Source organism: Tyto alba, unplaced genomic scaffold (genome assembly GCF_018691265.1).
Source record: "Tyto alba isolate M040663 unplaced genomic scaffold, T.alba_DEE_v4.0 Super-Scaffold_8, whole genome shotgun sequence".
Lineage (NCBI taxonomy): Eukaryota > Metazoa > Chordata > Aves > Strigiformes > Tytonidae > Tyto > Tyto alba.
Genome location: NW_024881329.1, coordinates 18,654,068 through 18,726,156, shown reverse-complemented (window position 1 = coordinate 18,726,156; position 72,089 = coordinate 18,654,068). Strand labels below are relative to the sequence as shown.

Here is a 72,089-nt window from a genome sequence, read left to right as displayed (position 1 = left end):
GTGGTAACATTTTATAAGTATTTAAATGATAGTACTGTCATAAGATAAATGCAGGGATTTCACTGAATGCTCTATTTGGTAATACACAAAGACATTTTAAAATGGATATCTTTGTGAAATATTAAGGATTCCTACTTTTTTTACCAGTGAGACTTGAAAGCTGCATGAAACCTGGTGAAAAGTTGGTAAGCCACTTTGTTTTGCATTTGCACTAATACTGAGACCTCTAATAGCCTGATCTTAATGAGTGGTAATGGGAAATTGCCCCAGCTGTAGCACTGGTATAGGAGAAAGATAAGATGTTCTCAGTGAAAACTCGTTCAACAGAAAACTTGTGACAGGCAGTAAGAGATTGAAACATAGGTTTTGTGCTTAAACAGTCTTCTGGAGACTGTAATCTTATTCATCATGTTTTTAATAATTGTAATCTTCCCTGAAAGACAATATATGCAATCTGGCATACCTGGAAGAAACAAGAAAATTAGAGAGATAATTTGCATAATCCTGCTTGCTTCAGGAGTTTATAATGAGATTCTAATAGAAGTGTTTTTTCTAATACAGGTAGACCAAAAAGCAGAAGAAATGTGCACAGTCACTGACTGTGGTTAGGAATCAAATTCTGCTCATGTAAATATAGTGTGTTCTGCAGAGTAATGCAGAATGTGTTTTATTATGCAGCAGTCCTATGCCCAGATTCTTATGGTAATTCAGTGTTTAATTCTAATTGAAATAATGGGAACTAAACCCCTTGATATTGTCCAGCTTGCACATTCAACTGTATTTGCATTCTCAAAGTTCCTTTGCCTTAATTCAGGGATTTGATGTAATTTTAAATTCATAATTAGCCTGTAAAACAAAAATTTTTATTTCAAGGCATTACCTTTCTGACTGGTCGAAATTTCAAAGAAATCAGAGACTTTTGAGAAAAATCTATAATCAAAAGCCTGACCTCTACAAAAATGAAGTTTTGAAGAAAAATCAAACCAAAGCCAGTCTCCTGGATCCGCCATTTCCATAATTTTATAGATAAGAGTAAACACAAGAATGTGCAAATAAGGTTGAAGATCTAGGTCATATGTCTGGAAGTCTTTTTGGTTTTACGTTATCAGAGAGAAATGCAAAATTCCAAAGGAATTACTTATATTTTTTCTTTTTCTATTCCAAATACCAAGTCACTTCTTTAAGCAACTGTTCTCTTCATCTCTTCTTTTAATTGACTATGCAGAGTCAGTTGGTACAACAAGCTTCTCTCTCAAATTGGTCACTCTGAGTGTCTCTGTAGGTAGTTAAGGCTCGGCGACCGGAAGATGTCGCGCTGTACGGAAAGGTCGGACCCCTCTCCGGACAGCCAATAGCGTTGAGCTCATGACGTAAGCAGACGGAAGTGACGTTGTAAACCCAAGCTATATAATGCTGTGCCACTCACCAGTAAATGCCATTTGCCATCCACCACATTGGTGTCTGTGAGCTGATGGCCCGAGCGGCCGGGGCTTGGTTGCCGTGCCGTTCCTGAACCAGGTCACCACGCCATCAGAAGGCAACAGTCTCCCTCCCTCCATCATCAAACACTTCACATACTTCATAGAAACATAGAATCACAGAATCCCAGGTTGGGAGGGACCTCAAGGATTATCTGGTCCAACCTTTCTGGCAAAAGCACAGTCTAGACAAGATGGCCCAGCCCCCTGTCCAGCACTTCCCCGGGGAGATTATTCCATGGGCTGGTTGTTCTCATTGTGAAAAATTTTCCTCTTGTGTCCAATCAGAATCTCCCCAGGTGTAACTTGTACCTGTTACCCCTTGTCTTTTCCATGTGACTCCTTGTAAAAAGGGGAGTCTATCTTCTTTGTAGTCATGCTTTAAATACCGGAACAAGGTGATAAGTTCTCCCCTAAGCCTTCTCAAGGCTGAACAAACCCATTTCTTTGAGCATTTCCTCAAGCAGGCTTCCCAGTCCCCTGGTCATCTTTGTGGCCCTTCTGTGGACCCTCAGCAGCCTGTCCACATCTTTTTTGCATAGTGGGGACCAAAACTGAACACGGTACCACAGGTGTGGCCTGACAGGTGCTGAGCAGAGTGAGATAATGACTCCTCTATCTCTGCTGGTGATGCCCTTGATACAGCCCAGCATCCTGTTGGCTTTCTTTGCTGCAGCAGCACCCTGTTCACTCATGTTGAGCTTGTTGTCCACCAGGACCCCCAGGTCCCTTTAGACAGAGCTGCTCCCCAGCTGGGTAGATCCCAGTCTGTGCTGCACTCCTGGATTGTGTTTTCCCAGGTGCACTTGCCATTGCTGAACTTCATAAGCTTCTTGTTAGCCCACTTTTCCAGCCTGTACAGGTCTTCCCTCAGAGTGTCTCTCCCTTTTGAAAAGTCCATTTCCCCACTTGGATTGGTATTGCTGGCAAATTTCATCAGGGTACACTTGATCCCATCATCCACATCACTTATGAAGATATTAAACAGCATTGGGCCCAATACTGATTCTTGGGGGACCCCATGTGTGACAGGTTGCCAGTTTGAAAAAGAGCTATTTCCAACCACCCTCTGGGTGCAGCCTGGCAGCCAGTTCCCCACCCACCCCACAGGCAGCTTGTCTAGACCTACCAGTTTCTCTAGGAGGAGGCTGTAGGGAATCATATCAAAAGTCTCAGAGAAATCCAGGTAAACGATGTCCACCACTCACCCTACATGAACTAAGCAGGTTACTTTGTCATAGAAGGCAATTACGTTTGTCAAGCATGATTTGCCCTTGGTTAATCCATGCTGGATTTTCTCAAACATGTGCTTCAATTGACTTGTGATAGCTCCCAGAAAGATTTGTTCCATAACTTTCCCAACAACTGAAGTAAGACTGATGGACCTATAATTTCCTGGCTCTTCTTGTAGATGGGGGTGACATTAGCCTTCTTCCAGTCTTCTGGGATGTTCCCCAATCTCTGTGACTTCTCAAAGATTATGGAAAGAGGCCTCGCAACAACATCATCCAGCTCTCTTATCTCTGGATAACATCAGGGCCCATTGATCTGTAGGGGTCAAGCTCGTGTAGCAGTTCACATTCCAACTGTTCCTTCACTGATGGTGGGTCTGTGTTCGCAGTGGCCCGGTTTTTTGTTCCTTAAGGCCTGAGGCCCAACAGTGCTGGTAAAGACTGAGGTGAAGAAAGTGTTGAGAACCTCTGCCTTTTCAGCTTTGTTGATGACTAAATCACCTTTCCTATTTAACACAAGGCCAATATTTCCCTTCTGTTTCTGTTTGTTGTTTACATACCTGAAGAATCCTTTATTGTAGTTTTGGACATCTCTGACCAATTTAAATTCAAGCAGAGCTTTTGCTTTTCTAACTGCATCTCTGCAGACCATGGCAATGCTCTTGTTGTTCTCAACAGGTATTTGTCTGGTTTCCCATCTCTGGTATGCTTGTCTTTTGGTTTTGAGCAGACTCAGAAGCTTGCAGTTAAGCCAATGGAGTCTCTTGCTCTGCCTACTTCCCTTACCTTTGAACGGGATGAACTCTTCGTGCTTCCAGGAGAGTGTTCTTGAAAAGTACCAGCACTTGCTAGTTTCTTTATCCTCCATGGAAGCTTCCCACAGAATTACTCCCCACCGAGCTCTGAGCGAGCTGAAGTTTGGTTTTCTAAAATGTTTGTCTTAGTACTGACTTTTAGCGTGCTCATCAGGGACACAAACTCCACAATACGATCTCTGCAGCCAAGGCCACCACTAACCGAGGTATTACAAAGCAGGTTTTCTTGGTTTGTGAGTAGCAAGTCCAGCAGTGCCTCATTCCTGATTGGCACATCTAACATTTGAAGCAGTCCTCTAGGCATTCCAGGAACTTGATGGATGACACGTGAGCTGCTGTATTGTTCTTCCAACAAATGTCTGTGTAGTTGAAGTCACCCATAAAAGCTAGGTTCTGTTGACTGAAACTTCCTTAAGTGACTCAAATATTGTTTTGTTGGCCTTGTTGTCTTGGTTTAGAGGTTGGTTGCAGATGCCTACTGTAAGATCCCCCTTGGGGATGACCTCTCTGATCTTGACCCAAAGGCATTCAGCAGGACTTCCACAGTCGCTGTAGCTGACTTCTATACATTCAAGGTTCTTCTTAACATAAAGCGTGACTCCTCCACCTCTTTTTCCCTTCCTATCTTTACAAAACAGCCTTTATCCACCCATCACAATCCCCCAGTCATGTGAGTTGTCTTATCATGTTTCAGTTATTCCTGTGATGTAACTTTCTGACTGGTTATGGAGCTCCAGTTCCTCCTGTTTGTTTCCCAGGCTTTGTGCGTTGGTATACATACACTTGAGGTGGCTGGTTCTCTGGTTCATGTCTTGAGAGACAGACAAGTGTGGCAACTGAGGCTCTAGATCTAAGGGAGACAGTTGGGTAAGGTGGTTCAAGCAGGATCTGACTGAAAGTATTTAGAAATGGAAAGAACAATGCCCTTTTCTACTGATGTGTTACTCTGTGTGGCAGGACCTCAGCTTAGCACCTACCCCCTCTCCTTCTGACAAAGGGTAAAATGATTTCCTTATAAGACTTTTTCAGTGATTCCACTTCTTGCATAAACTCTTAAATGATTGATGGTCAACTTGTTTGTCGCTTCACATGAAGGAAATTACAATGTATATATACAACGTATTTCCATTAAGAGACAGTCAGCCAGAAATAGAGACAATATCTACAATGAAGTCTGATGACACAAGTGACTGTATTCCAGCTTACCACCTGAAATGCCTTTTCTTCAGGTGTTGCCTACAGCTGGCTCAGGAGCTGTGTTTTGCTATTACTCTGAAGCTCTTTAAATGCTGAGATATGCTCCTGTGCATTTACAGAACTGCCTTGGTCTGAGCAATTTTCATCTTATCACTAAGCTCCTAAAGGTGGATCTTATTCACTTTTCCTGTCTGCTATATCCCTTGAGGGGCCCAATCCCATAGGCATGCTCAGAAAATGCCTGACATACTGGCAGGACTGTGCTTTTCAGAGAATGTTTCTGTTTGTTTTCTTTCTAAAATGGAGCTGGGAGAGGTGATCCTCCACTTTTTCATAATGCAGTGGTTATACAGTTGTTATGGCAGTATAACTGCCGCGGTCCAATCCTTTCCCTAGCAAAAGTGATTGAAAGCCATAATGCCCACACAGTGTCTGTTATCGTGTTAGGTAGCCTGGGCCCTTAAGTCATACTTCCAAACCTGTCCTTGCTCAGACTCCACAAAGGCCTAGAAAATGGTGTGACAGGACTCAATCAGTTGTTCAAATGTTGTTCTTCATCATCCTCTTTGAGTAAATTGCTACCAAGGGACATGCCCTGTGCACATACTGCTGTCTGAGAAGCAGCATGATGGGTCTCTGGTACCAGAAAGAAGCAATTTAAAATCAGGACAGAGCCTCTCCTGTCCCTGCTTCTGAGCTCATTATTGCTACCTAGAATAAAACAACAATGTGCCTTGAATACTAGAGGATGAATCGTTGTGTACAGAAGTCCAGGACAAACTCAGAGTGAGAACCAGAAAGATATCTGGAGAGCCTACAGAAGCTTGTGCAATATGAAGTAGTAACTTTTATAATGGTGTTGTAAGAGTCAGTTGGAAACATCTGTTATAGTATATGATGCCTTCTGTTATACAGTGCTGGTAGTCAGATGCAGGTTAGGTTCTGCATGTACAAGTTAGAGTCTGAATGAAGCCAACGTGCTAATTCGCTGCTTCTCAGCAATGTGTTTGGTGCTGAACTTGCCAACATTGCCCTTCAGCATCTTTGAGAGCTAATAATGGGCTCTTTAATGAACTGTAGAGTTCAAGTGTCTGCCTGGACACATGGGATAAAGTGGGGAAGAAGCCGGTGTGGTGAGTCTACGTTAACATGGTATGTCATGCAATGTATGCATTCCTTTAGGGCTGGCAGTGCTCCTGTATTGTCAACATGTATAGGGGTGTTGCCAAATGCACTTCCATGAGAATAGTGTAATCTCTGTGCTTAATGTATGTAACTACAATAAGAACTAAAGATAAAGTCAGATATGCTTTCTTTAAGATCTGTAAGCGTAGGTAGCTTTTATTTCCTCAACGCTTTAATGTGAACTTTAAAAATTATCTAAATAGCAATAAAAAATAAATTCATTTGTTCAGCTCTTGCAAATTAAAACCTACTTTCTCCACCTGGGCTTTGCATGTCAAAGAAACCAACAAATATTGCTAAAATAAAGGGAAAATAGAAGAGTCATTACTTGTTTATCAGAAGGTACCTCTATGCTTGAATTCTCTGGTTTTCATATCAAGATATACTCAGCTTGCAAAACCCTGCTCAGGAGGGAGAAATAATCAGAGATGATCTTTCCTACAGCATTATTTGGGCCTTTATAAAGTCCAACCCCAGCTTCCCCTGCTCTGAAGTTTATTTCTTGGATAAACCAAGCAGGGTTAAGAGGCTAAAATGATGGAAAGACACATTCTTTCAGAATTCTGTCAGTAATAGTGTAATAACTAGAGTATAATAAATACAGTAATAACTACTATGCAGATAAAATTGGCAACTTGGTAAGAAATCATTAAGCAATTCCTAACAATGAAGAGTTTGTTCCATATTTTTAGAGTCAGGTTGAATCTTAATCATCAGGACGTTTCCAGCTAGTAGCCAGCCTAACAAACTTCTGCTTTCAGTTAGACACAGAAGAATGTTTCTCAGTATACTCCTCACCTCCTGTGTGGATTGGAGGTTTCCACTGTGACAGCTCTGTATCAGAATGTGAATTATAACACTATGCTTCAAGTGTTCTTTTTTGATGAGTTGTGAAGATGTTCCTCATTTGGACCCTTGGTCCCTTAAGGATATGTAGAGCTTATGAGAAAGATGGTACGCCTGTTATGGCTGAGAATACATGAGGAAAAATGAGAGTCAAGTGAAATAATCTTTATTGATTTGACTGGCCCCTAAACTGAATCTAATAACCTGTGCTCTGAAAAAAATCGTTCTCTCCTGAAGGACCTACATTCCTTCTTGGAAGTAACAACATTTGAAAACACATATACATATATGTGAAAATACATATTCTGGGTATGGTTTAGCTTCATAGGGGATCTAGATATCTCCCTGTTGACTGCCCTATCCTTAAATACATTTACCACTCAAGTAATACTTACACTATCTGTATATTTTATCAGCAGGGTGGTTATGTTTAGCATAAGCAAATATGCTTGTATTTGAGGTTTTGTTCTTGTGGTATGTTGAAAAATTAGAATGTTGGAAATATTCTGGTGGAAACATGTATAGTGATCCATACTATCTTTTTGTGCCAATTAATTGGGTTTGTTGATTCAAGGATGTTGACACAAGCGTGTCCACTAGAGCTGTTATTCTGATCAAAGATGGAGATTAGAAAAGATTCTGTCTACAGATATTAGCAAAATAAAAATAAGGGCAATTTTTAAATTGCATATAATACCCAAGAAATCTGACATGAACATATAGAATCTCCAGCATCAGACTCCAGTGTGAATCAATCTTAGATTTGTTTTATAAGCCTGGCTTCCTATGAAAGCCATCCCTGTACGGTGACTGCTGATTGTTGGGTTCTCTCACATATAAGATCATGTTTGATGGTTGTATCAAACTTGACAGGAGAATAGCAGCATCAACAATTACTGCCTTAAAAAATGTGTGGGAAGTGTCAACTGAGCGCAAGAGAGACATGTAAATTCTTGTGTAAGGAAAAGTGGCAACAGGAACTTTGTTTCTTATGTGGTAGCAGAGGGTCACTCAGATTGATTCTCAAAGTGCCCATGTGTGACAGCAGCTTCACTCTGCTTTCGTTTAAGTATCTAGTACAAAAAATCTTATGTATTTTAGAATTAGCTATTTATCACTGCACAATTCTTGTGCCAAAAGAATGGTGTGATGATGCACACAGTTTTATACCAACATAGTATGGAGAACATTGAGTAAGAGCAAGCCAATTATGCAAATAAAGCCTATATACTCCGCAAAAATTGCCACATACAGAAATCTACATGACCTTAATTTTCACTCTGACTCATAATTCCATTTTTGTGAACAGAACTGTGCATGGCAGTTGCATATAATTTGGTATTTAACTGTGTCTTGCTTACGTGGACATTTCTACCCATTTACAACCTCTTATATCACTGTCACATGGACTGGCTAAAGCTTCAATTACCTGTGTCTGTGGGACTGCCTAGAATAATAAACAAGCATGAGATGGCATAAGAGAAACTACATTAGATCAGAGTAATATTCCAGTCAGCCCAGTGTCCAAAAAAGTAGATGCTTGAAGAAGGATATAAAAACAGAGGTAATAGGGATTAATTAAAATGTTTATTTTATTATCACATATTGACTGAACACATGGTGACTTATCCAATGTGGGAATGAAAATAATAGCAGCTCTGGCCACTGACACTGTTGCTGTCAATGATTTAAAGAGTAGCTCTTCTCAGGAATTACTCATTCTACTCTCACTACTAGGACCTTTGAAATCCCACCCTGATGCTTGAGGTCCCAAGTATTAGTCTAACCTTCTTCTATTCTTCTTGAATTACTAAATAGCCTAAGACACTTTGGCCTGTTGCAATAGAAGTGGATTAACCAGGCTGCAGCTCCTCATGAAGCTGAAAAAGGATTTGTCTTAATTTTTTAACATTTGTTGAAGTGGGAACTAGAGCTACACACACCATGAGAAAAAACCCCACAGTAATAACACATGTATGAAAAAATCATCAACCGCTTTGTTTCTGTGTGAGTTTTTCTTCCCACATATTATTCGCAGAATGCAAGCTCTTAGCTATAACATCACAGTAGGAGTTTACCTAAAAATAGAGAGCTATGCCATACAAAAAAGTGATTTCAAACTAAGATTCCCTGTATTATTCCTGTTATGTCAGGGTGAGCAGAGTCAACCAATTCTGGAATGTTATATCTTGCTTTCTATCAGGGCCTGCCGGGATTTCTGCTGCACTGTTTCAACACACCATTATGAAGCTCCAATCTGCTGAATCAGAAATGCTTTTATTGATCAGCCACGCACGTCAGTGAGCAGAGCAAAGCAGGCATGTACTACCCATGAAAATACTCGTTATAACAGCTTTAAATGTCAGCTGTGGGACATGAGCTAAAAGTTTGATATTGCAGCGCACAAAAGCAGCTCAGCACATGGCGTGATGATGCAAGCTTCTTAACCCTCTGAATAAAGCCGCAAGCTGTGGGTGTGGGAAAATGAAAGAGGTGCTCTGGGCACTTTTTAATCCTTTTTTTATTAACTCACTTCTTTTCACTGCCCTTACCAACATTTATATAAAAAAATACCTTCAGCAAGAAGCTGTGACATGCTGACAGCCAGTGAGATAAAACTGAGCCTCCAATCACCATGTGACCATCCTGCCAATTCCTTATCCACCGAATAGTCCATCCATCAAATACACATATCTCTAATTTAGAGAAGAATGTTGGGGGGGACTGCATGTTTAGCTATCCATCGTAGAATCATAGAATGATTTGGTTTGGAAGGGACTTTTAAAGGTCATCTAGTCCAACCCCCCTGCAATGAACAGGGACATCTACAAACTGATCAGGTTGCTCAGAGCCCCGTCCAACCTGGCCTTGAATGTTTCCAGAGATGGGGCATCTGCAACCTCGTAACCTCAAAATCATAAATGGCATCCTTTTCTCTATTCTTTTTCCAAGAAAAGATGGACTATGTCAGGACCGTGGGTACACTAACAGGTCTTAATGGCCCTGACCAGCTTCACCTGGGACCCACACCCTGACCAGAGTCCCATGTAAGCTCAGCTCTGGGTCTTCAGACCCTCCCTGAGCTCAACTAGGCCTGGCCATGGACACCATTGACCCTGACATGTGGACCTGCTTCATCACCACAAGCTTTTTCCTGGCTTTTGATACTTGGTTGGGCCTGGATGCCATCTCAGGCTTGCCCTGTTCACCTCTTGGGTACTGTGAGACAGGCCCTGGCTGACATGACCTTACTCCCTGTGGCTATCCCACTCTCCATCTTGTGAGGAGCTGCCCGCCTTGGCTGCATCCTGACAGACTACTCTTGGTCTGCAGCTGTATCTTGCATCTTGAGTGTCATCTAGGTCTTCCTGTGACTAGCCAAAGAAGCTTCCCAGAGCATTTGCAGACTTCTGAACTGACGCACGTCCCACTCATTTCTCCTGCAATCACAGAATATCTCGAGTTGGAAGGAACCCGTAAGGATCATCAAGTCCAACTCCTTGCTCCTCACAGGACTACCTAAAACTAAACCGCATGACTAAGAGCATTGTCTAGATGCTCCTTGAACTCTGGCAGGCTTGATGCCGTGACCTCTTTACTTGTTGAAGTGTTAGAAGATGTGGGAGGTCCTGGCATGATTTACACAGGAGGAAAGTTATTTTCCATTCAAATAGTTTAGAGGTATAGTGTCTCTCAAGGAGAAAAATAGGAAGGGCTTAGGAAAAATAATCCAAGTTTGCCTCCTTGTGGTACTGTCCTGCTGTTATGCCTAGAAATGAACATGTTTTTCATTTTCTTTGTATGAATTCCTTCCTCTTTGATGCTGAGACTGGAACAGCTGTGTTCATAATAGATTGTTTAGAGCATCCCTGGCCTTTCAGGGCTTCAGTTGTGATTTTGGAGACTCTTAATGCCAGCCAGCATTGTTTAGGTAGGACAAAGACAGAATGCAGTTTTGCCTGATAATACCTGATACTACAATGCAGTGCTCCTGCATTGTATCAGATATCGTCCCATGTGTGTAACACATAAATGTTATACAAAGAAGTGTAATGACTATATATATATATACATATATATATATATAAAATCTTTCTCCTGGGTTACTACTATTATCATTTATATTAAGTGTGTTTGAAAATGAAAAGGTGGTGTGATTGTAACAATTAATTTATAGTACACAGTTAAACAGCTGGAGCTACTCAGTCAAAGCACTGTTCTGTGGGTAAAAGAACCCAAATTGCCTTCAGCTATAGAGTCTGGTACTGTTTGAGAGAGAGCAGGAAGCCAATGAACATTAACAATACAGCTGAAATATAAGGACTTGCAGGCAAATACAAGGAATTGCAGGGAAAGGCTCAGGAAATGGTTAAGGGCTTTTCTCCTTAAGCAGTCCCCTCCCATGGATGAAAGGGAACCTCATCCTCTGGCAGTTTTATGAAAAACCTTATGCCCAGGGAGGACAGGAACAACTTTCTTTGAGACTGGTGGATTTCTTCACCAGCCAAGCTTCAGTTTTCTTACCAGGCACCCCTGATCTTTGATAACCTTTCAGCAATATCCTTTCAACACAACAATGAACAATCAAAAGTAAAAGCCACACCAGGCTACAAACTTTTAGGAATTATGTCTGAATTGTTATCACTCTTCTTAGTAAGCGAGGACCTTTGTAGTCAACAGTTGTAATAAACTTTATAATGAACAACAGAAGAATTAGGCTGATTCCCAGCCTAAGAAAATGCAGAGTACAGAAAGCCAAATTCTGTACTTTTTGTTTAGAAAGCACGATTGTCTGAAAGCAATAAAAAAAAAAAATTATTTCAGAATTTTGCTAAAAGCCTTCAATAAAAAACACTGAAGGATCTGTTTCCCCAGGACAATGGGCAAGTTACAAACCCCACAATGATGAGTGGGTAGACCACATGATGGGTATGGTGCTAGCTGTGGCCACTTGAAAATACCAGTTTGCAAGTAGTTCATAAAAGAGAGAAAAGATGAGATGAAAACACTAAGGTTGTTTGTGGGTTAATTGGTAATAGCAGTGTATCTGGAAGCTGGGACTATATGGGACTTAAAAGTCACAATTTTAAGCCAAAAACTGTATATTTAGAGCAGTCATTCCATCACCTGTACAAGAGGACTGTTGTCCACATGGAAGTCCACAGTGTAAAGTTCATAACAGTGCCTTACTTGCAGCTTTTTCCCTGTGTCCTAACTGCTCTGCCTCTTGTTCTTTGAGTGAATTTGACTCCCATATTTTTCCAACAAATTGTGAGGGCTTGTTCATAAACTAGAGAACTTGGCAGACACTTGCCTACACACCTTACTTGCACACAAGCCTAAACAAGGAGGTTCAACATTCTCACCTCACTTGTAATTAGTGTCGCTTTTCAACATGATGTGGAAAAAGGAGCAAGAAACAGGCATGATTCTTTAGCACCTTATTTTTTGACATAGCTTTGGATTCTGTAAGGAGTTTCCCCCCTCCTAGGGCTGGGTATTGTTTGGGTCCATATATTCCCTCAGGTGTGATGATCCACTGCGGAAAACTGTTGGCAACATCACGGTGACTGCAGTAGGTGTTTGCTTTCAGGGCTGATGTGGTAAATTCATAATTTCTTAACCTGTTTCAGGCTGGCTTATGAATGTTGTGGAAACCCAGGGATGTTCCTGTCAAAAGTGCATTCCATTTCTTTATGCAGAACAAATGAACCTTTTCTAGAGTACATCTAAAATCAGATTGTCAGACTCAAAATTCCAGTTACAGAGTTAAACTAAGAGTATAGTTTTGGTGGTTTTTTTTAATCCTACAAATACCAATATTTTAAAAATTAGAATAACATTTTAAAAACTTAAAAGGAAATCCATTCTTTCCCCCTCTCCTACCCCTGCCCCAAGAAAACCTTCTCCCACCACTCACTGATTTCTGACTTCCTCTTATGCACAGAGATCAAAGTTGCAAGCTTTTCTGAGGAAACATAAGGTACTTTTTCCCCTTCTTCTCTCCACTGCATGAATACAGGATTTTTTTTTTTCCTTTCATGACTGCTGGGGACAGAACTGTTAACAAAAATACCCAGAACAGCAGGGTTTACGATAGAATAGCAAGTGCTGATACCACCACTGAAAATGCATCCCAAAGGAAAACAACATAGGTCAATGTTTTGGGATAAATTCCAAAGCATTAGAAATAGCAGAAGTTTTTCAGCTCTCTCCAGAGTAGGTTATGTCTAGGGGCAGTTTGTGGAGAGAATGGATGTGGTGTCATGGCCTGAGATTAGTCTTTCCTCTCTTTTACTTGTTCCCTGTAATATCCTGTGACACACTAGTAGTGGTGGGGACTGACTCCGACAGTTTAGACTAATGAAGCTCATTCCTTTGCCTCAATCTGCATCTCCCAAAGCCTCTTACAGAGGGAAATGAAATTGCATTATGTTCCTGGTATAATCTCTTTAGTTTCAAATTAATTTAATTATGTTGCCCTTAGCCTTTTGTCCCAGGACACTGGGAGGTCCTGCTATATAGAAGGTCATATTTCGAGATCCAGATCTCCCAGGTATAATCCCTGGGAGCTTTATGTTTCACACCCAAATGACAGCACTTGTAGCATTGGGCCAGCCAATATGTTGTGAAGTGGTTTGTGTCTCTGGTATCACCGCCTCCTTAGGTTTATAATCTGTGAGCAATCAGTATACAAGCAACTAGTAGCTGCTCAGGGCTAAAATTAAGCAATTAGTACTCCATTTGGATTTTCAGAAATATCCCACAGGCATAGTCCAAGGCTTCTGTTTGTCTGATCAAGGATTAGGAACGATTAAGAGAAGTAAAATGCAATACTTGCATGATATCCACTAATATCCATCATGCTGGGCTGGCACAAAACACTTAGGAAATATGGTTTTAATAGGCTGCAATCATCTCCCTCCCCAAATTAATCCTCCAGATGGATCATGATATATCTAAAGAAAACACTATACTACAACCTGGTGTCTATAGACACAAAAGAAAAAAGCATTCCATCAAGTTACCCTACCTAACAGTAACCCATAAATCTAAAAAAAGATCTAGGGTTTGTGCCTCAGTGAACTAGTTTCAGCTAGGAGAGGAGAGCTCTCAATTCATCAACTCAAGGATGTAGAACTGAAAACAAAAGAACTGTGCTCCTGTGCCTGAAATTTGGTGAAGGACTTGCCATATAAACTCAGATTCATCTTACATGGGGCATAGCATTTGTCAGTCCATGAGTCTTTGCCAGCAACAAAAAAAGGGACACACAACAAGGGTATTTGTGAGAACAAATATGATTCTTTTATGCATGTGTTGTTCCTCCCCAAATATTTACGAGGAAGTTCACAGTACCCCTTCTCTCCAGATGGCAACTGTACAGGGAATCTCAGGAACTGGGAGATGGGATACTTCACATGCACATGAAATTCACCTCCTTAAGTCCACATTGTTTACCTGTTTTTTATTCTTATCAGGCATTATAATTTTCCCAGTTCCTTTTTGGAGTCTGGGCAATACTTTTGCTTACCTCAATAGCTGCTTTGCCTCAGTTGTAACATTTCTTTCCACATTCAATTACATTTATAGATCAAAGTAATAATTTTAACTTTAAATATTCTCTAAATATTGTTTTTGGATAAGACAATTAAAAGTTCTGTTTGAAAAATAAGAAACTTCAATTATATGTAAGTAGGATACAGAAAACTTTGAGCTTAGCTGAACAATGTGCAACTGTCTGATTTGTCCCTGAGCATGAGCAACAGCATATGATTGTTTCCTGCCCTTATGTGAAGATATTTCAAATATAGTAACCCTCTTAAAGGAGGTACTGCAACGCAACACTCACTTATCTATGCTAAACTGCTTATCACTTATATGTGTTTATTGAATTACAGTATCTGTTCTTTGTATGTTGGACCACTATGCTGCTTCTGTAGAGGAATTAGAATTATATAATTATTTTTATGGTTCTTTATCAACATGTAGGAAGCTCTCAACAGATATTGATTATTGTTACACATATTCAAAGGCACAGATTTACATGGTATTGGTTGTTTGAATTGTAGCCTTGTTTTACAACACTGAAATTGCAGTTAATAAATCCATGTAATTTCCAGAGCTAGCTGCACTTATGGGCCTGGGGACGTGAAGTAAGTTGACATGTATCCCATACCTATGCCATCTATGCAAATTTACATTTCCAAATGCAATTGCAAGCCAAAGACTCTGTTAACCTGATAAATTCTGTTTGGCAAGCAAGAATGATTTGTGTGGTTTGGCTAACATAAGAGCTAGCATTAACTTCCCATTTCTGCTTCTTTCACCTCAGCAGAGAAGCAGAAGGAAGAAGATCCTGAAAGAAAGGATGAATTGTGATGAAATGTGGATCCAGCCACTCCAAGTAAAACAAGACAATTACATAACTTAGTAGGTGCTAGGTACAGGTTGCACAAGGAACCAGTCCGGCTACAAAATGTAGATCCTCCCTCTTGATCTTGATAATGGTTCCTAACTGACAGAATTAATTATATGGCCCTGCTTTGCTCCCCCTCATTTCCCTCAAATAAAAGTGACTAAATAGTTTTCACAGAGTGAGTGGGTGTCTAGGATTTTGTAAGACAATGCTAAGTGTGCAACACACTAGTTCTCTGCTGAGATTGGTTAAATATCTTGGCTGTGATTTTAATATTCTGTCTCCCTTGAGGAAAATAAAGAATAGTCTTGTAGACTCACTGTTAAAGGTGAGAGGTGACTAATGCACATTGGTAATTGCAAGAGATAATTGCAAGAGAGCAATTCTGCAAAAGGTTATTATAATTGTTTGATTTTCTATTTCAATTGCTTCTTCAGACTTTTTCTGAAATTTGTTTCAATTGTTAAAAAAAAAAAAAGAAAATAAAAGAAAATGTGAAATGTGGTGATAAGAGCTGAAAGCACAATTCCTTAAAGAATTCTGTTATTTCACTTATGAAAGAGAAAATGGAGAGGTAAGCTGGTCACTGTGCATAACTTATGGAAGGAATACAAATAAAATCTGAGTAGATCTCAAGTGCTTAAATTTTCTTTAAATCTTAAACTTGTGCTGCCTCCAGCAATGAATGTTTAGAAAAAGAACGTTATCAGCCCTAACACTGAAGGACTCATTAATAGGACTCATCTTGCTTAACTTTATGAAGTTAAGCACCTGGTCTAAGCTAGTGCCTAGGTTCTCTTGTCGATGCAGCAAGATAACCATCTCTAGATGTAATTTATGTTGTCTCTTTTGTCAAATGATTATAGTGAAAGAATAAATAAGTAATTTAGATTATGCACTTTTAGACAGCTAAACCTAAGTGAATTCATTCATTGCATCTGAACTATTCTGATATTATCCTTTTTCTGATATTATTCTATCATTATCCTTTTTTGAGACAGGGAGATGCCGTGGAGCACTTGCTATATCTGTGCCACCATACAGAGAAGCCTTCTGATACTGGAGAGCTTTATTCACTATAGGAACAAAACCCCCAGATCTGGTCACTGGATAATGGTATCAAATTCACTCAAAATTAAAACTGAAGGAAACATTTAGTCTGTAACATGAATTTTATCATGAAATGGGCTCACTTTGTCTTTAGAAAAATCCTTAAATCAAAGCTAAAAGATGTATTCTGCCTCAATCACAAGTTGTTGAACTAGATGCAAGAACACTTGTGTGGGTACCATAGTGTAAACACAGTCACACACCTGAAAGAATAATCTTTATATTTGTAGATTAAAAAAAAGAGGTTAGTTCATTAAAGGAAATAATCTATTTGCAATATAGTGAAATAAAGATGAGTTAAAAATACTTATGTTTATATACTACTATGTTTAAGTCTACCTTTTTTGGTTACGATTTTGTAGTCACATTTTTCCATCCTTCATTTTCAGATCATTCTATTTCTGTATTAGTCACAAACAAAACAAAGGAAACTGCTCAAACAGCAAACCATCAGTTGTCCATGCCACAGAAAGATTAATTCAAAACTAAGGAGGGAGGGCTGCTTGGTAGATCAGAGAAATACTGTGTTGGTTGTATGATCGGAAGCGAAAAGAACATAGAAAATTTTTATGTGATGTTTTCAATATTTTTCTCCAAATGGAAAATCAAGAACCAATACAACTGTGATTTATATATATGTATTTAAATTTTGCAAAACAGTATGATTTTTGGCTGTTCTTTGTAGGAGCCTAGTAGGTGCAAAGAAATTCTACGTCTGTTCTCACTGATGTAGTGCTTAAGGAGAGGAAGTACCTTTCGTAAGATCTAGTGAAAGAAGCATATTATGCCCATATTGTTATAGAAGCTACTTCTCAGGAAGATAATTTATAGTGTTGTGCAATGTGTTTTCACCTACCATTTGATGTGACTTGTTGGTACCTGTTGACACACCTCAGATGAGAAGACTGGGTGGATCTTTATGTTATGAGGCAAGTTGTAATAACCAGCTTTCTCCAAATATGAGCATAGACAAAGCTTTCTACAAATTATATCCGTGAGCCTATGCAGAGTGTGGACACAGTATATAAACTCCATGTGCAGGAAGTCATTACTGGCTGCTTCATCTCTTGAAATTCCCAGTTCCTGCCCTATATAGGAAAAGAGAGGGTGCAGTGGCATATTTGTAAAGAATGTCCCTCTCTTTGTCTTCCTTTACAGGAGAATATGTGTAGTTGCTGTGGACACTGTCACAAGTTTCTCCCAGGATTTTCTTTAAGGACATGAGTGATTCCAAGTTTTGCTGCACTTTTCCATCCTTGCAACTGGTGCAATGGGTCTCTGCTGACTTTCCATCATCAGTGAGAATGATGTTTCACTTTCTATTCCATATCATTTGAGATTGATTTTGTTCCTTTCCTTTCATAAATCCAAAGACTTTTGTTGCTTTTACTAAAGCATATTTAGAGTAGCTAGACTGTTTCTTTGGACTTTTCCAAATAGTGTCTTCATCAGAGCATTGCTCTCTGAAGATTAGGAAAGGAAGTAGTTATGGTTATTTCTGAAAACCAAAGACTAAGAAATTGAGAAGTATGCAATATTAATCCCCCTCTCCCTCACAGTTTGGCAGTGTGAAGTGGAAATCAGCTGAGAATATTCCAGGTACACCCAAATGAACAGGGTGGTGAAAGGTCAGTTTAGCAATATTGTGATACAGGATCATCTGGAAGAGCCAACACTTTCTATGGGATTTCAGCCTCTCTCTGACCCTTTTGTGGTGACAGAGGACAGTGTTACAGGTATCCTTTCAAATACTCAGCCGTAGCTCATATCTCTACTGGTTTGCATAGATTATATCAAGTAGCAGGAAATAGGGATTCTCCTGCTTTGGAGATTACCAGGAGTAAAGTAGTTGTTTGATCTGTGAGTTTGATGGTAGGGAGGTGCGACGGTAGTGTCAGGATCCTGGCCAAGAGACTGAAAGGATCCAAGTTTTGAGACAATGCAGTAATATGTATGGGGTAAGCTATGGCCATAAAATTGGATCATCCACTTGAAGTGTGTATCTCATTGCACTGGCCAGAGAGAGTCTAACTGGCCTCTTAATGTAGGCAGTAAACTGAAGTTAGACACTCTAGAGTTAGATATGATGAGTCTAGACCTAAATATTTGTCCTTGTAGGGAAAATGTAGACAACTTCTGTTCACTGCAGTTCTAGAATAAATTAAGAGTGTCTGTGTATGCAGGGGGAAAGGGAGCAAGGGAAGAAGGGGTAGATTAGGACATCATTCAAATCATGTAAAGATCTGGACATAACCTTAACTCTGTTTTCAATTCTTCACATGACTGAGTTTGAAATATTTTAACTGTTTCCTGGTTTTCAGGTATTTGGGTTTGTAGAACAGTTACTCTCTAAATGGAACAGGATAACATGAGGAAAAGTTATGTAGACTAATAAAGCTTTCAGTTGCTGAATTTCCTACTTCTTGTTCTAATAAGAGAGTAAAGCTTCCTGTGGGAGTAAGTGATCATGCACTTAATTTTATGTGTAGGTTTTATGTGGAGGTAGCATGTGATTCTTTATTATGTCTTCCCTGTCTATCCTCTGTTGTAGTAGCAAGGTAATTGCTGTCATGCACTGTAAAGTTTGAGGTGTGAGAAACAAGGCTGATGAGAGAAATCACTTCCCCATTAATGTTACAAAATCTCTTCCATTATACAGCAACTTTAAGCATGTGAGTACAGACATCTCCGTAACTTTTGTACCCAACATCTTTCTCAGCTTATCTTCCATTTATCCTATTAACAGTACTAGAAGTTATTCTGTGTCAACATACCCCAAGAAGCAGAATTAGATAAATGCCTGATTTCTTTGTTGTGTTGCCTGAAGAGAGAAACTTGAAAAATTAAATTGGGCTATTTGGGTACTGAATGAGCTATCCTTCCCCACTTGCAATGTGTAGTAATACTTCCCACAAACCACCATGCCACAAAGCATATAGATACTTTGTATATTTTGTTCAAGTTCTCTTCCCTATTCATGTGATGTAGTATTCATAGCTTGGTTCAAATGATTTTTAAAGAGGTTTTGAGTTGTTATGGCTTTGGGAAGCTTCTCCTTCATCTTGTTATTCCTACCTGCCTTGTTCAGACATGCAGAGTCACATATTTAGTGCCTCTGAATTTTTGACAGGGAACTTCTGGTCTGATTTAGATAGAAGTATGGTCATCTGGTGCTTTGAAAAGCAAGCTGGAATGGAGTAAATGGGAATAATAGTGAGGAAGAGTTGGTGGGAGAATGCTTCCATATGTTTCCACAATTTCTGCAAGGGGTTAAGGCATCCACCCCATGATTGTGGGTGCAGTTATCACCACAACAGGGCATAATCAGCTGTACTAGCCAAAAAGGGTGTAACATGGTATGACAAAAAGGAGATTATATCACTCTTTCTATTCAGCAAATCTGTGCTGCAAATCTTGAGTCATACGCTGATGCTTTTGGGGGGGCAGTAGATAAGATCTGCTATTATGAAAGAACATGTTACATCATATGAAGATGCAAGGATACAATTCTGTCAATTCCACCCTTTGGTTCATACCATAAAACCTTATATCTGTGTTTCAGCATAGATACCTCATGCAAACATGTAGCCATAGCACAAGTGTTTATGTGACCATCTTGAGTGGTGTGCAGCAGCATGTTAGTAGGCATGAGCATAAGAAATCTTTCAGTAAGAATACAGTGGGGTTTTTCCTCTGAACTCTCAGATTTTTCTCACATTCTTTGTCTTTTACTGACCTTCACTAGGTTACATTACTTAATCTTTCAGAAATTTCTGCAAAGTCACACAGACACCGCCTTTGCTGTGTCATTATTAAGAGGACCTCTCAACATAGTGCTAGTTAACTAGTGGAGCACACCCAAATAATGGGGAAGATCTGGAAAAAATATGGTTGGCATCAGCTCTGTGCCACATCAGCTGCTCCACCAGAACACTTTATCAGAGCTTTACTCACCTGAATCTTTTCTAGACCAGTGTTCAGGACGATGTGCAATGAGGAATTTCTAAAGATTTACTAAAGGTCCATCCAGCATTGTTGTTGCTCCATCAACATGACTCTGCTGTGTGGCTCTAGAGGAAGTGTTTGAATGAAGCTACATGCCATGGGTGACCTCTTCCCTAAAACATGGTCTTCAATGCATAGCAGAAAACAAAGAGATCATGGTCATCAAGTAGTCCCAGGAAGCAACAACAGTTGCAATATTTTGAACTGGAGGGGAATATGGATCAGCATGCTTAGAATTCATTTTTTATGCATATGGTGTGCCACCTCTAAGGATTTTTGCAGTGTTCTTGTAACCAACTTTTATGAGAGCTATAAAGAGTTTAAGAGATGTTCTGTTATACTTTTGTACAAGTCCATTGCTATTTACATTTGTCAACTTGATCAAAGACCATTGAAAATGATAGGGCCTCCACAATTTCTCTGGGCAACCTGTTCCGCCATCTCACCACCCTTGTCATAAAAATTTCTTCCTTATGTTCAATCTGAATCTACCCTCTCGTGGTTTAAAACTGTTGCTCCTTTTTCTGCCACTATATGCCTTGGTAAAATGTCTCTACGCCTTTCTTATAAGCCCCCTTTACATACTGAAAGTGGACAATATCTTGCTATACTTATTGACAGATGCCAACCTTGAGATCGTAACACTGAAATGAAGTCATCAGAGGAGCAGAAAGACTAAAGCAAATTTTAGGCATAGGCAACGAGTCTAGCATTACAGGTATGCGCATCAGGAGATCAAAAATTCTTTCAGACCCATGTGAAGTACAATGTCTTATCCATAGCACCAGTTTGTCTGAACAGTCCCACATCAGAAATCCTCAGTAAAACATGAGGACCTTTTCAAGTCCTGCTTGTTGCTGTGGACTCCAAGAAGTAGCACTGATCCTACTTCTCATTTTTCTAACATGTTGTACCACATGAGCAAGAATCACAAGAGAAAAGGAAAGAACAGAAGTTATAGGTTGCAAATAATTACCTATGGATACAACTTTCATTCTCCTTTATACTGCATTTTTATAAATCATGCTTTGTTTTGTTTATTTATATTTTGTTCTGGTTTACTCAGATTAATTAGCACTTTTTTTTTTTTTTTTTTTTTTTTCTGTGTGCTGTTTTCGGAGGCCCCTGTTTATGGAGATTTTGGGGTATGTTCTTTGGCTGGCTGCTCTAATTATATCATTTGGTTACTTGTGTTGTTGAAATTCAGAGCATTGTCTATTGCTGAAATGGTTACTGCTGCCCACACAACTGCAATGAAAGATGAACCCATTAAAAAGATTTTACTGAGTTACAGTAACAAAGGAAACAGCCTATGCAATCCACTGAATTGATTTTCTACCAGCAAACAGAGGAAGACACACTGAGTCTGATATGCTGCTTGCCAGGCAAATCAATACCCTGTCTTCTTTCTTGCTATTCACCATGATTCAAAATGTTTTTCAGACGTAAATTGTTTCAGATATATTGGCACTTGCCCCTTCTGCCAGGATAAAAGACCAAACCTATGCCACAAAACACTGTATTAGCAGATAGGGACACCCTGAGTCTAAAGCATGGCAGGAATGCAAGCACCACACAGCTCTAACCTCCTTGGATTACTTACTATGACATTTTCCAAATGTGAAAACCGGTTATGGCATACACCAATATTCAGATTGTACTTCATGTGGAAATATTAAACTCTAAATTTCAGCATTTTTGCAGGCTATGGGAGGCTACAGTAATACCACCTTATAAACTGGCACATCTAAGACCTTCTGAAGCAAATACGATTTTGCATTCTGTTTTCCAGATGCGCATGGCACCCATAATTGTATGTGGCCCCACCCTGTCAAGTTTCTTAAATCGTGGAAGAAGGTGGGTAGGTAGTGATCATTAAAACAGAAATAGGCTCCTACAATTGTTTGATGATTGTACATCAATAGGGCCCATCAATTGGGACTACAGTTGGCTGGCGACCAACCACCAGCGGTGTTCCTCAGGGCTCAATTCTAGGGCCAGTTCTGTTCAATATACTTATCAATGATCTAGATGCAGGAATTCAAAGAACCATTAGCAAATTTGCTGATGATACCAAACTAGGAGGTGCTGTTGACTCTCTCGAGGGACAAGAGGCCTTGCAGAGGGATTTAGATAGATTGGAGCACTGGGAAATCATCGATGGCAGGAAATTTAACTTGAATGAATCCAGAGGAGGACAACAAAGCTGGTGAAAGGGCTAGAAGTAATGTCCGATGAGGAGTGGCTAAGGACTCTGGGGTTGTCTAGTTTGGAGAAAAGGAGGCTGAGCAGTGGCCTCACTGCTCTCAACAGCTTCCTGAGGAAACAAGGTGCTGATCTCTTCTCCTTGGCATCCAGGGACAGGACACCCAGGAATAGCTCCAAGTTGCATCAGGGGAGGTTCAGACTAGATGTGAGGAAGCATTTCTTTACTGAGAGGGTGGTCAAATACTGGAACAGGCTTCCTAGAGAGGTGATCAGTGCCCTAAACCTGTCAGTGTTTAAGAGGCATTTGGACAATGCCCTTAATGTACTTTAACTTTTGGTCAGCCCTGAAGTGGTCAGGCAGTTGAACTAGATAGTTGTAGACCCTTCCAACTCACCTCACCTCACCTCACCTCACCTCACCTCACCTCACCTCACCTCACCTCACCTCACCTCACCTCACCTCACCTCACCTATTCTATTCTATTCTATTCTATTCTATTCTATTCTATTCTATTCTATTCTATTCTATTCTATTCTATTCTATTCTATTCTATTCTATTCTATTCTATTCTATTCTATTCTATTCTATTCTATTCTATTCTATTCTATTCTATTCTGCCATCAAGGGAGAGAAAGTTCTTGCTCATACAAATATGAAAGTGCTTGACCTCCCCATGTCTTTGGTGTCATTCATCTAGCTAATGTTTCTCTGGTGTTCAAGAATCTTCCATGACCATGGCATGCAGGAAGGGAACTAACAGTTCTTTTGAGAGTCAGTAAATACATTAACCAATTATAAGGTGCAACAGCTCAGTTTGGAAAAATCAATGTTCAGATTTTAACCTGCATACAACATCCATTTAGCCCTGCCTCTGTCAATCCCTTTTTTTTTATTTTTTTTCTTTTAGGTTTGATGATGTATGTATTAACACAAGGGTTCCAGAAAGGACCCTAATGCAAGTTTGGTCCACGTCATTCTGATGCAAGGAAAGGAAGAATGGATTACAGAGCATAAAAATGTGGGATATGTGAGAGGCAAGTGGATATCAGGTAGATATCAAATCATCATTTGATGCTTATCTTTTTAGCAGCTGAGATCTTTTATTGTGAAAAGGCAGATTGCAAAACATGAAAGCAGAGAGCTGCAATACTGGAAATGCCTAAGTTTGGCTTACTGGGGGTTCCAGTAAAAAATTGAGTAGCTGGCAACTTGATGTAATAGCTGTGGTTCAGTTTAATGAAGTGTTTGTTACCAAATGTATTGTTCCATTGTAAACACTGGCTGATATAGTACCGATTATTACTATTATCAAGACTTCTATCAGAGCAGTATCTACAGGCTGACACAATAGTAATGTCATGAGTGTCATACAACCCATGTAACATGTAAGAGTTCCGTTTCTGAGTGGGTTATGTGGCTCATTCTTAAGTAATTAAAGCTTCAGTTGTCCAAGGGTTTGACATACATCCATGAAAGGGCTTAATAGCCTGGCTACCATTTTAGGTGCTCGAGGGCAGTTCTTAAAGTCTCAAGCTCCAGCTAAGCTATTGCCTATTTCCTGAAATTGCCAGGTTCTCAGGCTGTGTAATGCCTCTCACTAAAGTTCCCAAACACCAGTTTCTGAATCATGCACAGAAGTTGTGGTTTTTTGTGTTTTTTTTTTTTTTTTTTTTTTTTTTAATCTCACCTGTGGCAGTCTAATGGCACACACCTCTTTCACCCAGTCAGGAAGCTTATTAGGGGCAGCTGAGTGTCCAGGTGCTTAGTATACTAAAACCTTGGGGGAAGAAAGCTCTTCCTTGATGGTCTTACTGATCCAGTGGTAGCAGCAGCTTTACGTCAAAGATGACTGGAAAAGAAGGTAATTTTATATTTTACTCAGAAACCTGTGATTCACTGAAAAGGTAAAATACCATGGGGATCTGAACTTACTTCTCTTGTGTATTTGCTAGATTGTCCTGGCCATCTGAGTATCCTCAGAAAGCTGGAAAAAAAGGTGAAATAGGAAATCTTTCAGTGACGTTGAAGCTATGTAACTTTGTGCAGGATTTTAGGGTCAGAGAAAGCAGCTAGGAGGGTATGAACATAGGACAAGGGAGGCTGAATTCTTCCTCTTTCTCTTCTGAATAGTTGATGTTGAGTATTCAATGTGGGAGGGAAGTTAAAAGGAACAAGTTCTGCTGTAGTCCTGAAGGTGTGTGCTGGTGTACTGGAGATGCCTTATCTCAAATGTTATAAAAACATATTCGGTAAAAAGTACCAGATGTGAGCCTAAAGGATGGCAAAGCCCAGGAATAAGAATGAAAACATGCTTTCTGACTGCCTATTATGACAGGAGAGAAGCAAAGAAACAGATCAATGATAATGGCTACTAAACTTCTTTTTAAGGCACCTGATTGCATTGACTGTTGTTGGGAGCTGGGCTGAGAAATCCGCTTTAGTCTTTTCACACTTTCTTATAAAGGGGAAGAGCAATAAACACTACCTAAACAACTTAACAGCGATAACTATATGAGATTTCTCTTGGTTCTTTGGATTAACATTTCTAACTTGAAATATGGACTGCAGAATTTTTATCAAGTGAGGACTTCACTAGCCCAAGCAAACTCAAAAACAAATGAGCACTGAGGAAATAAACTGGAAGTAAAGGTGTGAGAAATGTTACAAATGTATAGGAATTAATTCAAATTAAATACTGCAAACTATCAAAAGATAGCCACTCAGACAAATTAATTTCATCTTTGATCATATGCTTCAAAATCGCTATCCTAATTGTGTGCTCCTCTAATGCTGATGTGGGCTTTAATGTGTGCTTTTTCTATGGAATAACGAAATCATTAACTCCGTTGAGGTTTTATAATATTTTCAAGAATTTGTGGTCTGGTTTTGAAAAGCGAAAATTCTGTCAATGCTGTGGCTGTTTAGGAAGATAGGAAAATCTGAACCAAGTGTTGTTTTACAATTAATATTAATTTCCTGGAGTCCCCAAGTCAATAGTTTACTTCAGAATTTTTAAAAACAAGAAGGAGGCAGGGGAAGAAAAAGCAGCTTCACAACCTCCCATGAGATCCTGGTACAACATTCTGTGTGTGCCATCCCAGGTTTATCCAAGGTAACAGACGCATCAAGTGCAGAGCTCTGAGGATTGTTACTGTAATGGGGGCTGTGGAAGCCGCCTCCTCCTCCTCCCTGCTCTGTTCTTGTTGTGAGTGCTGGAGAACTGGAAATACAGAAACATGGGTTTTCATCAGGTTCTAAATGTAACGCTGAGTTCTTAAGAGATTGACATGGGTGGGTGGTGTTTTGTTTTGGTTTCTGGCTTTTTTTTTTTTTTTTAAATTGGGTGTAAGAATGTGCGTAACTCATGTTTCTTCCAGAGGGGTTCACAGATTGTAAAGCTTAAACTAAGCTGCAGAGTGCTAATTTTCTGATTAAGAGAAGTTTGGATCAGGGCTGTACTTTAAGAGAAGTTTTGCCTCTCAGAGCTCAGTAAGGGCACAGAATGGGCTAGTTGAGATAAAAACATGAGTGGTCAGATACTCCTCACCTGTAGTTACTGCTACAGTGTGTGTAACTGAGCTCGCACTTTGGCTGCCAGAGCTGGAGCGGTGAAGGAGCAATTTGGGGGGGGAAGAGAAGGGATGAGACCCAAAGCAGCCAGAGCTTTTGCAGGAGCTCTGCCTTTCCTAAAATCTCTCTGCTGACCTCCCAAGGCTGGGAAGAGGAGGAGGGCGGGTGCCCGGGGCTGCGGGTTGGGCCAGGCCCGCCCCTATATGTGATGGCGGGAGGGAGGTAAGGGGGTGAGGAGGAGGATGGTGATGATGATGCTGGCCCCGCTGTGGGGGGCCGGGGAGGCGCGCGAAGAGCGGGATGGGGACCCCGCGGAGGGCCGGGAGCTGCGGAGCTTCACCTGGGAGGAGATCGGTCAGCGGAGCGGCCGGGGGCCGGGGCCGCAGGAGCGCTGGCTGGTGATCGAGAGGAAGGTGTACGACATCAGCCGGTTCTACCGGAGGCACCCGGGAGGGGCCCGGCTCATCAGCAGCCATGCCGGGCAGGACGCCACGGTGAGAGGCGGGGATGGGGATGGGGGGGGGACCGGTAACCCCGCAAGCATCGTGCAGCGAGAGCTTGGGACGTGGCTTTGGGGGGACTTGAGAGGGACGGAGCAGGGTCGGGATGTGGAGTGTTACTGCTCCCTGCAAGCTTCCAGCCCCCGGCGATGGAAACGGGGCTCAGCCCATGGGGCAACCAGGCTGTAACTGCTCATCCAGCTTAAGTCTTTAGGATTCCTCTTATCTTCTGATCTTGCTCTTGCAGCTGCTGTGACCTGCAGTGATTGCTCACAGCCAGGGGAAGGTGCCACAAATAGCGCATCAACCCTGTGGCAACGACAGCAGCTGCTTCCAGAAATGTCCCTTTAGGAAAGGCATCCCTCTGAAATGCCACCTGGCACAGCTCAGCAGGAAAACAGAGACAGTGCGCTTTCCCAAGCCATCTTCCAGAAAAGTTTCTGTAGTTATTGCACGTGGTCCTTTTGACCTTTGAAATGAACAAAATTGAAAGAATCGGCCAATTAATAAGTGTCCGACTGCTGGAGAGTTAGTGTGTGGGCAAAAAGACTTCTGCTCATCATGTTTCCTTGTCCAACTGCTCTTTTAACGTCATGGAAACTTGTGGTGAACACACACCGAAAACGTTCAGCAAATCTCCTGGGGTTCTTGCCTTCTGGTATATCCAGGAAGGGTAGAAAATAGTGGTAAATTAACATCTCTACAAAGATGTGACAAATGTGATTGCTTCCTTGCTGTGTGTATTGAAAAAAAAAAAAAAAAAAAAAAAAAGACGACAAATAGTTCCCTGATCTTCCATACATAAGGGATATTTGAGGCTCATGAAAATAAAATTAATTTTCAGTTCACTAAGTTTAAATTTCAAATTCTGTATTAGTTACACTTTGCATTCTGTATTTTCCATCATTCATTTGCTCTAGTTAGTTCTGTCAGATTTCTTTTGTTTTAGCATGATGGAATATCCCAGGCAATGGATGAACTTTGAAAATGCAGCTGTTTTGTTTCTGGAATCTGAGCTGGTTCTTATAGGTTGGTTCCATGCCCAAATCATGAAGCCCTGCAAGACTTCAGCCAGTTTTGCGTGACACCAGCTCAACTGTCTTCACACTTGAGTGTGAAGCACATTAAATAGGCTGTGCACCATAATGGAAAAATGTCAGGTGATTTTCCCCTCTCTCTTTTTAAGCACATATGATAAAACTCCAGCCCGAGGGCTGTAAGTGAAATTAATAGGAAGGGGTTATATTTTGCTCCAGAGATGCTGAAGAACACATAGATCTTCATCAGCTTGGCACTTTTGGATAACAACAGCATCATCACTTCTGACCAGGCACAATATTCAGAATCTGTATTTATTCCAAAGCAAATTGGTGTATGTGATACTGGAGTATCTCACCCTGCTTGAACTCTGCACACTCACAAGCTCTGCATCTTGGCCTCAGCAAAAACTGTAGAAGAGAGTAAAAGGTGTAATATTTGCTATAGTTGTGTCTATAGTGCAGGTTTGTGTAATCTAGTACAGAGAAAGCCATGCTGGCACTAGTCACCCTCTAACAGAAGCAGTGTAAATGGTCTTCTGCATTCTCCTGTGTAGCCTGATTACGTGTGAACTATCTAATTTAGAGCAAACTTGGTTATATCCACACTGAGTTGCAGTGGGAATATATCCAGGACACTGTGGGTGAAGTAAGAAACTCCTCTTAGTTACTAAAGCAGTTTCACGAGACAGTGTGAATTCAATAGGCTTTTTAGTTAGTCTGGGAGGCAGAGACAAAAAGTAATGAAAGAAGGATTTATTAAGAAAATCTGTAACGCTTTAGTGAGGTCTGTGCATCTTGGACTGGGTCAATTGCTTAATCTTTTGGATGTATATTATGAAAAATTAAGAAATTATCTTAGTTTGACTGGAAGATTTTACCAAGAGCACACAGACTTGAAAGATGATAACTTGAGAGGATGAAAAACATGGAAGGCTCTCCATAAGAAAAGAAACCCAAGGAATGTAAAAGTGAATATGATTAATGCCACAATATTGGTAAGGGTAACACTACACAGAAGTGTGAAAAGGAGTCCTTTTATTGCTGTTTTTGTTGTGTTTTCTCACAAAGGATAGAAAGGCGGAGTTAAGGAATTAGGTGACTTAGAAAATAGGAGCAACAATCTTAAGACTGGAATTTTTGGCTGAATTTGGCAAATTTCTGATGAATTTTGGAGACTGTAAAAACATCTGGTGTTGAAACATTGAGAAATAACCAGGTACTTGCAGGATATTATTTTGCAGAGAAAGTGCTTGCTGGTTTTGGGATTCATCAGTGATAGCAATCATGTGCACAGCATTTAAACCCACTCTAGGTTATGTATATGCCTCAGTGTTAGTCATTCAGTTACTGAAACCTATGTCATTTTGGAGTAGAGGCAGAAATTCCGTAGCAGTTTGCTCAAAGAGATTAGCTAAACAGATTTGTCACACAACTGTTATTAATAGTTACCCCGAGTAACTCTGGGGTTGGGATGCAGGCAAGTGCTGATCCTGGTCTGTTTAGGATGACTATATGGAATCGGCTGAAAGATGGTGCAAAAACAGACATGCAAGCACATCAATAAGTAAAAGGTGCAGGGTGTACAAAACCAGTTTTCCATGGTTGGAGAAACTTCAGGAGAAGTTCGTTTCCTACAGATGGAATTCATAGCTCAGCACAGCCTCCACTACTCCCAAGGCTCCAGCTGCTCACTTCATGCTCTCTCAATGCTGTTGTCCCTCTGTTTTTTTTTGCAACCTGTCCTTTCTGCCTGCAGCCCTGCCTACTGGCTACCACACCTCTGTCTTTTCATGTTCGTGTCTTTAAGAGAGATCAGTAACACCAGGCCTGTGCTTATCAATTGTGTCCTTGCATTCATTGCCTTCTGAATACTCCCAAGTACTAGAGAAAAAAAAAAAGCAAAAGTTCTCTGGTATCACTTAGTCCTTGATGAAATGCTTCTGGTCTTAGTTAATTTGGGAGTGGAGTTCTCCACCGGGTAAATAAGAAGAACCACATTTTTCTTTTAAGTGGTTGGACTTAAAAGGACAATTTTCTCTTTTGACAAAATGCACAACAAAGAAGATTCTGATCTGCTGCTAAGAAAGGTCTTTTGGGCACCTGGATGTCCAGGAAAATGGAAAAGTCACTAATATTGGGGTTGAGAAGAGGGGGAAGATGAAAGGTAAGGGAACTAGACTCTGCTTTAGGCGTATGATGGAGATTTGTTCAATTTTGTATTATGGAGCTTGCATGCCTGTAGTAACAACAGTAGTGGAAGTCAGACCTCTTCCACTTACCAGCTGAAATAAGATTTCATTTACGAACATAGGACAAACATGAGAAGAAAAAGGTCAGCAAAACTTGAGCAAATAGAAAGGTAAACCTGCCACCTTTGCTAATGTGGTTCCTCCACAGTGCAAGTCTTGCTGTGCACAGCAGATTGAGATTAGTAGCATAGAATTTGTTTTTCTTACCTCATTCTTTATTCTTGTGCTTTTGCAGGATGCCTTTGTAGCATTCCATGTTGACAAGGTGCTGGTGAGCAAGTACTTGAAGTCACTGCAGATTGGGGAGCTGGCACCAGATCAACCCAGTATTGAGCCCACTAAAAATGTAAGTCTATCTTTGTAAATCAGATCAAAGGGAAATATTCTGAGATTAGACATTGTTCTGCTGTATCAGTGCAGCTCCTGGAACAATGGGATCCAGGTTCTTCACAATTTTTTGTGCTACTACATAGAAACAATACATGCATATTAGTCTCTCAACCACATAATGGGGATTTAATTACATTCCTGAAGAATAATTTTTTCCTTATCACAGCAATTCTACATACATAGCAGAGCCCTGTTTTGCTCTCATGAATATCACAGCTACCACCTTTTCTTTTTTCCCTTGCTTTGATAAAGAAATAACCAAAAATTAAGTAATTCTTTCCAGCTGATAGTAAACTTTCAGACTGTACTCCCTTCTGGTGCAGGTATCTGTAGGGAGAGACTGCAGGTAGAGTGTTTCTGCCTTGAATTAAGTTTCACAGGCTGTATTGACATTGCCCTTTTGGACAGCATCCTTGTAGCAGTCTCAGGTCATTCACAGAAGCAATGTTGATTGCACTGTGAGAGTAACCAACCTAGTACGTCAAAGAAAACCTCATGAGAGAGGCACAGGCAACAGAACAGGAATAGTCTTGGAGCACAGATACTCCCTGGGCCATATGGAACTCACTGCTCCCCAGTAGCCAACACTATTTGTTTTCCCCATTCTTCCCAGCCTGCCTCAACTCTTCTTTTGCATAGCACCACACTGCATGATGAGGGGGGCAAGATGATACATGGCCTCATGTAACTCAGACATTAGAAACACAATTCAGAGCAGTCTGGCTGTCCCAGAATGGTGTGGCCACACTTCCTATGTAGACGGGACCCTCACACCCACCTGTGGCCATGCCTTGCCTATCTCACAATCCCATAGCTGGCCTGCACCAGAGCCTGCATGTGCCTTGCTCCATGCAAACTCCATTTCCCCAGAATGACTGGAAAAGTAGGCTGGGAAGCTCCTTTGTGGGTTGGGTTGCATGGAGACAGGAATCAGGTTTGGGAGGCATCTGTGGAGCTAGCAAAGCCAAAGGTGGGTTGGTCTAACAACTGAGCTGTGCTCATCCCTTCTTCCATCCTCCTTCCTCAGTGCCCACCAGCCTGAGGTTGTAGGTGCCGTTTTCATACAGACATTTAACCCTCCTCTGTCAGTCTTGGGAAGGGTAAAGTGAAAACATATATTGATCTATTTGAACTGGTGGCAGAAGAGAAAGAATTTCATCCCAAAGACCTACCACAAGATGGCATGCTATGTTCATGCACATACAGCACAACTTCCATCTGAGCCCTGTGCTACCTGCCAAGAAGATAATGGAAGAAGCACCAAAGATATAGTCTTAGGGATTGGGGGTACAAATGTTGTGCTATGTGATGGCTGCTGCTTGCCCCTCTGCTTTGGGCACCTTATCAGGCAAAGACACAGAGAAGCTGCAGGAGAACAATAGTAAAGTTTACCAGTGTGCAAGCCCATCTTGCCCATTTGGCCAGATTCTTTGCTCTTTCCTCCATTAAAGTGGTCCTTGGCTTTTGAGGTTGCAGTGCTACACTCTATAAACAGGGAACATATAACATTGATGCTTCCCACAGAAAATGCTGGTGAAAGACTTCCGTGAATTGCGTGCTACTGTTGAGAAAATGGGACTTCTGGAGCCAAATCAACTCTTTTTCTTCCTGCACCTCGCTCACATCCTCCTGTTGGATACTGCTGCTTGGCTTATTCTCTTCTACTTTGGGACATCCTTAATGCCCTTTATTGTCTCTCTGGTGGTGCTGACCATTTCCCAGGTAAGCAACTAAGTCCATAGCATGTACATACAGGATTGCATCAACTTACATACACATAATACTATTGCAGTTTCGTAGTCTTCCATTATATAGCATGTGTTTACAGAACGTGTAAAGAAGAAATTCTGCATGTGGTGAGCTTCTCCTAAACTTAGCCTGAGATTCTTTCAGCAAGATATATTCTGGGGGAAGCTTTTAAAGTATCAGGAGCTCATAGTTCTTTTCCAGTTTTGACTCTGGAGCAGTCTGAGAAATAAATCTTGCTCTTTCAAAGCAAAGGATGGGTGCGGAACTGTCCTGGTCTCAATTCTTCTTTTTTCCCTCCTCCCAATGTTTTCTTTTTCTTCTTCCAGGTCCAGGCTTCGTGGTTACAACATGACTTAGGGCATCTTTCAGTATTCAGGAAGACCAAGTGGAACCATCTGCTGCATAAGTTTGTGATGTGCCATTTGATTGTAAGTACTTGACCCTGGAAAACTTCTTAGATTTGATGGCTTTCCTGTACAAGTGTGTATTCTGAAGACTCTGTGAAGGATAGTGTTGTAAGGAATGGAAGGAGTTAACGCCTCAAATGTTCATCAATGCAGAAATCTTTGATAAGTTGTGGCCTTTGTGATTTATAGTCTAAGGAACACTGCCCAAGGAAGCATGGAGTGTATCGAAGGGAGCACGGCTCTGCTCCCTTGCAGTTGTATTGCCGGATTCCTTAGATAAGCCTCAAAGGGAGGAGACTAGTCTGAGTGAAACCCTATGTTGGGTTAAAAAGGCTGGTAAGAGAGAGAAACAAGCAGCACCAGAAGGAGCTAAGCAAAAACTGAGGAAAAAGTAAAGGTGGTAGGGGGGAGTATGACCGCTGACTCAATTGGATGAGGGAGTTGGTGCACTCCATCCCACCTCAATGCATGTGCAGAACCCCTGCTCCACCTTTCCCTCATCTCTCGTGGAAATGCCTCTTTTTGTTTAGTATTCTAATCAGCTGATAAGATGAACTTTAAAAGCGACAGAAAACTATGCTGGGGGACCACCCACCACCCAACAGTACTGGACCTGAGACAATGCCAGAACCTGGGGTGGTGATCTGGACACTTTTGACTTTCTCTCTCCTTTTTCTTTTCTTTATGATTTGTCAATAGGAGACCACACTGCATACTATTCCTTTCCAAGTTTAAGTTGTTTCTATTGCAAGCAAAACATTTTATCTGGTCATTTGGTGTTGTTACACCTTAATTTAATCAGAGGGAATCACAGAACCTGTAGGACTCCCTGGGCTCCCAGTCCAGGTTGTAACAAGTGTGTTCAGCAGTGGGTGAAGGAGGGAACTGGAGACAATCTGGCTCTGAAAGCATGATACTTCTCACACTTTGTTCTTCACTAAAACAGGGGGCATCAGCCAAATGGTGGACTCTTTTGCACTCCCAGCACCATGCCAAACCCAACTGCTTCCAGAAAGATCCTGACATTGATATGCACCCCTTTTTGTTTACTCTGGGGAAGAAATTCTCTGTGGAGGTCAGTGTGTGTGTTTGTGTGTGCACGCACGTGCACATTTATGTACCAGGAACTGATAAGAACACTTTAGTCAACAAAAAAGCACGCTGAACCTTAAAGATCTAAAACTGAGATGTGATGACAGTTTCTGAAAAAGATTGCTTTCATCTGTGTCTACTTTCTTCAGCCTTTGTAAGCAGGTCATAGCTCATATTAAGTTCCTTTAAAAAATTCTAGAACAGCTGACAAGTGGTTGTAAATAATTTAGACATGATGTACATGCATCACATATAAGGTGGAAAATCCATCAGCAAAAAAACTATTAATGGTTATAGCAACTTAATGACCTAGTGGAACAACTCGGTAATTAATGATTATTAGATAACTTGTAACCATCTATATAAACACGTCTGCAGTTGGCCTGGGATTATTACTTTAATATTAATGTCTCAGACTCAGAGATGTATGCCTTCTAGGAGAAGGCAGAGTCTTGCTGTGGCAGATGGCCAGGACTGAATAACGGAGGCTGCTCCTGGAGCTCTGTAGGTCAGTGGCAGGTCCCTCCAGCGAGCAGAAGCCATCTGACCACATGGACTGGTCTCAGCTGGTACTGCTTGGCCACTTCCACCAGCAAATGCTGAACCCCTTCAGCTGTACAGCTTCACTGAGACACGGTCAGAGCAGCTACAGCAGTGAAATATTTTTTTCCTTGGAAGACTTTTGTCATTATGAAACTGTCAGTTAAGTGTACAGGGTCAGAGAAAAAACTGGGGGGGGGGGAAGGAAGAGAGGAAAATACATACTTAGCCTTGAAATATCTAATATTTCGCAAAATGAATTATGAATGTAGTAAGAATACAAAACCAAGGAAATTCACCTCTATCCACCCACAAAATTATTTTTATCAAAACTTACAGATTATACCATCTTTTAATGGATGAAATGTTCTGGTATAGTTTTTACTACATCATTCTGTTCCAACCTAGTTGGTTGTGGTACCTGTCACAGAAGTTTCCTTCCTACCAAATACCAACATAGGTTTTCCTCAGGGGCTGTAACCTCTGTTTTGGCTTGTCATAAGTGTATGTAGAACTACTTTTCAGCAGTCAATTTATTTTCCCCTACTGGAGAAAAATCTCATGCTTGTTTAACAGTTTATCTCTGAAGGACTTCACAAAACTGTAAGATATTAAAGCCTTACATTAATGGTATGAGGGTTTGTAGAAAAGGCATATGATGCCTGTAAACCAATAGGACAGTTACACAAGAGGGAGACAGTAGGAATGAGGGTTGTGTGAAGTGTGCAAGAAGAGCGTCTCTGGGGAAGAAAGAATGGAAAACAGCAAGTTACCTGTGCAGATTGCTTAGTTTCACCTCAGTATCTTTTTGCTGTTTCTTTTCACAGCTTGGCATCAGGAAGAAAAAATATATGCCATACAATCACCAACACAAATACTTCTTCATCAGTGAGTATCTCCATTCTCCCTCAATACCATGAGGGGTATTAGTGGGGCTTATAGGTCTTGCTTGTAACTTGTAGGCCTTGAGCAGAACTAAGGTGCCTGCACCAAAGGACATACTAATAAGTTTGTATCTAATTTTTGGAGAAGTTGAAGACTTGACTGGATAAGACCCTGAGTAACCTGGTCTGACCTCATAGCTGATGTTGCTCTGAGATCCTGAGGGCCTTTCCAGCCTGAATTATTATATGAATCTCTGTGAGATAAGGTTTCTGTGCCTTTCTTGTCTTGAAATACATGAATTTGGTTTGAGAATTTCTAACGAAATGGCTTAAGCTTGTTCAGGGTAAAAAAAGCAGTAGCATACACTTATCCCAGGTCATCTTAAAACTGTACTGCTTTGCAAAAATAAGTCTACATCTATCTGGACAGAGAAAAGGAGGAAGCTCTTCACTCACTAATTAAGGAAGTTACTTGGGAGAGTGTGATGAGGGCTCCAGGGACTGTTTATGAGCTGTACAGTGTATGCCTAATAAAGTGCATAAACAGAGCAGAGGAAAAATTCAGAATATCTCTGCTGTCAGTGGCCCTGATCTCTAGGTTCTCATTCCTGCCCCCTTCTCACTTTTGTGAAGTTTTATTCCTTTTGCAAAGCAGCACAACTTCAACACTGGACAAGGAGACACCACCTCTTGCATCTCTCCAGAATAGTCTGGTCTGCTAGCCTCAGGACAGTGTGAATTTGAACCCTAAAACCCAGCAGAAATGGGCACTTTCATGTTGTAATTTGTTTTTAACCTCGAGCTCTCAGGATGGCAGGCACTGCACTCCAGCAGCGGCTCTTCTCTTAAGTGGCTAGACAGAACTAGCAGGGTTAGTTCAGATATACAACACAGATGCTTAGTTAAGGAAGGTGATTGTGTGTTACAGTATCATACCACATCTTTCAGTAATATTCAAATTTAAAGAATAGCCTGTGGGTTTCTTTTTGTTTTGGTTTGGTTTTTAAGTACAACTGAGATGTCCATTTGGAAGGTTGAGCTTGAGTTCTTCTTGCAGCCCAAAATCCCTGGTAAGCAAGGGATTTTGTATGTATTCCTGTTGTTCCCCTGCTTAAAACAACTGAATGGGGAGCTAGGTAAGTTCTGGGGCTGGGGAAGCCACTTCTCAAAATACTCCTCTGTGGTTGTTCCTCAGTTAAAAGCCTAAAATGAAATCTTAGGTTTGTAAGCACTACCAGATTAATGGAAAGACCTAGAAAAGTTTAGGCGCACAAGCCATAGAATCATGGAATGGTTTGGGTTGGAAGGGACCTTTAAAGCTCACCTAATCCAACCCCCCTGCAATGAGCAGGGATATCTTCAGCTCAATTGGGTTGTTCAGAGCCCCATATAGCGTCCTAACCAGTATCAGTCAGTTGCTTTCTAACAAAGTGGTTACTGTGCTACTCAAAAGGATTATCAAGCTTCTGGGGTCTTTTCCTCCTTAGTTTTCAGGATTCTCCACACACCTCGCTTTCACTCTTTTCTAAATGAAGCCATGGTCATAGCTCTCCGTGAGGAAACAGAAGGCAGTACTACCTGTGTTGACAGGTGACATGAGCAGTAGCAGACTGTCATGCTGAAGAGCAGGAACTGTCCTCAGGCAAGCTTCAGAGCTTCTTGTCTTACCTTTGTTTTACCTCTTGAAGTCAGCAGGCTCCCAGATTGCTTGCTGTTTGTCTGCACTGATGCGTCCTGATATCATTCAGAAAATTCTGCAGCACTAAAACTCAGAATATCCTCTGTATTGAGTAGGTGTTTAGGGATCCTTTGCTTCCAGTTTGATTATGTGTCATTCAGTCCATGACATTATCAGTGATAATGAATTCTCCATTACAGCTCTTCCTCCGCTCCTGTTTCCCACCTACTTCCACTACCACACATTTTATATTGCATACACAAAACGGTATTGGGTGGTAAGTATTGCTACTTATGCAACCAAGAAGGGGTCACTCGTGGGCCTTCAACCTGTCTTCTGCACATGGAGCCAGCTTCTGTCCAGAGCTCAGTCCCTGCTGTGTGACACTATGCCATCTTTAGATCTAATATGATGGTTAGTTTGGTGCAGTATTTTCAGTGGCTCTGCATACTTTCTGCTAAACCCAGTATGTTCCCCAGCTCGATGACAAAGGCCTGAAAACACACAACAGGCTGTTTGACTTGTGTTGCTTTGCTTCATTTGCAGAATCAGGGGGTGTACTGTCTCCTTTGGTTTGGGAAGCAAACTGCAAGGTCCAGAGTGGTCAGGAACGGGAAGATGTGGATCTATGGGAACTGTTGTTGATTTGGTAGAAGTTTGTATATACTTGGCACTAGTTCCTATGCCAGGCAGCCAGAATTAATGCTTCGTTCTTCTTCTTGCATGTGTTATGCATCCAGGAGGACAGAAACTTCCAGCCACGATGAGATTGCTCTAGCACTTGGTTCACTCTGGAGTCCTGGGCAATGATTTGATACAAGTCTTCAACTCCTGTTTCTGAGTGCATAGTCATTTGCTAATAGACTAATCTACTTACTGGACATGAATGCTCAGATTCATCTCTATAATAGCAAGCCGTGAAAAAAAAAAAAAAAGTGTTATTAGCATATGTTAACTGGGGTTGCTCCAGATGACTCAATTTAGCAAAAAGCTACAGAAGTCGAATGTAGATTGATTTCTTGTACATATAACATGAAGCTTAGAAAAATATTTCAGCGAATGCAATGTATAATTATTTTCTTTTCTTGTTGTCTCTGGTTTTGGTAGGACTTGGCCTGGATGCTGACCTTCTATATCAGATTCTTTTTTACCTATGGATCATTATTAGAAATAAAGAGTCTCTTGGCATATTATTTTATATTCAGGTGGTATCTGTTTAGAAGGTTCTTCAGCCTTCCTCTACATATTCTTTCCTTCTGTGCCTGCCTGCCTTCTTCCTTTGTTTACCTTTCCATTTTCTCCTTTATCATCTAATTTTTTGCTTAGTTTTTAATTCCATAAAGCTAAACTAAGAGTCTTCTGCTCAGTAACCAAGTTTTGTGTCACCTTTGGCTCTGGCAGCAAAGGGACTTCACTAAGTGCTGACCAAAGTGAGAAATACTTACCTTACTTAACATTCAGTGCTTCAGGTGTCGGGTCTGGTTAGAGAAAGAGAACATTTAAGAGAAACAGCTTAGCCTGGGCTTGCAAATGCCCAGGCATTACCCAGCAGCATTGGCTTGAATGGACAATATGCTCTCCACTTGGATCATTTTACTGATTCTAATCAGTTTGGTCCTTGGCTACATATAAAACAAGCTGAGTACCAGGCTATGTCAGTTTTATAACAAAACATATTAAATATGACTTTCATAAGGAAGTATGAAACTTCCAGGCTTTGGAAGTTCTGCCTGGTGCTGGATTAGCAAGGCTGGTGTTCAGCCATGTGTTTGTAAGTCTGGCTATGCTGTTATTTCAACGGCTCACCATTCACTTGCTTACCCGTTACTGAATTCTAGTCTCTTGTCTGATTGCACAGGATGCTGGAGAGCAGCTGGTTTGTCTGGGTTTCACAGATGAACCACATCCCTATGGATATTTACTATGACAACAATTTGGACTGGGTGTCTACTCAGGTAAAATATTTTCCATTCTTAAGAATTGTGGCCATACAGGTACAAATTCCAACCATAAAACAAGCAAGTCCTCTATTGCATTAAGGGTGAAAACTTATTGGTAACTGAGAAGTGAAGGTTAATAGGATAATGGGATTCAGTTATGCTAATAGTAAAGGAGGACAGAAATGAAAAATTCATGGGCAATCTAAAATCAAAGCTAGGTCCCAGATCTATTTCCTAAACATACCCACATCTCCACTTACTGTATCTTTCTGTCTTGGACCTTTTCCATTTATGAGGAGATGGAAGTTTGTGTCCTGGCCTTACTGAGCAATTTCACACTAGCAGAATGGCAGTGTCCCCAGGTTGCAGAGAGACTTATTGGAATCCAGCAGTAAAGTCTGACCACCACAGAAGTACCCTGCCATCTCTGCTTTTTCTGCAGACATTGGGTTGAGAAGACCCAGGAGGAACTTTTGACTGTTCACATGCATTCTCACAGGAGCACAGAGACAACTCCTAGTTTTATTATGGTCCATGTCAGCTGTCTACATACATCTGCTAATCCACAAAGCTGAAGGATTATGATCCCTGGCTTGAGGTAGCTCAGTTTAGGCTAAAAGAAAACAATAGACCAGAGTAGCACAGCATGTTGTGCTCTTTAGACAAATGAGAAAGGCTGAAGTCACCAATCTGTACTGACTTTGCTTTCCTTTACCCTCTTCTAGCTCCAGGCAACATGCAATGTTGAGCAGTCTCTGTTCAATGACTGGTTTACTGGGCATCTGAACTTCCAGATTGAACATCAGTGAGTATGCACCCTGAAAGAGAATTTTCTTCCCTCTGTTTTTGAAAAATAGTTGTTGTTTTTTTTTTTTTTTTTTCTTGTCCCTGTTCTTCTATGCTCTGAGTGCTACTAGTATTTAAAAAGTTAAAAAGACTGAAAACCCTGAAGAGAATCATAATGTAATTCAAAACCATCACTGGACCCACAGAAAGGTGAGAATAACTAGCTTAAACTAGTGGGCAGGATCTATGAAACCTTACAGACATCAAGAGGGTCTATCTAAAGTAGTAGCTCATAAGCATTAGTGAAAATGTACCTGCTAAAGCACCCTGGTTATTGTTTGACACAGTAATTTAAGCGTAACTATACTGACTATTTACACTATTACTCTAGAGACCCTGATAAGCAACTGAAAGAGGGATCATCTAATTTTCTCTGCAATGGTGATGGTTACTTCTGGAGAGAGAGGGGTGGAGGGGAAAAGCAGTTTCTTCTAGTTTAGGGTGTCACTTAATTTGGAGAAATGTTGCTTCAGAGATGCTAGGGACAACTGGAAAGTAACAGATGGTGAAAGCAGCAAAGTCTTAGGAGATATTTGTGCCAAAAGCACAGCAAGGGGAAAGAGCCAGGAGCAGCTAAAGACCCTCCTCCGTGTGAGCTGGGTGATTGCGGGGAAGTAATTATGAATGTGAACATGTGAAAGGCAGTATTTCTTACAGAGCACTGAAGAGAATGTGTCTGTCTCCCGTTCACAGCCTATTCCCCACAATGCCAAGACATAACTACTGGAAGGTGGCTCCTCTGGTGAAATCCTTGTGTGCCAAACATGGCATTGAGTACCAATGTAAGCCGCTGATCACGGCTTTTGCAGACATTGTACAGTAAGTAATGACACACTGGCAAAAAAAAATTGCAGAAGGATGTAGGAGACACTGGGATCCTAAGAGTAAGAGCTGGCTTGTGCCTCTCCTACAAATCAACACACAGAAATCCTTGTTTCCCTTGTTCCCACCAACGCTCCCCTAAGCACCCCTGCATAATGTGACCTCTTGCACTGTTTCTCTCTCTCAGCTCTCTGAAGAATTCAGGAGAGCTCTGGCTTGATGCCTACCTGCACAAATAAGAAGACAAGGCCTGATGGTACCATTCACAGCCTGCCACATCTTTGCATTCCCAGCAAGCTGAGGAGCAGGGACCACTTCTATGGCAGAAGAAAATGGATAAGAACTGAAGGATATGATTTCAATAGATATGAAGTTACCTGATTTTTACTTCTGGTCTTTCCTGGTGTTTTGGTTCAGATATGTTAAGAGTGGATAGGGCAAGCAGGAGATGAATGATTAGAACAGGGGCAAACTCTTTGCTAACTGTGAGTGAATATGGCCAAGAGCATTTCTAAGTCTGCATATGTATTCAAGTCAAATTATGGACCGGTGCAGCTGCACACAATTTCATGTCAGTCCTCTGACCAACTGTTTGGGTGTGGTGTTTTGGTTTTTTTTTTTTTGTTTTTTTGTTTTTTTTTAGGTATTCCTCCTGTGGAATATTTAATGCTTAATACAGTGTTTGCTTTGAAGTCATCTGAAACTGTACAGGATTTTGATTTAACATGGTGTTCCAGCAATGCACTTAAGTCATAATAAATTATAATAAACTACATATCACATTTAGAGTATAGAAATTGCAATATGCAGTTGAATAACAACCTAAATATGTTCCCTATTACTGTTCTCTAGAGCATCCTCATTGTCACAATGCCAGACATCCCCAGCTGTCAGGAAGAAATACATGGGTTGAAACCAGTTCAAGCTCACTGCTCTCTTTAAAGTTTCTTTAGTCATTGTTTGATTTTTGTACTTTGAGCTGGGCTGAGCCCTGTGTACGCTCCCCATGCTGGGCTGGCTGAGTTGTTTGTAACCATGAGGTCTCCACCGCTGAGTCTGTCTCCCAAAGTCCTCTTGAACACTTCATGCCTGTAATCCTTCATGCCACATCCTTTGTCTTCACTTCTTAAAACCCCTACTATTATACCAGATCTGTATTTCATTATCTTAACAGACAGCTATATCTCATTCTGCATAGAGTAACTGCTTGGTATCGCCATTAATATAAGAATATGATCATACTATAGAAACATAAACCAAAAGGAAAATAAACTAGCCATAAACATTTGGTCAAATAGAAAAGTTGCTATTGCAACTAAAACAAATAAAAGACAGGCCCGTAAAAGACTGAGCAAGTCTGACAAGCCTCAGTTCTGAGGCTTTGCATGCTCAATGCAGACTTGAGCGGTTATTTTTCATATAAATCATAAATCCATTATAAACACTAAATTGCAGTTATAATTGGTAGACTCAAGTCCAGAATTTCTACAGTTGAAGAATGTTCAATCAACTTCATGATGGGGAACAGATTTGTTTCTTCCTCACCTTCTGAGTCTGTGAGTAAGCTTTACTCACCTGGAGCTCGAGACTTGCAGGCGCTGCTGAGCAAGACTCTTCTGGCAAGCTGTGCTCCGCAGCTCCTCAGGCTTGTCTCAGCCGGTGGAGTTTGCGTTGACCAGATGCTATCACAGGGGAACTCGCTGCAGGTAAGGTCACTTGCTTAGAGAATGAGAGGGCTCTACCAAAAAGTAGAGAACAATAAGCTAATGCCCAGTATAGTTCCACGAATAGAAAACATTATTGGTGTCAGGTTTATAGTATAAAAAGCAAATCTAATACATGCACAAGCTGTGTTACTATAAGCATACCCTAAAACTAGTTCTGTCCTGTTGTAAGTCTGCATTTACTTTGTCAGGGACAGTTATACGAGTGGCTGTTACACTTAGCTCATTTAGCCATTTTGTTGAAGACAAAGGCATCTGCTCACTGGTTGAGTGGTCAGTCATTCCACTCCCTCTCCTCTCCCCAGAGCCTCCGTGGCACATAGCCTCTGCCGAGCTGCTCTTCAGAGCATTCCTTGCCTCTCTGCATGTGTTTTTTTTTGTCACATTTCACAAATCTAATCCAAGCTCTTCAGTAAGATAGCAAATTTTCTTTTGACCTTCTTTTGGAAGGATTTTTTGAGGAATTCTAGGGAAGGGGGCATCGGTAAGTAGCAGGAAGAATGAAAGTCAGCTGCTATTACTACTAGGAAATATTCGGATTGGTTTTCTCTAGCCCATAGTTATATTGATAGTTATTAGCCATAAAGCTAAATAGTAATAATAGTAATAGGATAATAGTATTATCCACCACTGTACATGAGTAATAAACCTAGAAGTAACACAACTGAGATCCTGGAACAGAGCACTCTCAATCAAACATGGATTGTTGCTTATAATTTTCCAGTAACAAATAATCCTGGTTTCTTTATTTAAGGAGTGCACTGGAAGAAAAGAGTGGTCATATTCTCTTTTTAATAAAGAAGCAGCACCAGAATAAACACTGTGTCTACCACACAGCCATACTATCTTCCCCTGTTGACAGAGAAGCTGTGCTTACTAGAACTACGTAACTAATGGGACTTTTGGAACAAAAAAAATAATTCGAGCATCAGCAGTTAAGACCACTTTCTTACAACAATATAAAAGATGAGGTTAATAAATAGGGATCTCACCTGGTAAAAAGAAAGATAGAAGAAAGCCTCTGATTAGATAATGAATGAACTTTGTATTGTTTGTACAATGATTATACGTGCCATGCTCAGCACTGACTTTTACTTAAAAACCTTTAACCTGGTACAGTCAGCCAGAACATGTAAAAGATTTGTTATTAAACCCTTGCTGCTTTGGAAAAATGTGCAATCATGTTTAGAGGTTAACAGCACAAAGTACGATGCCTGAACCATGGGAGTAAAAGAAGCGATTCCTGAAAACTCTGTGGGAGAAGTAAGGAGAGAAGCAGGACTCAGAATGCTATCAGTTATTCACAAACACACTTCCACTATTTTAAAAAGCCTTTTTAAATTACCTTAAGTAGTCTTTGAAAATAATTTCCTTGGGTAGATGAGAGGCCAGATTTTGAAGACCAGCATTTGATCTTTGGGCCTTCAACCTCACAGTGTGCAGACAAGGAAAGGTGTGCAAGAAGGTTGAACAAGATTGAGATGAAGGGCTGTGGGTAAATGTGGAATAAAGCTGAAGCAATATGGATCAATGCTGGAGCAAACAGGAAGAATTGACAATTTTTCCCCAGGTATCTTCAACCAATCTTATCAGTATGGTAGGTACTTAATAGCTTGGCAAGATTTTACAAAGAGGATAATACTGAGAGGGCCAAAGAAAGAAACATATACAAATTAGTTATACAACCCAACAGAAAAGCATATATAAAAAGGACGCTGATGTAAAGAAGTTATGGTACATAAAAACAGAGTGGAATTAAAACTAGCATCACCACTAGAGTATCTTCTCTAACTGTGAAGAATTATGTAAATAATACAAATTATTAAATGACATTCTAAAATACAGCCTTTACTTCTTCAATTCTGAAAGGCAAATTCTACCCTTTTCCAATGGTCGTATCTTGAAATCTGAGGTACAGGACAGACAGTTTCCACTGGAAAGAATACTGAAAATTTAAATTTGAAGTTAAATATTTTTTCTGGTAACTTCTCTCTGGAAAAGGGTTTGTTTTAGGAAATATCTGTGTGCATGACAAATTTCACTTTATATATGGCACCTCATATTAATATTAGATATTAAATAAATTAAACACATTCATTGTCTTCTGTGTTATAAAGCCAAATGGTAAATAATAAAAAAATCTTAAAACAAAAAGCTGTCTCTATTAAAACGTTGACAGATCTTAGCCAAATTTCTTATAGTATAATCACTCTATGTCACGGAAGTGTTGCCACTGCTCCTCAACCCACAGTCTTCACAAACTCGTACATGTATGCCTGTCAGATGCACAACTTCACTAAAAAAAAAGCACATAACTTATTTGTTTAAAATCTAAAGAAAAAGCAGCATTTAGGAAAAGTGATGAGTGACAAAAGCACCTTGGAGTCTGCACCTATGCAGTAAGTAAAGCAGGGAAAACGAGCAGAGATTTCTTCATTCTTGCTATTTCCAACTTCCCTCCACAAAGCCAAGAGCGTTGTCAAAACACTGTAGACAATACAAGAGCTAGGAGACGCTTTCATCTCCCTTTCTATGTGTGAATTTTGATTCTCCCCCTCATCTCAAGCTATACAAAAAGGTAACACCAGACTTATTGCTGTATTTAAATGGGTTTAACAGAAAGACTTGAGGAAAAATGCAAACAAGGCAAAATAAATTAGACTTCTGTTAAAGATTACACCTTTTGGTAGGGCAAATATTGTGTAATTGAAAGCAGCACTGGTTTGGCCAGCTTGCTTGCCAGGGTCTAGGCACCTACTACTTGAGCAGAGGTGGTTGGGAACAGGTCGTGCAGACCTCGGCTCAGGCAGGGGGTCAGCCCCACGCCTTTTGCATGGATGGTCGCTACAGCAGCCAACAGAAAATGATGTTTGCTCAAACAGGCACTTCACTCTGCATATTTTCCTTTGATCTATTTAAGCAAGACACTGCCAATGTGAAGAAACAACATGTTTAATTGAGTTGTTTTCTATAAGTGAGTAGGAACTAAAAAGAAGGCTTTACATTAAGCAAGGGTGAAGTAACTGCAGTGGACCGAATAAAGCAAGCTGAAGGGAAGTGAGAGATGGGTGTTTGGGTTCAACTCTCCCAGCAGTCAGTCTCCTAGACACAGTCCCAGTACAGAAAGAGAGGTATCAACTTCCCCAAGAACACAGTTACTCGCTTCTTCACACATTTCCAATGGCAACCCCAGCAGCATCTCTGAGTGAAAGCCAGGCTTGAAGCTGAAAACTCACCCACCTACCACCCCAGGGAAGGCTGCCTTAAGGCATTTTGTATTTTCATTCTGTTCAGGGAATATTGCAACTGCAACTTAGCCTGTAAACAGTATCTCCCCTCATCCTTATTCCTCAATAATTACAACATGCACTCACAAGGTCAAAGATTTCTGAGACTCAAGTGTAAAAAATAGAAGAGAGATGATTCTTCCCCAGATATCTGTTTGTAGAAGAGTGTATCCACTTGTGTGTCAATGCTGTTGCTGTCAATCCTGAATCAATAACCACTGTGAGACAAGGATTTATTGCATTGAAAAAAAAAAAAATCAATCAAAAAAAATAACAAAGTTCCCAATACTGGTCAAAGTTTTAAAATGGTGAAATCTGAGAGGAATGAGTAAAGAATAAACACTGAAAACTGAAGTTAACAGACACAGCTAATCTATATAAAACTATTTTTGTGATTTATCACATGCTATGAAACAGGAAATAAAGGTTTTCTTCTGACTTGTTCCATTATAGCTTTACAGTATTTTAATCAGACCATTGGATTCAACTTTGATTACAGCAACCAAGCAAAACACCTTTTATAATCTTGTAATGATTTGAGTGAGATGGATTAAGATCAAAGTGAACATTTCTGAGGTTTTCAAGAAACTATGTAAACACTGTCTGCAAGTTCTTCTGAAAAAAATACAAAGTAATCAGTATCTACTGTTTCTTTCAAGGTAAAGAGCAATGTATCATCATTTAATGAAGCAGGTCAGGCTGCAACTTCTAGGCTGAAAAATGTCACCATTAATCATACAACAGGACTAGACCTCCTTGATCCAACTACTTTGCTCTGGTAAGCAGGATGTAAGTTTGGGGATTTTTAATTAAAAAAGTACAACTGTCAGTTTACCAAGCTTTAGTGTGTGACCTGAAAATAAATGTCAGCACAGCTCCTGAGGGCCTGTTTACTCTCAGCCTGCAATGTATTGAGATTTCCAGCTGCATGGGGGTTGAAGTTTGACTTTGGGTGGAACCCCACCATGACAAAGTTCAAGCTTTTATCACGCAACTAAATCATACAGGCGCTACACAGCAATCCAGGCTGTAAAAATATCATTACCAGTGAACTGAGTATCAAGCTAATTCACCTATTATTTTTACACCACTGCCTATGTTTAGCCTTGCTAAGCTTTCCCAGACTGTGCAAACATGCAACCTTTTACAACTTCTGCCAACATAAAGCTTTTTCAGGAATCTTCTTCAGCCTAAACAATCCATCCCACAATGGAAATCATCCTGAACTAGAAGAGAACCTCAGAATTTCTCATGTGGGAGAAGTTTTCACAGGAAAAGTATATTGATACTTTCTTAACAGGACAGAAGATACAGGGAATGGGAGATGCTTTGCAGGTACCTTAAACAGCTATTTGTGAGATAATGGTACAGCACAGATTAGACAGCTCTTGTCTGGATTCAGGAACTAAGTGGGAATCTAGCAATTACTGAGACAAACCACAGATCTGGCAAAATTACCTTAATTTCATTTACAATCATCAAAATAGAGCCTTTGTTCTTTTCCCTGTTCTGTTCAAAATGGCCTTATGTAACTGCTTAAATTACATCATCAACACCAGTTGAGTCAAGGCTACACTCAAGTCCAGCTTTGCATGTCAGGACCTGAGTCATGATCACACAATCGTGAGCCCAAACATCAGTTCAGATTAAGTACTGGAATATTGCCTGGGAGAAAAGGTCAAGCTTTACCATGCACTGCATATCTTCATGTAATGTACTATCGAGAGATAAGAACATGCAACATATCACTGGATCAATCCATTTCTGCAGTACTGGTTTGAAGCCCCAAACATCACAGCAAACAAAACTAAAAGTTTGAGACTAAAATTATTTTGCATTATCATTTAAAGTGTTTATAAAAAAAAAATAAATCAGAGAACATTACATTATTCTTTACAAAATGATGGTGATTATTGTTGATAAACTGCAATTAAAAGCTCATTAAATTAGAGGGAAAAAAAATCTGTGGCATCTTTTTTCCTCTTGTTATACAGGCAAAGTATGCTTCAAAGCCCTGTCGTGACAGCGAGCGCATTTTTCACATCCAAGTATTCAGACATTATTTGAAACTCTCTTCCATTAAAAGGTTTCCTTAACACAGCTAAAAATACATGTTTTAAGAAGGCCCAACCTACTATGAAGTCCCAAGCTATGTGCACCTTTGAGGAAAGTTTCCTCATGGCAAACCTTTAGATTGAGCCATTTAAGGTTTCAAAACTAATACTAATCATGAATGCCAACTTTGAGCCATAGCAACTTATAAAACAGGTAGGTACTTTAAAGATCATCTCCAGTGTACTTCTACTACACTGTTTGCAGTGCTGATCAATATGGTTAGCTTCTTAGCATCATGAACTCATGCCCGATACTCAGAAAGCAGACGTTCCTTCTCACCCAATTAACATTTAACTTGTAGATAAAAATGAAGCTGTTTAAAAAGAAAGATTGAGTCCCAACTAAAAATATCCTCAGGCATTCACATGTGAAATGTGGGTTCTCAGGCTTAAGACAGGCTTGAACATTCATAGGCCGCAACCACCTCCTCCTGCACTATTAGGAAAGACTCTTGCTTTGATATAATTTTGTGAGAAAATGGTGACTCGCATGCTTGTCCAAGAGTTCATGTATCAGATCTCCAAATGGAGAACAAACAGCCTCTTCCTCCAAGACAGGTGTATAACGTGATTATATAACACTTCATTTGGCAAATCAACATGATTTATTTAATGGACACTAAAGCCACTGACACCTACACGCTGCTTAGCGGACAATTTCCCTCAGTGGCTTTCACCAGACAACGAGCAAGCTGGGTTCAAGAAAGGAATGGAGGGCTTACTTTTTCCAAGGTAACTTTAAGCAGTAACTATCTGATCCAAACCTACCTCACCCTTTTTCTCCTGAAGAAGATTTAGCAACTCCATACACTCACTCATCTGGCATAGCCCACTTCAACAAACATCCACTGATATTCTGGAATCTGCTGCTGCTTTTGGCTACTCAAGCCCAAACATTTTGGAAAAAGGAAAACAACCTGGGAATAAAGGGAAAGGGCCCATGAGAAGGACAGGTACTCTGTGATAAACTGTAATTTCCAAAACATAAGTTTCCAATTAATTTCCAATTTCACTGTTACAGATGTGCATCTAGAATAAAACAGTAATTGTAAAATGCTGAGCAATTCTCCTTTACACATAATTGAAAACTGTATTGCCACCATCTGCCAAAGGAATATTTGATTTTACTTGAGCAGAACACGAAGTCAAAACACTGAAGTGATATTTTTCACATGGCATGTAAACTGTCTTTTTATTCTCATGGTAATTAGCTGTAAATGGATTTGTCATCTTGTTTATTTGAAGAAATAGCATTTTTGTTCTTCCAGTATTGCCTAACTCTCTCAGTGCCTTTTGAAAATGCCAAGTTTTACTGTATAATACTTGCCACAGCCAGCTTAGCAGCGCAGAACACAGGTCAGTCTTTTAAGCACAACTACACTGAAATTGTGAGTTTTCAAAACAAAGGTAGCTGCAGAAACTACATACTACCTACCTAGCCCATTCTAGGTCTTCTCAACATTTCTGCAGAAGATGTTTCCTCACTTTTTCTTATTCCTTGGTGCTTGATTTTCTTTCCTGACTTGACATTATCCAAATTTTGGCCTAATCTCTACTCTAAATTAGTATGAATTACAGTAGAATTTATTAGTGATAACCATTTACAGGCATGGTCAGATAAAGGTCATCTGGACAAAGTTAATAAAATAGCTGTCCATGTTAAACACTCTAATAAAATCTCCACAAGTTAATGTCACAGTGTCCTTTCCACCATGGGGTCAGTAGGTGTGTACTTATCCACTGTTTTGTAAAGGTTACCTTACAATGTACAATGAGGCACATTGTTCCTTACCTGTGAAACAAAAAGTAGGGATTTAGGAACAAAGTAACTGCAAGAAGAAAAGCAGAACTGAACATTTGGGTAATATAGGTGGTAGAATATATCTCTGTACTGACGGCTCTTTGAAAGGCTGCATGGTAGCTTGGAGATCCTTCAAGTGCTGTATTCCAACTTTACATACTCAAACTATTAAGAACTGTAGTTCAGTAAAATTTGAGTGAACTGCAATGAAAAACTAACTAGATAACCTTGTGACAATTTTGCAAACGGCCACCAAAGTTTTTTAGATCAAAAGTAACAAAAAGGTCCTTCAGCAAATAGAGCCTTAAGTAAGGAATCATCAAAGCAGCCCACAGTAAAGCAGGACAGCAACATTTTCCCACCTATATGATAGACACAATCATAGACACTGCTGCACCACAGACATGAGCAGCATTCCCTTTTCCATAGGCTTAGGAAATTAAAGAGAAGGTGCCTAACAAGTGATTTCGCATATAAGAGCTGAGCAAAAGTTAATGCTTGGCCCCTACACATGAATTCCAAGTGTCAGCCTTGAGTCCAAGGCCTTTTTTTGTCAGTCAGGACCTGTGCAGGGCAAGGAACTAAGTTCTGAAATAGATACCGATTTCCCAGAACTTCAACAGCTTCTGTACAATCTGCAAAGAGCAGATGAAGGCGTGAACTCCCTAGATTAAGATAAACTATTTGAAAACATTTGCATAGAAAAACAGACATGTTGCCAAGAGGTTTTTAAATTTTATTTTATTTCAGAAATAAAAGAGGAAGACAATATAATTCAGTTAACAGACACAACCAAAATTAAAGATTAAGCCTTGCTTATTCTTTTCCAGACTCATTAGGATTTGATGTTCCAGCAAGAAATACTCTCATGCATTCATGTAGCTCTTTCAGTTCCCACTTGCCTGATCAGGTAAAAATCCAGTTGCATCCCAGAACAGAGTAGGCCATCAATTCATATTATTTTACTGCACCTATATCACAGCTAATTTTTCACCATAAGTTAGTAGATAAATGAGTTGGAGAAGTAGCTTTCTACAATTTAATGAAACAGCACTTCTTTATCTATCTGCCATCACTTCCGTGAATTGGCATTCCAACTTAAATGCCAAATCAGGAAGTACTCCTACTCAAAAGAAAACTCATGACAGACCCAGAAATATGCTGAATATTGAAAACAAATCTGCTACAATTTGAAATTTGTATTAAATTTGCTTGAGTTAAGAGCTAGTGGCTAGGCTCCGAGATCTTTTGTAGCATCATTCATGCTTCTTCCAATCCAAATGCTAATGAGGCAGTATCAGCAGGCAAACAATGAAAGCAAGGATTTCAAACAAGGATAATGCTGTGCAACTAGGATCTGGACTAAATATATATATACACTGATCTTCCTCTTTGGCAAGGAAGAAGTAACAGGCGGAGTAGTTACTAAAACTTGCCAGGACTTTAGATGCACGGTGAATTGCCTGATCCTACCAAGTACACTTCTGAAACTCTTTTGGTCTGTTAAGATTAACTTCAATGTGCAACAAGTATGACAGAATTTTTTTATTCAAAACTCCAATAGTCAACTTGGAAACTAATTATCCCATAACTGGCTAACACTTTCCAAATAGTTATGTAAGAAAAAATACTAGGTAGGATTTTGGACCTTATAAAACAGCAGTTTAAGCCTTGGTTTTGTTGTATGCTTGTATAGTAAAACACCCAGATACTGACAACATGCTTTCTCAGGGAACCACTACTCAGATTCAACCAAGGTAGTGTCCAGAAATTCCATAATTATAATTTAACTATTGCTCTAAGTTCTCAAATACAAACACTTTCATTTTGAGCCAATTAGTAAAACCTGATTAAAGATTATACTCCAAGACTGAAGACAAAAAAAGAAAAAATATTACTAAGCTAAAGAAACTCCTTTGGATCTAAGGAATAGTAATAGGAAAGACCTTTCAATCCAAAGGGTTCCAAAATCTTTTGCACTAATTAACTAAACTGCAAATACTAGAGAACATTACAGCATGCCTAAAATCAGGTTCTATACATCTATGTAGTTATAGATACCCACATTCATACAAACATGCCACTTTAATTGAAGTCTAACTCTGAAAACTAGCTCTGGCTTGATCATTAGATAGCAATATCAGATTACGGCAGTAAAATAACAGAATTTCAGGAATCACTGGGAGTTGTTTTGAAAGTGCTTGAGCCCAAATTTGGCCAAGATAAAAATATTTACACAGTTGGAGGTTAAATTTCTCATACACTTGGAAAATGATTAATTTTCTATTTCAGTTCTCACAGATTAGAAAAAACAATTCCCCCTCCCCAGTGAACTTTAAAGTGTAATCAGTTTAGTTGTAAAGTGTATGTAATAATAAAATATCCTTAGGTCAGTTATATCCTAACCTAACATTAGTAAGCAGAGATCATCTTAAAATATGTATTGGGAATAAAATTTACACGTATTCAATTAAACTTTCTAGTTAGCTTCATTTTGACCATAAGGAACAAGACATAACCAACATTTTACTTGAACTACTGTATATTGTTTTACTTCTGGACAGCCAAAAATTAAATTCAAAGGAAGTGTCTACGAATACTACAGATAACTATTTTATTAGAAATATTGAGCAACATCAGCTTTTTAACATAAACAAGTTTACCCATAAGGATAATCACAGTATCATTACAGAAGTTTGTGTGATTTAGCCAGGAAAGTTTTATAACAAAAAAAAAAAAAAAAAAAGAAACAAAACTGTATTTTGATTAAACTTATGTTTGCTTCTAGAAACAATTTTTAGTCATTAATTTGATTAAAATCACCATGTGTTGTTAACAAGCAGTAAAGCACTAGTGTTGAAAGGCACTAGGATTGTTAGCTTGTGTTACCTAGTTTCCAATACAGACACAGGCACTTGAAAGCTTAATAAATCAAGCCTGTAAAACACTTCTGTATTTGTGCGGAAATCTGCTACATTCCAACAGGTTGTCCTGCAGTTGTAAGGATGCAAAATTCATAGAGTAAATCTCTGCAGTATGCTTTACAAGTTGGATCTTTCTTTGGCAGACACACGAGATGTGGACTGTGTATATGTCCTAATTACATCCTAGAAATAATACAAAGAAATATTCAGAGCAAGTTCCATTAAAACTAGTTAGGGGAACTTCAGAAAAAAAAAAAATTATTTGAAGCAACAACGTTGTTGTTCTATGTAGCAAGCACTGAGCCCGGAAGAGGCTTGTGGCAAAGTTTCATTACCATTACAAAAAGTGGGTAATCCTTTGATCTGAAGAATCAACCTGAACACATTGCATATCATGTACAGTTATCTTCCAGAAGCCTTACAAAACCCAACTGAAACAAAGTAATTGTACATCATTGGTTAATCAGCAGGTAATTAAATGTAATTAGAGCAATGTTTCCTCATTTTGTAATTCTACATGCACTGACTTCTCCCATTTAAACCAAATGGGAATCAAGACCAATTTCTCACTTTGCTGGATTTACAAAAGCAGCTATGATATTTCACAGCCATTCAAAATTAATCTACAGAAATCATTAGCATACCTTTTTCCCACTTTCAGCATTGTATTTGTCCAGCAAAACTTGAATACGGGCACCATAGTCAGGATGAACATCAGTGAAGTTTTTCACCTAAACAAGACGACAGAACAGAAAGGGCAAGAAGAATTTTTCCCTCCGCTTCAGTACATAAGGAAGAAAATGAAAACTTTTTCCAAAAGTTTAATTCTGACCAGCCAGAAACACGCTATGAACATCTTCAAACACTATTACCTCACATAGAGCTCTTTCCAAAGCTAAACAAAGTTCCCCTGGGAAGGATAACGATCCAATCCCTCCCTGGCCTTCACTGCATTTTCCTGGTTTAGAGCAAAACATTACACTGGCAGTCATCTGGTATTTGAAGCACCAAGCTAGACACATAATGACATCCTTGCTGTTCAACACTAATCCCATTCCCCTCATCAGGAAAAAGTTACTTTATCATGTTATACTATGTAACTAGGTACACATTTGAGTGTTCTGTATTGATAATTCCTGCATAAGAAAAATCCAGCAGTTGCCTTCACAGAAGAGAAATCCTGATCTTCATTTCCACAAACATACTGCCATTTTGACACAGTTACCAGACCGCAAGAAACCTTGGAATAAAGAACAAAGGCTAAAAAACAAATAGGTCACTTACAGCTCTCTTCTGAATGAAGAGTTGTGCATCTTTAAGATGATCAGCAATGTTTTTACACAGCCTTTGGCGTTCATCCTCCTTCAGCACTTTGGTATAGAAATCTCGCACCTTTCGATTGGAAACAAAGTTTTATTTGAGATTCCCAAAAGCAAGCCATTCGACCTGTGGCAGCCAATAACACTTACTAGACTTCTAGGATTCATTATTACTGAAAAAGAATAGTTTCCACTTACTAGTCAAGCAACACTTAAAATACTCAAAATACTTAAAAGGCAACCAATTTGTGGGTGGATTTTTGTTTGTTGTTTTGGTTTGGGTTTTGGTTGTGGTTTTTTTTTTTTTTTTTTTTTTTTTTGTAAACCTGCTAACAACTTCCATTTCAAGCTTGAAATAACTGCTGCTTATTGACTTACTGAAAACAAATAAACTGTTGCTGTTGGAGTCAGGAATTGATGATCATGACATAACATGCACACTCTACTTTGCATATCTGCAGACACTAATTGCAAGAAGACAAAGTTACAACCTCTAGCTATCCGCGCTCAGAATATGGATGGCAAAGTGCTGTGAGAATTCACATCCACAAAAGATCAGTTATTCATGAAATTAAGCTGCATGGAGATCTTCTAAGGTCTCATAAGAGCTGAACTTCAGGTTAGCCCAGACGCTTCAGAGATGAGCCATGTTGGAATGATTCTTATTAACATTCTCTAGACTCATCCTATAAACTCATTTTATGTAATAAGCAACATGAAGCCTTTTTGGACATCATACCTGAGTCACATTATCTTCATTTGCACTATTGAAGCGCTGCACATCTCCCGAAACAGACATGCGGCTCTCCTTTACCACGGGCTGATCTTCTGGACCAGTAAAACTATTTGGATAATAGTTTGGGGCACCACCTGAAGACAAACAACCATCACCCCAAAAAAAAAACCCAAAACAATCAGATGACAACTCTCTCAGATTAAGTCAGAAGACAGAAAATGTTCTATTGCCTAGAAGAACCTAAATCTATTACCCAATTATGATTCACTTTATTAAAAACAGTTGTCAGCGTTGTTCTGTCAACATACAGCTGAACATCAGGAGCTGTGTCTTCATGCCAGTCCTCAACAGCACTTACTACAGAATTTCAACAGCTTTTTGATGGAAAAATTGATTTGTTTCAGAAACAAGGAGGTCTGGCCATTCTCACAACATTATTGCTCAGACAATTTGAGTAGACAAAGTCATGTAAGTCATACAAATTTTTAGATAAAGGCAGCATAAAAACACACTTTTATCTACCTATCTGAAGCACTGTTAATCTTAACTATGTAGGGGGTTTATTTTAAACACATAGTAAGCTAACAGAACTCCATAAAAACAAACTTATTACCTGGTTTTAGACAGGAGAAGCTGTTTTCAAGTTCTCATTTTACAAATATTTTCCTCTCCTCCCTCACCAAGTATTAGAATTCATAGCCAAGGGGAATACAGGGGTTTTCACATGAGGCATAGCTTAAGTATATCCTTGTTTACTCTCAGGTGTAAACCAGTCACTAATGGGCAAACACTGACAGAACATAACCTGCTGAATAGTGGTGAAGTTAAAGTTCTAGTCTTCGCATTTATACTCTTGTCTTTCACAATCAGTTGGAAATCAGACAGTAAAGCAGTTTAAGAAAGTAGACTCAGTGTATGAAAGTCAGTCTTTAAATTTAGAAAATGAAAACACAGATTTCTCAAAGACATTTAGATCATCTCTATTATTTTTATAATAGATTTTTGCCTAGGAGTAGAAACAAAGAGGTAGTAATTAACTTCTGTGAAACTATTTCTCTGGTATATTTCAGCATTTTAATTAATATTTTAGAACTTCTTCAATTACATCCCCTTTAACAAACGTGTTTTTACAAGTCTTCCAAGGAACATAAACTAGGGACATTACTGAATTCATTTGACTGGGGGTGTTCTCCTGTAAACCCCCCTTTCTCTTACAGGCCTATCTGTAAGTTTTTAAACACAGCTTAAGCTTCATTTGGTTTTTACACTTTTTAAAAAAACTCCCCACCCCCTGTCCAAACATCCATATAAAGTCTCCTTTCCTGGATTAATAAGAGATACACACCCGTTCTAAACAAGTATGTAAAGATAACAGAAATTATACTTTTCAGGAACCAAGGAAAAAAAAAAAAAAAACACACACCTTTTCTCCCCCATTGTTTACAAAATTAAAAATTAGTCTACTTGTAGCAAGCAGAAGCTACATACATTGAACTGAAAACCACTAATCACCTACTTCACACAAAGCTGAAGTTATGAGGAACATCCATGTGCTTCTTTTAAAGTCTTAAAAAAAGATTTAAAAAGCGCATTCTGTAATCTACACAAGCATGCTTATGTTCTACAGCAAAGTTTTGATTATCAATACTTGTACAAGAGTGATGAGAGACATACAGTGGATACATGAATAAGAGCAACGAAGGCTATGCAGCTGATTTAAGAATGCTTTCAACAAGATCCCTCAAACAGGAGATAACAGGATAAAAGTCAGTGTTTCATCAATTAGTATCATGTCAAGAACATAGCAAACAGAGAAATAAAAGGTCACTTTTTGTAGTAAGAATTAATCAGGTAGACCCTCCTCAAGGATCTGTATGAAGACTAGTACTATTCAACACATTCATGAAGTTACCTGAAAAGGGAGCAAATAAATTGACAGTTTAGTGCCTGCAAAGTTTAACCTAGTCAAAATCTAAGCCAGCTATTTATACTGACACAATCTCGTGCTACCAAAACAGTGCATCAAAACGGCTTTTCAGAAAACAATTTTATTTGCCACATAATTCACACAGGGAATAGCAATGCATGCAAATTTATACATGCACAATCGTGCATTCTAAGATATGTCATTACCTATCACAAAATAGATCTTGGGTTCATTTGGACAGTTTGAGGTAAATTACTTTCTGTTGCTGGTGAATGCCAAGTTAAAGAGTATTAGGGATGACAAGTGGACAAATTTAGGGCACTCTACAGAAAGAAGCATGTGGTAGATTCATAACAACTACATGTGAGGCCAACTGATCTCAAAGACCTAGTAATATAAGGAAAGGTATCAAAAGGTTGACAAAGACTACAAGAGGTAAGGAACGGTTTTCACATAAAAGACGACAAACTGGGAAGTCTGAAGCTCAGGAAATTATACAGTGATGTTTGAGTTGGTGGAAGAAGTCACAAGAGACACTGAGTGGTTAAGGAGAAAAAGTAGCATTTCTTGTAGTGTAAGTCAGTAATATCCAAACCTCCCATTTGTTTATCAAGTATCTTAAATCCCCTGTGAACAGAAAAGAGTTCTGCAGTACATGTGTAAATATCACTATATTTAAATATATTTCCATCACTACCTTGGTTGTCAGAAACGCACATTGGTCCATCTCTCTGGTAATTGGCCACACGGGTTCTGAAGGGGCAGTTCACAGGAATTTGTAGATAGTTAGGTCCCAGACGGTGTCTATGGGTGTCAGGATACGAAAAAAGACGACCCTAAAACATTTATCAATAACATTAACTACTGCTTGCTGAAAGATATCATTTAAGTGGTATATGCCAATTCAAAGCACCATACATTAAATAGTAAAAGAGATAAGACTGTTTCCTTTGCATTTATATTCCTCACATACTTCAGTCTAAAGTGACACTCGGCCACAGACTAACTTTGCTGGAATACTAGTGAAGAATGGCAGGATGAAGTGCATTTATGCAGCTTGGGTATTTCTTACCAATTTCAGAATGCTAAACCTTTTCCGAAGCAGGAAAACTGTTACACAGTAGAGATTAAAATTATTACAGTGGTGCTAAAAGTTACTACGGAATAATATAATATTCCCCTACTTACTTTCAAACTTAGATTTTAAAATTGATTACATCTGGAATATGTTAGTCCCTTATTTATTTACTGAACTGAACCTGAAGCAGTTCTAATGACATCTGGATGCCAAGACGACAGACTGAAGTCTGTGGAAGCAAAGAGGAGCAAACCAAAAGAACTGCATGATGGTTCAAGAGTTTATCCAGTTAAAACTGTCAAAATATCTTCTTGTTTCCATGGATATCACTTGAAATAACAATCTGGTTTTAATCTGAAAAAGTGTAACATGCAAACATCCACAACTCCACAGGCAGATTAGTCTACTGCAGCCGGTCTTATCAGATATTTTGACCTGTAAGAAATCTGATACTAATTCTAAAGAACAGCCTTGTGGTTTGTATCAGGGATTAGTTATATCTGTATTTTAAAGCATTTGAAGTCCACCTCTCATACTCCTAAGAGTTTATAATTCAAAGATATACTTTAAGAGCATGAATAAATTATGCATTGCTGCTATGGTTTTATCCCATACTTCTTGACAGACTGACAGATTTCCCCATTAACTCTGATAGCTGTTGCAGATGCCCTTTAAATTCTAGATTTTCTATTCCTTTATATTCCTTTAGTTCTTTCCTGTTCTCTTTATATTAAATTTCGGATGAGGACATCAAACAGTGATCATTAAAAAAACACCACCAAAATAAAATTAAACAAAAAAAAAAAAATCAGTTGCTTTCCATCTGTCAGGTTTACTGCTGCTACACAAAGGATAGGAATGCTTTCATAAACAGAAAAGCAAATGTAATGCTCTTCAGGTAAAATCTTACATGCATTGTAGTTTACCTGCAGCATTTTATCAGGGCTAGGTTCAATGCCAGGTGGCATGTTGCTGGGATCATATGCCATCTGTTCTACCTCTACAAAATAATTGACAGGATTCCTGTTCAAGACAAGCTTTCCCACAGGGATGAGAGGGTAGTCACCATGTGGCCAAATCTATAAAGATATAATACACATATGTTAAAATCAACATTATTACACTATTATACAGCTTAAATAATTACTAGGAAGCATTTGCCCGATTTAAGTCTTGATTGAGAAAATACATTACTGAAGAAATTTATTTTGCTAACAAACGTTTTGAGAAATGTGTTATTTTAAGAAATCTTTTGCAGTTAATACAGAGTATTAATGCAACTTATTGCCTCATCTCAGCATAATCTCAGCACTTGAATACTTAAATGAAATACCCACAGGCGCTTGAAAAACTGCCCAGGAATGCAATACTGTAGGTGGAACTGGAAGCATGATTGTTTTCAGCTACTTCAAAATGTAACCAGCCTAATTAGCCTTTTCTTTGTCATCTTAGCCTCTGCTTTCAATTTCAAAAGTCTTTAGCCGTTTTTGCAGAGCAATATTAGTGGAAAAAAAAACCAAAATAATACAGATTTATGTTAGTACCTTTCAATAAGCCATTCCTTGGAACAGCAATTGGAATTCTGACAAAATCAGACCAACAATCAGAAGCTACATTACCAACAACACTTAAAATTAGCGAGCTCAGGGTGTGACTGTATGATCTGAGATCACATTTGGGAAATGCAGTGCAGTTGTAATCGACAGGCCTGGAATCAAACCCTATCCATACTTCACTGAGGAAGAGTAACATCAGATAGATCATCAATATACTTTAATCTCCAGAATTTCTAAACTCATCATGACCATATAATAAAGAGTACACTAGAAAAAAAAAAAAAAAGGGAAGAATAAAAAGGACAAACTAACTTCATTAATAGGCACTAGTAAAAAACCAGTGATACTCCATGGAACCTGTTACACTTTTATAGATAAACTCAGTCCTGGCGTCTGCTACATTTTGATTTCATGACCTTTCTTAAACTAGCTGAAATTGAATATTAACAGTATCAGAAATACCTTAGTTAAATCAAAAGGATTAAATGGAAACTTCTCTGCTTCTTCAAACGTCATAACTTGAATGTAGAAAGACCAGGATGGATAGTCCCCCTTGGCAATGGCATTGTAAAGATCACGTATTCCATAATCAGGATCAGTAGAAGCCAATCTTCCTGCTTCTTCAACAGAAAGATTTTTGATGCCCTGGTCAGTCTAAAAGCAGTAAAAGCAATAGCACCAGTTACAACAGAAAGTATTACGGAAATCATTAATAAGAATGTACTTTAACAAGACTTATAATCTAAGAATGCAATTGTCCACATTCCAATCTCCAATAATTTGAGCTCAGAAAAATAGTACATTCAACAGCTGTCTTCCAGATAAAAATTAGAAAGTGAAATAAATATGTAATGCTATACCGCAGAATGCAAGACCATGTCCAAGTATGATTCCTCCAGCATATCCAAGTAAAGAGGTCTTCTCTCTCCCCTAACAAAACAGAGTGCTCCTTTATGGTCACATCATCCTACTTTTTTTATCACTTTATGTTGGCATGTGATCTGAAGGAAAAGTTGCAGCCCTCAGGACTGAAAGTTCTGGATTCTATATGAATCTCAATTTCCCACCCTTACCCCTAGTTCTGTGACATCTTTAGCACTAACTAAAATCTCACTTTAATAAATTCTGACAACTTGAAGGCTAAAAACTGCTACACAATCCCTCTTAGTTTAGCATAATGGTTTCCAAAGTCTTGCTTCAAAGGTAGATACCCAGCCTCCACTAAAGCCTAATGAAGTAAGAAACTATATTGCCTTTAAAATTTCAAAGGCAAGTTGTTTTCAAGCAAGATGTGCTAGAGGCTGCTTTCTCAGAAAAGTATGGAAGTTCTGTGAGGTTCTGTGAGCTCTTGGAAACAGAATAGTTACATTTTGGTATACAGTCGAGGCCATCTTAAAAATACTAAGTCAGTGCAGCTCATAACCAGAAGGTAAATGGGAACAAAAACCAGGTCCAGACCAAGAGAACTTCTACTTGAAGAAGCACCTGCTGAATCCAAACTACTGTGTAGCCATGAACATGAAACGGGAATGTATCACACACTGAATAAAACACACTTTCAAAGGGCTAGAGGATTCTTGCATCCGCACTGAATGATAGCAAGGGAGTCCGACAGGAAGTTGCTGCACAGCTTCATGCCCAAAACACACAGCAGTACGAGGCTGAAATGCAATAAGCTGAACTAGGTGCCCAGAGCTCACCACACAAGCAGACTGTGTTCTCCAATAACAAGAGACAGCTTCCCAATGAAGAGTTTTTCCTAGTCTAGTAACTACCTACTGTGTCACAGCAGGAACAATGAAGCTCATCATATTTGATAAAGGCATGGAACAGATATAAAAAAAAAAACACACACACTTTTCTGATTGGGTCTATGCACTAACAAGTCTTTTCTGAATTAAACTTGTAAAGTCACAGAGTATTTTTAGACAATCTATTTAAACTGCTTTTTTATCCACTATGACATATACTTCCAATAAATAACTGGAAAAAAACATCAATACCTTGACATGGAATTTGCAATAAACTGCTCTTCCACTAGCATTAACCAGTTTAAAAGTATGTGACCCATATCCGTTCATATGGCGATAGCCATCAGGAATACCACGATCGCTGAACAAGAAAGACACCTAAAGAGAAGGAACAAACAATATTAACGAACTCACCAGTTTAAGAGTAAAGTGACCGTTAATGCAATAAATCAACTTTTTCTCTAATCTGCATCGCCAGAGGATATCTTAATGTTATGTATTCCTTGACGAATTTCTAGCTTCAGTTTTAAGACTGTTAATGAAAGAAGAGTTTTGGTTTTGCACAAAGAACAACTGTGAATTAAACCTATGTGAAGTTTTATGCCCACATCAAATACCTGGTGAAGTACAAGACATTAACCTAGTGGTAATGTTATAACTTCCCCTATAAGCACAGAGTAAGGAAGCATGGATAATTTGAGTTAAATATAAATAAGAACTTTTTCCAGGTAAAGACAAAATTTGAAAACTGAAATCCTTAACAACTAGTTCTCTGAAGTCTTCAAGCAGTAAACACCCCACCACGCAAATATATCCAAAATGCTGCTTTTCTTCAGGTTTATGATCTCAAACAATGCTTGTGGTTTTTCTTTTTGCCATTAAAAGAAAATGGGTTCATAAAGAAGCCTTCCAGTAATTACTAAAAAATTACAACTGCATTTTAAATTTTATATTAGCTTTTTCTGCATAACCTTCTTAGATACAAATACATTTCAGAATAATTAGAATGCACTGTGAATTCTAGTCATCTTTGGAGTTGATCTAATGTGGTACACAATATGGAGCTTTAAATAAACTTGTACATGATAGCATTGCTTTCTCAGTATTCTACTGTTCTCTAACAGTTTTGCTGTTCACCATTATCTCCCCTGCTTTAGTGTTAGAAAACACAGCAACTTTCCCTTCATCCCCATATAAAATATTATTATGAAAACAGAAGAATCCCATGAATTTCATAGAGTCTTCAAAAGGAAAAAGGCTAGATACATGTACTAATAGTCTTAAAAGCTATTATAGGCCTTTCATCTTGACTGTTCCTAAAAGATTACGTAGGCTTCTAGATAAAACACAGGAAATAGATAGTTAAAAATATATGCTGTCATAACAATTTCCTTAATCATACAAAATGAAGTCAAAGGAGAACATTACTTGATGCAAAGACTCAGGGCGAAGACTCCAGAAATCCCACATCATGTCTGGATCCTTCAAATGAGTCTGAGGGTTCCTCTTTTGGCTATGGATGAAGGACGGAAACTAGTTTGTCCAGAAGTGGAAAAGGGAGGGGGAGGGAAAAAAATTATTCTGTAACAGCTCCAAATGATATGAGGTATATTAAGCAACTCCTGGTACAAAACAAGGCAAGCAGTATTTTCAGTACACAACTATGGAAGGAACAACACACTGAAAGACAAGACAAAGTTGTATGATCACTGCAAAAAAACAAAAAAAAGGTCATCTATTGTCATATAGATTTTATAACCAAACTCACTATCCCAATTTTACTGGTCTGTGAAAGTAAAACATTTGCAATTAGGACAAACAAGCTGTTCAAAGCTAAGGAATGTTTTCATTTGTCCAGTAAAGTGAGAGGAAAACCTTTTCAAGTTTGTATATCTGAACTTTACTGAATATTTGACTTAAATGAATGCAGAGATACTATAAAGTATATCTGTGCGGAACACCACCACTCAAGGAAAGTCCTTCTACTTAAAGTGCTGTTAAACTTGTACTAAAAGACAAAAAACACAAACAAACAAAGCAAAACAAAACACCAACAGATTTAATAAAAAGAATTTGCAAGAAGTTTTTAAATTGAAAAGTCCCCTGTCTGTGTCCCCCACCCCCAAACAGCCTCAGAATGAAAAAAACTGTCTACAGAATAAACCAGCTAATTTGAACACCAGTGGAATTGATCAGATCTGAAGTTAAAAACATAATAATGTATTTACTTGCTAGCTATTCTGCTGTAGCATGTGCTCTAGCAAACACAATTAAATGTGTGTGCTATTTGTGGTATGAATCCACATAGGTAATCAAGCATTAATTCTTAATTTTATTTTTTTTTTTAGTAACACCTTTTCAAGTAAAAAATGTTCAGACCATCTAACAAACAACGTTTAAGTGTGTCAGAACAACTGTTGCTTCTCAGTGAAGCAAGATGTGAACGCACTTTTGGACTCTTTTAGAAAGTATTGTCATCTTTTGCACTTACTCACCAACATTGCATCCCGAATAAAAAAGATAGGAGTATTATTTCCCACAAGATCCCAGTTACCCTCTTCTGTATAGAATTTCATTGCAAAGCCTCGAGGGTCACGAACTGTATCAGCTGACCCAGATTCTCCAGCTTGAAGAAACACATGAACATACAGGAGTGTTATGATAGGAAATGCAGACAAGTTGTAAGCATAAAAACACAGAGCTTGAAAAAACAGCATAAAATCCTAAAAGAGTGGAGTTTATTAAAGTCTTTTCTATACCAAGGAATTTGGGGCTTATTTTCAACAACACTTCAGGCACTGGACATTTCCAAAGTGTGAGCAGACACCCACCCAAGCATTCGGGCCACAGTTAAAGAAAAGACAAGCGTATCCACTTGAACCAATTAAGAGTGGAACTTGCATTATCACTAAAAGTAAACATCAGATTATAAGGCTGAATCAGCTAAAACCACATTAGTTTCTGTGCATGAAATCCCAGTGTGAAAGCTCTCAATTTAAATAGTGTGCTTAATAAAAAGGGAACTTATTATAGAAGAGTTGTAACCCTTTTAATTCCCTGCCAGCTTTAACCAAAACAGTCCTTTCAATGGGTAACTTTATACTAGAGCAAAAGCGTCCCAGAAGTACTCAGGAACAGCTAATGCTAAGCATGATGAAATAACAAGGACACTACTCATTCTCTCATAAAAAAATAGTAATTGTGTACTACAGAATAGCTAGGGAGCAACATGTTCAAACAGAGCAGGGAAAGGAAAGGTAACGATGCAACAACGTACTTCAGCACACAGTCCACAGATCAAACGCGGCCGCGTGTCTTTCCCCATATGCCATTCTGTGACCCCTTCGGTTTTGGTGACACAGGAAAAAGCCAGCTGGCCAAAAGCAGCAGCTCCTTGAGCCTTGTTGGTCTACTGTTTTCTCTCCAATACTACTTCCAGAACTGAATACTCATTAGCATTTCTTTTCTTTTAAATAAAGTAGTAACACATATATTTTGAAAGATCATTTTTCTGTCAGACAAGATACTGATCCTAAGGCCTGTTTTAACTAGTATCATTTAAGATTTTGCTAGTTTACGCATTCAGCTCTAAGAAATAAGAATTTATTTATGGAAGATTGTTTATTTTTCTTTGCCTAGTAAAGATATATAACTTTACAGCATGCATCCCCAAAACATTCCTACAGCATAGGAGATTACAGATATTTAACTTTCAAGTGTTAAACTGCAGTATGCAAGTGTTGATAAAGATCTGTCCAGAAACAAAGCAAGCTTTCCATCAGGAAAAAAAAAAATAGCTCAGGCTACCCTTTCTCTCACATTCCAGATGGAAAAGCATCTAAAGAGAGCTCTGACAGAAAGATGCAGTAGCTGCTTAAGGTCTTACAATTTAAATTAAATTCATAGAAGAGGGACTGGTTGGCAGAAAGCATTTCAAACTACCTTAAGTGCTCCACAATGCAAACATTGCTATCAGTGTAACTACAGCACATGTGTAAGGTACACGATAACTTTAGGGCCTTACCAACAGTGGAGAATCGTATAGCAATCGGAGTTCTTTTTCCAATGTGTTCAAACACTTTTGCTTTGCAATACTGGGTAATATCATGAGTGACTTCAAAATAGCCAAAGGCTCCTGAAGAGAAGCAATATCAAAATATCAGATCTAAATACCTTTCTTCCACTCATGGAAGTAACAGTAACAGTGTGTCTGTTATTCTGTTGTGGTCCAACATAAAACTTCAAGTCAAAACAGAACATGGAAATACACCAGCTTAAACACAGTTCATTTCTATGCACTAAAAGCACTCAATCTATTTTCACAAAATGAAGCTTACTTAACACAAACTACTATTCACATGGTGTTCACCCTCCCCTCCTTAACTGACTTACCAGTTCCCAGCAGCAATACAGACCTCCTTTCTACTGTGCAAAATTAAAAACAGTAGCTTTTTGGATGCTCTTCTGACAAGATTTGCATATTTATCTCAGAGCAAGATAAGTATTTCTTTAAACCTGATGTCTACTGCAGAATTTATGGTCCACCCGTAACCTGGATGAAGCAACAAAATTCTTCACACCCCCACAGAGGAATTTTTTCCACATACATTCACATTATAAATTCAGTCCTGTATTTTCTTCTTCTAGGGCAATGCGTAACAGAAATCAGAGGTGCCAGTTCTACCCTACTGAGATCAAGAACAAACTTTAAAACAAGTTGGTTGAGTTTTGTTTTTGGTTGGTGTGTGTTTGGTTTTTTTTTTTTTTTTTTTTTTTTTTTTTAATTTAACTATTAGATCATCATCTTGCTTTGGCAGACAGATACTTTGGATGACAAAGACAAGAATCTCTATCAAATAATATACAAACAGACATTAAAATAGAGACAGGCAAGTCTTCCCTTCCAGAGGAATGGCATACTATGGAGGAACAGATAGAGGAAGCAGAGATTACAGCAAATACATTAAAAATCTAAGGGCTAACACTATGTTTCAGCTCTTTTTTTTTTAGTGGTTATTCAGTGCTTCAAGTTTTGGCACTAAGTTCTTTTAAACCAGGCCTTACTACTGTTGTTGCTATGTTTTTTTTTTTTATTATAATCTATAATACTAAATTCTAGATAATATAATGCAATTTATGTCACAATCTACATGTTAACTCAAAAGCTTTCTGAAGTCTTATTCTGTTCCTAGAAAACATATGTGTTTTTAAACATACCTGCCCCTTTTGCATGCACAACTCTTTCAGGAATCCTCTCCCTGTCAAAATGAGCCATCTCATCAGTGAAAACAACATCTTGCACAAGAAGAGGTCCACGTGGCCCTACTGTCAGAATATTAAGCTTATCTCCTACTGGGTTCCCAGCACCAGTGGTCAAGACGTCTGGTTTCTGAAAGCAAGAGACAGTCAATATCACAAAACCAAAAATTAAAACCCCTCTATATTTATGTCACACAATGTGCATGTGTTCAACCATTTTGTGTCACAGGACATATTAACAGATATATAGCAAAGTGACATAAGATTCCTGAACTGGTTACAGAAAATATAGATGTCTAACTATATCACCACCATACTATGTCTGGGACTATTTAAGAAGGGGAGTTCAAATCATGTATTATCCAATAAATTTTTCCATGGTTCAGAAATACTACTTGTTAAGTTTATCTATCTTGCTTCACAAAAAATACGAAGTGTCAACCTTAAAACATGGATTAAGGCTCAGTTTGCCCCCATCTCAACAGGAGAGAAGGGAAGAGAAAGCTAGAAAAGGAGTAGCTGCTGAAAAGTAATAAGAGAGATAGGAGAGAAAGGAGGTAATGTCACTACGTGGATGGAGGCATAAGGAAAGAACTACAGTCACGCAGCATGAGGACTAAAAAGGGGTACCCATGGCTACTGTTGGTCTGGAAGAGCGCTGGAAAAATGCCATAAGCAAGAACACTTGAGGAATCATCATTCTAGACTCTTGAACCATAGGAGGACTAAGACTAACAAAAGCCCTGAGAAGCTCTACTGCCAACAGAAAACCTGTCAAAAGAACAGCAAACCACAATTTTATTTTTTTTTTTTACTAACATCATTATTGTCTTTAAAGAAACTGCCCAAGAGAGCCCATAGTCATTCTTTTCCCCTCTCTTCCATACCAAGTTTAAGTCAACTATTCTTGTAGGCTACTTAGAGCTGCAGCATCTTGTACGGTAGGAGTGACCCTGTACCTCAAAAAGCAGCCACTCTAAGACAACTTCAAAAATGCCTACTGGAACTCTGCAGCAGTATAGTTGAGCATACTCCCACTTTCTTAAAAAATCCCAGTAGAAAAGACTTCATCTGCATTACATATGGGGTCATAATGCTCCTCTAAGGTGACAATCCTATTTTACTGGGTACTGTAGAAAACACAGCAAGAAAGGTACATCAGCTCCAGAGACCTGATGATTACGGGTGTCAGTTTTTCCTGGAGTACACTAAATGTTAGGAGCCAGGACTATGCTTGTAAAGGACTTAGAAGAACAGAATAGAAGTTAATACAAAGAAAAAAAAAAAAAAAAAAACCACCAAAAAAACAGTTTGCAGCAGGGTGAGTTCAAATATCTGAATCACAGATTATGACCACCACCTTCTGCCAGTAGCATCCACGCACCTGAACCGCGGGAGAAGCACCGGAATAAACTCACTCATCCCCTCCTGACTACTTCTCCTTTTAAAGTTCTATAAATGAAAAGGGACAGTGAAGAGAAGGAAAAAGTAACTCTTGATGAGAAAGCCTTCACTACTATATCAACAACTTGATGGGGTTCCAATTTTTATACTGACAATCTAAGATCTGCTTTAAGCATTTAATTACTGTATACAGACAAAATTCCCATCTGTATTTCATGGAAGAGTATACTGAACTGGACTAGCCTCCACGTTCTTTTTCCCCCAAGAGGCAACCCACAAAGGCAAGGGAAAGAACAATTATTCATATCTACAACCCAAGACTGGATGAGGCAGAGTATACAGGGTGTTATATACACCTTTGTTTAACTCGGGTACACGAACAACCACATGAAAGGCATTTGACAGGATAACTGCATTCCCAATATGTTCTTACTAATATGCAACCCACACTACTCTACCTGGCTTGAATTCCCCAAATTTCTAGGTTCTTTATTCTTAAGTTCACCACTTCATTAGCATAAAGCCATAAACATAAATTCAACTCCTGAAATATGCTTAACATCCTAACTTACACTGAAATTTGTACAAACATTTTAAAAAGCCAATATATATCTGGTTACAAACAGGAAATGGATGTTCAGAAACTTACAGGGATGTTACCACTTTAGCTTTATTTAAAGTTTACTTAAGTCAAAGGAATATCTGCTTAAATCAAAACATTATCTATAGTTTGTCAAGGGAAATATGCAAGAATAGAAACTGTTCTCAGTATTCATTCCACTGCTTATGTATCATATGCTTCCTACCTTATATTTTGCTCAGTTTTAAATGAGCCAAAGTTTTCACTGTTCACTTTGAGAAATCACCTAGTCAGACTGCACGGGAAGTTCTAAGAGTTCAACTTCTTAAAGTTCTACCCTAACATATAATATAGCACCCTCGAACAGGTATTCTTTATTATGTTCTAGCTATTACCTTAAACTAGAAAATACTTAAATTGCCACTACAAATGAACTTTTTGAATTAGAATTTAATTTCATATATTACAGCAACTAGCGTGACACCACCATACTAAAGGAACTTCGGGGAAAAAGCTCATTCATCCATCTCATAATTCAGACTAGTAAATGTAAAATATTCACGAAACACAAATTAATGTAATTATACTGTCAGCTCAATATCCTGATCTATTTTCTGTACTGAGGCAAGAAAGCTACAAGGAACCCGTCCTGACACCCACTCTAAGCCTGTGCTTTGAAGAACTCTTTCTTAGAACACAGTACAGTTGCAGATGATAAGACTGCAAAATGCTCACACATCATGACATTTAACTTTTTGGTCAAGGATTTTTTGCCGTTTCCTTAGGGAGAACTGTTGGTTTTTTGTTTGTTTTGTTTTTTGTGTTTGTTTGTTTGGGTTTTTTTGTTTGTTTGTTTTGTTTTTGTTTTTTGTATCTGGCTTCCAGCACTACCAACATTTTTCTTTTATTTTCATTAGTTTTGCTGATTAAAAGCTTCAAGTTTCTCACAGATAAAACCCAGTGTATTATTTTTCCTAACCATAAATTGCTTGATTTTTTTCATATTGATGACTCCGCCATACTCATTTAAGACAGTCAAGCTCATTGTAATGTGATGAGCTAAAATGGATCCTACCAATGGTGTCCTAAGCTTCTGCATTTTCCTCTCCAACCTTCTTGTGTTACCGTTCATTACAGACACTTCCATCCTTCCCACGTGTTCTGCATTCACACAGAGACTTCCACTTCCTCCTCACTCTAAGGCAGTCCATCACTAAAAAACCCTGTGAACAGCTTCAGCACCATTTATGAATACTGACTACTATAATTCTAAGAAAAACAAACTTGGACTGGACTCCAGTGGCTCTTTTTCACAAGGAGCCACAGTTCTTAAGACCCCTCCAGTCCATACAGTGACTTTTTAAAGTCACTAATGTTTATGTCATCTTGAAGCAGTGACTAAGTTTCAATCAGTCTACTGAAAAACACAAAAGTTATGCTGAACTAGAGTCCTGTTTATCTCGGAGTTCTTCATAAATTCTAAGCAGCCCAGTAGGTTTAACCATGCAGTGGTAGGACTATAATGCATACATCAACACCTGTGACTTTCTCCTCTACAAAGTCCTTTCAAGAGCTTGGTAAAAGACAAGGGGAAAAAAAAAAAAAAATGTATCCTTAGTCTTAAGGAGACTTTTTGAGTCCTGATTCACCTTTTTAATACCTTCCATTTGATTACCTCAAGGATAGAAAAAACCCTTGCACTTTATTTGTAAACTATGCATGCAAAGACTAGAAGGTTTGTAGAGGTAAAGCAGCCCTTCACAAACCAACAGGCTATACTATTGTCTAAGAAACCACTTCTGTAATGCTAACATTTAGGACTACTAGAAGTAGTAACTAAAATCACAAATTTTTCAAACTAAACCCATAAAAGAATTTAACAGCTCTTTTGCTGTACAGTCTCTTTTGTGTAGGCAGACTTTGTGAAAGGTTCTTTCCAGCATTCACATTAGAAGTACAAACACTTTTTTTTAATGTTAGGATATATTCACTTTAGTTTCAGGATAGTGTTATGTGGGGCACACAAAACCAGTTCCATCAGTGTAAAGGGAGAGTTAAAAAAAACACAGTAGTTTTAAGTTTTAAGAAGAATTCTTGTACCACTTTTGGACTTGAGTTTGTTTGATGCCTATATTTTCATACAGTTGGGAGCTGCATACAGTCAAAACCTTACAAGATAAGAACTTTCAAATCTACATGTGTATTTCATTACAGCACTAACCCACCATGACAGAAAGGAGGGAAACAAAGCCAGGAGAATTTTAGTCACAGCTGTTGTAAAGACCATACATCAAAGTACATACTTCCAGGCATTACTGATACTTTGCACCTTAAACAAGTCACTTTAAAATTCTAATAAGTCCTCCCTACTTTCTATCTTAAGGTCTCATGACTCCTTATGCAACACAGACTTTGGGTTGCCTCCCAATCTTCAAATTAACCTTGGCCTGTATTCAAATACTGCTTTGTTCCAGAAAAAAACAACATCCATACAAAAAGTAATACTCGTGGTACAAAAATAAAATATTATAAAGCATGCTAGAGTATGTCGGAAGTCACAGTTCATTACTAGAAAGTAGTTTTCATACAGTACCTTTTAGAATCAAGGGGAAAAAAATGAAATCAAGATGACTTAACAACTACAAGCAGTGGGAAGTGAAGTATCCATTTGTGTCTTGTAAGACTGCTACTTAGCATAACCAGCAGAAAAAGTATTTAAGACCAATTTTCTGTCAGAAAATACATAGTAGAAATTATTACAGTGATTTGAAGAAGGGAAATCAAGTCTTGCAGCATTTATACATTCACCCAAATCTCTGAAGCATATTCCATATCTTCAGCAAATTGAAAGTCATGCTGTTGATTACACATTCTTACAATTTCAGTCAGCCCCTTGCCTCAATCCACTTCAACCTGGCAAACAAGTCTCCACAGATTGCTGAATGTACTTTATATTTTACTTTATTCCCTAATTACATTTTTACTGGCTTCTATTAATGTAATAGCAGAATTGGAAATGTGAGTATCTGAGACGAAAAAAAAAAATAATGAAAAAAAAAAAAAAAAAAAACTAGTATCTCTGTCCAAGGAGGACCTGGCTGCTCAGGCGCAGAAAACCCCCATTCCTGCCTAAAAGAAGCTGCGGACAGGGCAGAGCCGAGTGCCAGCAGCGCTGACCGCCCTTGTCCCTCCGGCCAGCTGGCAGCCGCCAGCCCCTTCGCGCCAGGCTTTTCCCGGACGAGCGCTCCCCGTTACGGGCCGAGGACGCCTCGCCCCCCGCCAGACAACCCGGCCGCGGAGCACCGCGGCCCCCAGGCCCTGTCCGGCCCCGCCGCCTTCCCTCAGCTCAGGGCCCCCGGGCTCTGCGCCCTCCCGGGAAGGGGGTAACCCCGCCCGCGGAGCCACCACCCCTCCGCCATCCCCCTCACGGCGGGCCGGACCGTTACCGAACGGCGAACCGGACCGGAGGGAGAGCGGGGCGCCGAGGGGAGCAACTCCTCAGACCCCGCCGGATACCTGCGAGCCCCGCTGGTTCCGCCACTGCTTCAGCTGGTCCGAGGCGTCGTCCCTGCTGTCAGCCATTTTGCAAGCTTAGGCGACCCCCAAGACAGGAAAAGGCGGCGCGGTGGGAACGCGGGCGCGGAGAGAAACAAAAGCCAGGCGGGCTTGGGCTCGCTGCCGGAGCGGTGACCCCGCGAGCAGCCACCGCCGCCCCCGCCCCGCAGCCGCGGCAGGTAGCGGGAGCTCCTGCCCCTCCGGCTTCTACCCCAACGCTGCGCCCGCCCCCCGCTACCTCCCCGACCAATAGCGCCGCGCCCATCGGGCAGAGCGATCTGTGAATGGGTGAGGGAAACGTCAATCAGGGCGGTTGGGGGGGGGGGGGGGTGCCGGAGGCAGCCCGCTGCCGTTGCTTGTGAGGGACGGCGACAGGCGAGTGAGGGGCTGCAGGGAGGTTGTTCCCTTGTTATTTGAGCTTGAATGTGGGTAGTTAGCCGTGCAAGTAGTTTAATTTTTGGTGTTTTCAGTTTTGAGCTGTCGGAACTTTCTAAAGCTGCTGATTGGTGAGAAGTTACTCAGTGGCGTAGGAAATTACAGGATGAGGGCACTGTGAAAACAGCAATTACTTCAGGAGTTTCAGAGATAGGGTTTGTTTCAGCCGGAAAAAGTGTTATAAATTGAAAAGTCCAGGGGGCCAAGTGTATAGCTAAATGTTCGTTCCTGTATGTGTACCTCAAATCAGGCACAGGTGTTTAACATTATAATTCATATCTGCCCAATTGTAAACAGTATTTCTTTGGAGGCCTGAATTTAGGACCTTAAAAAAACCCCACTCCTGAATTAATAAGAAAACTCCCTGGGTTATACTTACAAATAATGAGGTAAATACGGTTCTGTTAGGCAACTGTAGTTTGCTCCTTAAAGCACT

At 39.4% G+C, this 72,089-nt stretch overlaps 2 protein-coding genes across 2 annotated transcripts; one reads left to right on the top strand and one right to left on the bottom strand.

The window, feature by feature from the left end:
- The first annotated feature begins 26,308 nt into the window (after positions 1-26,308).
- LOC104363221 (acyl-CoA (8-3)-desaturase) lies at positions 26,309-42,061 on the top strand. Its single transcript, XM_033006924.2, has 12 exons — positions 26,309-26,560; positions 30,091-30,201; positions 31,770-31,967; positions 32,321-32,422; positions 33,348-33,476; positions 34,861-34,921; positions 36,796-36,872; positions 37,703-37,800; positions 38,454-38,550; positions 39,261-39,340; positions 40,075-40,200; positions 40,391-42,061. The coding sequence occupies exons 1-12, from the start codon at positions 26,309-26,311 to the stop codon at positions 40,440-40,442; spliced, it is 1,383 nt and encodes a 460-aa protein (XP_032862815.2). The 3' UTR covers positions 40,443-42,061.
- A 7,792-nt stretch (positions 42,062-49,853) lies between these two features.
- CAT (catalase) lies at positions 49,854-71,445 on the bottom strand. The gene is made up of 13 exons (XM_033006851.2): positions 71,180-71,445; positions 65,638-65,809; positions 64,445-64,555; positions 62,916-63,046; positions 61,849-61,953; positions 60,673-60,798; positions 59,132-59,323; positions 58,040-58,192; positions 56,733-56,871; positions 54,112-54,242; positions 53,338-53,445; positions 52,698-52,784; positions 49,854-52,236 (listed from the first exon to the last, which is right to left on the bottom strand). The coding sequence occupies exons 1-13, from the start codon at positions 71,243-71,245 to the stop codon at positions 52,171-52,173; spliced, it is 1,587 nt and encodes a 528-aa protein (XP_032862742.2). The 5' UTR covers positions 71,246-71,445; the 3' UTR covers positions 49,854-52,170.
- Positions 71,446-72,089: the final 644 nt, after the last annotated feature.

Bases quoted from the DNA above. Each gene is read 5' to 3' on its own strand.
- LOC104363221 (XM_033006924.2), top strand. From the start codon at position 26,309: ATGGTGATGATGATGCTGGCCCCGCTGTGGGGGGCCGGGGAGGCGCGC. The intron at 26,561-30,090 runs GTGAGAGGCGGG...GTGCTTTTGCAG, and splicing joins ATGCCGGGCAGGACGCCACG to GATGCCTTTGTAGCATTCCA. The intron at 34,922-36,795 runs GTGAGTATCTCC...TCTCCATTACAG, and splicing joins ACACAAATACTTCTTCATCA to CTCTTCCTCCGCTCCTGTTT.
- CAT (XM_033006851.2), bottom strand. From the start codon at position 71,245: ATGGCTGACAGCAGGGACGACGCCTCGGACCAGCTGAAGCAGTGGCGG. The intron at 56,872-58,039 runs GTAAACTACAAT...TAAATGTTTTAG, and splicing joins GCCCTGATAAAATGCTGCAG to GGTCGTCTTTTTTCGTATCC. The intron at 52,785-53,337 runs GTAAGTGACCTA...CGTCTTGTTTAG, and splicing joins TCTTCATTCAGAAGAGAGCT to GTGAAAAACTTCACTGATGT.